The following is a 72089-nucleotide window of genomic DNA, read 5'->3' on the forward strand; positions in this document are numbered from 1 at the left end:
TATGATTAACCCCATTTTACAGATGAGGAAATTAAGGCAAAGAGCAGTTCAAGTTGCCCAAGGTCAAGCAAACTAATAAATGTCTGAGGCCAGATTTGAACTCAGATCTTCCTGACTACAGGCCTGGTACACTATCTATTATGCCATCTAGTTGCCCATGGATGCACATGAATGTTGTTAGGAAAATGTCATAAACATGAACTACCAATATTATTAAATATTAGCATCAGGACCCAGTTCTTACCCATATATCCCTCTTGTGCACCAGATCTATGCCTCCCCCTTTGTTAACTCTCTTCCAACTAGTAAAACTTCTATCTTCTGGGCAAAGTTATCACTCTTCTTAGATAACACTGATTGTTAGTGTTCATGTTTACATAGTATTACACAATAATTCATCATAATAATATTATATCACATATATAATATTATATATTATGAACATATACAATATTATATATTTTTCTTTTGAGGACTTTGAGATAAAAAAATAAAAGGATATTAACCAGACTTAGCAAATTTGATCTTAGGCTACATTAATATGAATTTTCTCTTTGTATCCTACTTCCAATTCTGTGTGATCATGTCTTTATGGTCACATTGAGGCTGGGTAGGAGAGAGGGCCCAAGGCCTCTCCCCAATCAGGATGTTCCACAATGGAAAAGAGAGAACTATGTTACATACTCAGTTCTGTCTCAGCAGTCAATTTGTCACCATGCAATAAGCCAGTAAGAAATAACCTGAATATGTCTATGAGTGCTCTAAAGCGGGAGAGGGAAAAGTCCCCTCCATCACCCATTCCAGAAACAGGCTAAACAATTAACCACATGGATTGGCAGCAGAAGTCTTCTGCCAATATCCTAAGGCCTTGCCCATATCCTAAGAACTTTGTCCATTGACCAATTCCCTCATTATACAAGAAACCCCACATAATTTGGAAATGACAATTGGCTGGAGTATTATAAGGATAAATCATCATTCACCTCTTGTAAATTGTGACTAGTTCTGAGAGATAAAAGAACAAAGATGCAGAGTTAAGTGGCAAAGAAAAAAGAGAGAGAAAAGATTTGTTTAGAATTAAAATTATTGCAGTGCTCATCGATGTTTTTGTTTTGACATCTTTCTGGACCACTTTATCATCAGTGTGACTATAACCATTATTTTTCTCCAGGTATATCACTATACAGAGGGAAGAGTAGCACCCTTGGATACTACCATTCTTTGTGCACTGATCCATGAAAAAACTGTGCCCTAATATACTCTGAATTGCCATCTTTGCCTTGTTCTTGCCTCCTATCTTAACCTGCCCCTGCTCCCAACATTCCTCTTAGCCCTATTTTTCCACTATAGGTTATACACCTATACTTCCAGTTCTGTTGTAATTCACCCCCTACCATATTCCTGGCCACATCCCTCCCCACATCATATTTTCTTCTCATCTTTATTATTTTAATCTCTTCTTCTTCCCAACTATATTTGTTCAGAAGACCCTTTGCTGAGTCTCCACCATTTTATGTAATCCTGAACTATGGAACCATGCTGAACCACGCTGGGTTCGCACTGAATTACCTGAACCAGGAATGTCAATAAAAAGTATGACTCTGAGAGTTGCAGAGCAAGACATCTTTCTATTTCCTCCTTCCTCACTCTGCCTCTCCCTTTGCTTTCCCTCAAATCATCACTTTCCCCATCTGACCTATTTACTTTCTCTTTCTATCCTCATCCAATCCCAACCTCATTTACCCAACTCTGCCTAAAATTTCCATAGATCAGGAAGAGGAAAATATAGATGCAGATACAAACAGAGACAAATCAAGAGAACTACCTTGATGGACAGCAACCAAGAGGGGCAGTCACAGAGATAGATACCATTCAGGGAGAGAGTTCCTCTTTGGAAGGTTGATGTAGATTGATGATAGATACACAAACATGGAGAGACAGAAAGGAGGAAAATAGATGATTGAAGAAATCTATAGACAAAGATGCCTATGTGAAACTATGATGACTAAAAATGCATTTTTTTTTTTAGGCAATTGGGGTTAAGTGACTTGCCTAGGGTCACACAGTTAGTAAGTGTTAAGTGTTTGGTTTGAGGCCGGATTTGAACTCAGGTCCTCCTGACTTCAGGACCACTGCTCTATCCACTGCGCAAAATGCGTGTTAATGAGGTATAAACATGCCTCTCTCCAAAATGTGTAGCACTAGGAGTTACAGCTGATGTAGTTTAAGCATAGATCAAAGAGTTTACCAGGAAGAAGATGATGATTTAAGAAGTAGAATGGTAGAGGAGAATTTAAAAGAAAATATGGGTGGAGAACACTAAAGGCTGTATCTTAGCAACACAAGAAGGAAAATGACATATCCAGCAAATAATTGGCAAAATTGGTGGGTTGTAGGAAGACCCTAGAGTTTAGAATCATACAACAAAGATATCAAAAAAGGCCTTTTTATGTGGCAGCATAGATGCTAACAATTCTAGGTTTTGAAATGGATTTCTTTGAACTAGGTTAACTGCTGCAGCCTCTGTTTTTTTTGTACATGTGTGCTTCTGGAGCTAGTTTCAGCATGCTAATTTCAAACTAGAAAACTAATTTCTTACATACTATTTTAGCAAGATCACAGTGGTAGTAAGAGGATGGGGGTGAAAGAGATATTTAAAATACTTAAGGGCAAAATCTCAGAGTAGAAAACATTCTGCTTCATTCTTTCTTCAATGTTGTGGACCTTGTGGGGTGGGGATGAGAATGTTGGGGTGGGGAGGGGAGTAAGGAGAATGAGAATCCTTTTTATCCCATCACTTCATTCCTTTTTAGAGCTGAGCTTATGTTTCATTTTGGAAGAGCAGCAACCACCCTTCCTTTGTGCAGGTGCTAGCAGTGTGCAGTTCTCACCCTTAATGACATAATGACATGTGCATTGTGTGTGTGTGTGTGTGTGTGTGTGTGTGTGTGTGTGTTGCTCAGAGAAAGGAACAAAAGAAACTGAAAAGGATTGGGAAGGTCTGTTGCTGTGCTTCTGGGAGGATGCCCAGGTATAAACATAGCTGGGGTTTGTGGAATGAGGGAGCATAGCAGACATAATAAGGTGCTACGGGGGAAATCTACAGATATTTCTTCCCACTGTTGACATGAGGCCAAGTACTAATTCATTCATTAATGCAGGGCTTAACCTTTTTTGTGTCATGGGACCCTTTGACAGGGGCCTCCAGACCCCTTCTCAGAATAATATTTCTAAATGAATACACTAAAATAAGTGAAATTACAAAGGAAACCCATTATATTGAAGCAAAGATATTTTCCCCATCCAAATTCACACATCCCCTGAAATCTGTCCACAGATTTCAGGTTAAGAACCCTGGCATTAAATAATTTTCTGCATCATTGGCTGCTGAAATATCTAGATAATGAGATGTCTTTCTTGATTAGGGGTGAAGTTCTCCTTGAGCCTGTAGACCCTGCCACTGAAAATTTTCATTTACCAGTTGGAAGGCGTGCATGTAGACCTGTGCTTTCATTTACTACCAGGTAAGGGAACTTCTTCTACCAATGTAGTCCCTGAAAAGTGGCTTACCCAGGATCACACAGACAGTATTAGTTAATGTTGGGACTTGAACCCAGGCCTTCATGGATTTGAGGCCAGCTCCTGATTCACTAAATCCTGCTGCCTGTCATCTCTAGGAAAGATGAATCCAAACATCATTGGTTTACTTTGCTATTTTTATTTTTTAAAGATATGCCAATGACACGAAGGGTCTCTATTGCTCTGGGGCATTTCTGTTGACTCAGCCCTTTCCCCTCTCTCTCCCTCACCCCCTCAGGAACCTGGAGAAGTCTCTCCACTGAACAACAGCCTGATCAGTTGGAACCACTCCTCTAATGCAATTTTATTGAAATAATTTGAGGAAAAATAATAATCTCTAGCATTTATATAATGCTTTGCAAAAGCATGTTACATTTGTTATTTCGTTTGGCCCTCGTACCAGTCCCAAAAGGTACTCCTATTATGCCCATTTTACAGATTTGATTCAATAAACAGTTAAGTCAATAAATATTTAAGTACCTACTATGTGCCAGGCAATGTATTAAACATTGGATATATAAATAAGATAAAGAAAGACATTCTCTATTGCAGATGAGGATGCCAAGGCAGATAGAGGTTAAGTGACTTGCCCAGGGTCACACAGCTAGTAAGTGTCTGAGGCTGGATTTGAAATCAGGTCTTCCTGACTCTAGGCCCTGTGCTCTATCCAGTGTACCACCTAGCTGTCTAGGCTGAAAAAGGAAACCCACTCTTAAAAAAAATGTATCTTGAACTATTCATGTGATCATCTATTTCTGATGTCCTATTTCTGAAAGGAATATTGCATACCTCAAAGGGGTTTATGCCTTTGATTCTTGTCTGTCATACAGGAACACACACTTTTTTCCATACCATGAATAGAATTTATGAGATAAATCTGTTTTGTGATAATATAGCAGGTGAAGCTTTATCAAATAAACAGCTCTGGCTATAGCAGCATATCAGTACCAGAATACATTTGAGTCTTTAAATTTCTGTTCCTTCTTAATTCAGCCAGATATAGAAGAGGTGATGTCCAAATCTTATAATGAGTTTTTTTTTCAGTCTTGTAGCTGAATTAAACATTTTGGGGCTGTTTTTTTGAGTGTTCAACAGTAAGCCAGCATTCTGTCAGGGCTCTGTGAACACATAATTCGTTTGTCCGCAATCCTGGGAATGATAATGCTTCTGGCAAAATGCCTCCATGTGGGGTTATGTATTTCTATTTCTAATGAGAGAAAGAAAAAGGGAGGGAGGGAGGGTGAGAGAAGAGAAAGAGAGAGAGACAGAGAGAGAGAGAAAGAGAGACACAGAGAGAGAGACAGACAGACAGACAGAACAAAAGTATGCATATCATTGAATAGCAGGAGATGTTAAGGTCAATCAAATTAGAAGATAGTTTAGTATATCAGGATCAGTTAAATGTTACTGAAGGATCCCACCTCTCAGTTAGGGGACATAAACCCATTAGTGCTACACAATTTAGCTGAAAGCTTATGAAGCCATAAAGGAATACTGATTAGTATAAAACATAAGCTGAGCATTTGCATTCAGCATAATTCCAAATCTGCATATGCAGAGCTTGTGAGCTTCCACGCCTCTTTAAACCCAGAACCTTAATGCCGTCTTATGCACAAAACTCTCGGGAAAAGACTGTGGTGGGTACAATTCTCACACATCAGTCCTTGAAGGGACCAGAGCTTTTGTTCACATGCAGATACCATAGATCACTTTCATCACCTGCCCATTTATGAGGGTAATTTCTTTTGGCTATTCATAGTGGAGGAAGACACATTCAGCTACTTACAAAGCTGAGCCTGTCACCCAAATGTAATGGTTGGGTACATGGCCAAATGTCTATCACAGACTTAGCTCATCACAAGCCTAATAAAGCAAAGCCATTCTAACAACAATGAAAGGCACTTATATTATTTCCAACATGTGCTTAGGGTCTCAGGATGGTTTATAAGAGGCCATATCCACCACTGTTTGCACACTTTTCTGTTCTCCATGTTAATTCCTGGGAGGTCTTAGCCACAGGCTCCTGCTCCTTAGGCAAGGGACTGAAAGCTCTGATTTCACACTTTAAATAGATTTGAAGCACTCATAGGCTCTTGAAACTTTCCTTGAATGAAATTATAAAGAAAGATTCCCTAGCTGAGCTGGAGGTTCTTGGACCTTTTCATGAAAACACGTGCCCCAACTTTTTTTTTTCTAGCTTTTTCTTTCCAGCCTCCCCTAGACTACTTCATATCTAAGCCCATCTGGGTGACTCAGTGCTCACAAACATGCCCCAGGCTTTGCCTCCTCTGAGTCATTTTCTCCTTTTCTTCTTGCACCCTCCAATTTTTCTCACTATTGAAATTTGACTTGTCCTTCAAGACCTAGCTTAAATGCCAACTCCTCCAGGAGGCCTTCCCTGAGAACATCACTACAGCTTATGAATGACATAATCCTCTGTACTTCCCCTCAAGACACTTTCATATCCTGTTGTCTGTGTTCTATTAGAGTTATTGTTGGAGCATCCTGAATGCATTTGTCCACAATACCCAGAATGATAATGTATCTAGAGACAGGGTTGCTGCTGAATATTTCTTTCGAGAGAGAGACAGAGAGAGATAGACAGAGAGAGAGAGTCAAAGAGACAGAAAGAGATACAGAGAAAGAGAAAGAGAGAAACAATAAACGACACACATACACACAGACACACAGAGAGAGAGAGACAGAGAGAGAAAGAGACACACACATACACAGAGAGAGACACACAGAAACAGAGAAATAGAGAGAGACAGAGAGAGAAAGAAAGAGAGAGAGAAGAGTATAAGGTTGATAAATCATTTAGCTTCTCTTTATTGAAATCCTGCTCCCTGGCAAAAGACCCAGGTTCAACTCACTGGCCACCACTGACTTCTATATGTTGTTTATCCATTTAGAATAAAAACCTCTTGAGGGCTCTGACTGTTTTTGCTTTTGGATTTGAATTCCCAGTACTTACTACAGTACTTGGCAACCTTAAGCACTTAATAAGTGCTCCTGCATTCATTCATGCATGTTCATTTTAACCAAAGTGTTGTGGTGAAAACAATTCTAGAAGTAGAATTAAGGGACCTAGATTCAAATTATACTTTTAGAATTTACTAGCTGTGTAACCTGGGGCACTAGTCATGATGAGGTCTAGAGGTTAGGGGTGCTGTAATCCCAAAATCACGACATGAGGGTCCTGCCCGAACGAATTCAACCCAAGCCTTCTTTCAGTCAAAAACAAGGTTTATTAAAGCTCTGCCATATTAGTCAGACTCTTGAGGAATCTGAGCATCTGTGAGCTATTGGCTAGATTGTAAAAATCTGAGCAGAGACGAGATTATAAGAATCAGAGTATCTTAACGGAGATAAGGTGGACCTTATAAACATAAAGATTATGGGAGGGATCTAGGAGTAGTCTATGAGGTAATAGAACTCCAGGGGTGGCCAAGGGAGAAAGGAGCCTAGATAAGATTAAGGGTGGGAAGTGGCCTGGGGACATAGGGAGGTCTAGGCTAGGTTAAGAGTAACAGAATTGGGAGCTTGGGTGTAGCTGCAAGGAAAGGCCAGTTGACGGGATTATAGCCTTAGGAGAATGCCAAAGATTTGGCCATGTGGGAAAGTCCAGGGTTTTTCCTTTCTGGGGTATAGCTCCCATTCTCAAATCAGTCACTTCAGCATTCTAAAACTCACTTCATCATCTGTAAAATGAAAAATCAAGGTTGCATAGTAAAATAGATTCTAAATTTGGGTTCAAATCCCTGCTATGGTGCTTATTACTCCTGTGACCTTAAGTCACTTAACTTGAAATTATTATCATACTATTATATTAATAACTAATTATTAATTTGTGATCAATCATTTTCTTCCTATTTTTGTTAAGGCCCAACTCCTGAAAAGCTCACTCAGCTTCTCCTAGTCCTGAAGGCAACATACTCCTTAGTTGGGTGGGACCCCCTCAACTGGGAAACTTAACTTCTATTTATAGTATAAGCAGAATCCAGTCTGACTGAATCTTTGCCTAGGGGAAGAACCCCAGGTCCTTGGCCCCTTCTTCTCCATCAGATAGGGCAATCCAGTTTACAAAGGAAAAAACTAGCTAAAGCAGTCTGGATGGAAATGGGCACCCCTGCCTAGATGCCTTGAGGCTACTGAGTTTCATGATCAAGCCACATTCTCAGCAGGAGGATCTGAAGACTTTTAGCCCACCTCCTCATTAAATGTCCACCAATCAGGGTTGATTTTCACTTGTCAGGGGAGCTCTCTTTCAGGAGGTATTTATTTAAAGTGTTTCAGGGTCTCCCTCTGGCATCTTTGGTTACTGAGAGAAGCCACTGACCATCAATTTATTGATTGCTGGCTAACCTAATTAATGAATTGATTATTATTTACCCAGCAACTCTGTCTCTCAGGGTTTTCTTTTGTTAAAACCTCTGGGACTTTGGCAAGTCAAATGGCCTCTGTGATCTCTTCCAGCTCTAAATCTATGATCCTATGATCTAAGCTTAATATCTGGGTAGCTCTAGGCAAGTCATTTAAAAGTCCGTGAAAAATTCCTGGACTCAGAAGGAGCATTATGGAGTTCAGTGTGCCTGGGTCTTAAGGTATGTGGAGAGGAATAAGTTGTAAGAGGAGTGGAAAGGTAGGAAGTGGCCAGGTTATGGAGGGCTTTAAAAGCCAAACAGGATTTTAAAATTTGATCCTGGAGGTAATAGAGAGTCACTGGAGATTTTGAATGGGTGAAGAGATAGACAGAATGCAGTGGGGAGAGCTGAGGTAGGGAGACCAATCCCCTGTCATCTCAGTAATCCAGGTGTGAGATCATAAGGGCCTGCACTAGGGTGGTGGTGGTGAGGTCATAAAAGAGATGTAATAAAGGTAGAGTTGACAAGACTTGGCAACTGATTGTAAATGGGAGAGGAGTGAAAGATAGTGACAAGGTGAGGAAAACACCTGGGTTTTAAGCCTGAGTAACTGGAAAGATAGTAGTGTCCTCAACAGTAATAGGGAAATTAAAAGGAGGGGAGGTTGTGGTGGAAAAGCTAGTAAGTTCAGTTTTGGACCCCTTTAAAAAAAACCCTCAAAATTATTATTTATTTATTTTAAACTTTTTTTTCCCTTTTAAATTTTTAAATTTTGAGAAATGAGGTCTTTATGAGAGAAACTTGAGGTAAAATATTTTTTATAGTAAAATGTAGTTTCCCTTATTATTTCATTTAATTAGGTCTATTTTTATTTTTTCTTTGTCAGAGATCATGATTACTACCCTTGTCTTTTTTTACTTTGGCTGAAGCATAATAGATTCTGCTCCTCCCCTTTATTTAAACTTTATGTTTGTATTTCTGTTTCAAGTGTGTCTCTTGTAAATAGCATATTGTTGGATTTTGGTTTCTAATCCATTCTGTTATCTGCTTCTGTTTTATGGTTGAGCTCACCACATTCATATTCACAGTTATGATTACTAACTATGTATTTCCCTCCATTCTATTTTCTTAAGTTTATCTCTCTTTATATCCTGTCCCTCCTCAAAAGTCTGTTTTGCTTCTGATCATTGCCTCTCTTTTATAATTCCATATCTTTTATCACCTTCCCCTCCTATTTCCTTATTGAGTCAAATTTGTATACCCAATTGAATGACACATTATATATATTTTATATTTGTACATATGTACATATGTATGTATATTCTCCCTTTTTTGAACTAATTCTGTTGAATGAGGCTCAATCATTGCCTACTCTCCCCTCCATTTTGCCTCTTCTTTAAAAGCTCTTCCTCATATGCGTCTTTAATGTGAGAAAAATTTCCCCATTCTACCTCCCCCTTTTCTCCCAGTACATCTCTCTTTCTTACTCTTTCATCTTTTTTTTTTAAATCATGCCAGCATAATCAACCCACACTCATGGCCTCTGTCTATGTAAACTCCTAATTGCCCTAATAAAGATAAAGTTTTTAGAAGTTACAATTATTATCTTTCCATATAGGAGGGAAAACAGTTTAAACATAGTAAGGCTCTTTTGATTTCTTTTTTCATGTTCATTTTTTTATGCGTCTCTTCAGTCTTGTGTTTGCATGTCAAATTTTCTATTCAGATCTGGTCTTTTCATCAGGAATGCTTTGAAAATCCTCTATTTTGCTAAATACATTTTTTTCTACCTGAAGGATTATACTCAGTTTTTCTGGATAGGTTATTCTTGTTGTAATTCTACCTTCCTTGTCTTCTGGAAAATCATATCAAGTTTTTTGCTCCTTTAATGTGGAAGCTGTTAAATATTATGTGATACTGACTGTGGTTCCATGATATTTGAACTGCTTGCAATATTTTCTCCTTGACCTGGTAGCTCTGGAATTTGGCTACAATATTACTAGAAGTTTTCATTTTGGGATCTCTTTTAGAAGGCAAATTATTTCAATTTCTATTTTGCTCTGTCAAGCTCAGTTATTAGGATAGTTTTCTTTGATAATTTCTTGAATATGATGTCTAGCCTCTCTTTCTCTCTCTTTTATCATGGCTTTCAGGTATTCCAATAATTTTTAAATTATCTTCCTCAATCCATTTTCCAGGTCAGTTGTTTTTCTGATGAGATATTTCACATTTTCTTCCATTTTTTTCATTCTTTTGAATTTGTTTTATTGTTTCTTGATGTCTCATAAAATCATTAGCTTCCAGTTGGCCAATTCAATTTTTAAGAAGTTGTTTTCTTCAGTGAATTTTTGTGTTTCTTTAGGCCATTATTTTTAATGGAGTTATTTTCTTCAATATTTTTTATGATTGTTTTATCAAGTTGTTGATTCTCTTTTCATAATTTTCTTCATCACTCTCATTCCCCACCCCCCCCAATGTTTCCTCTACCACTCATCTCTTTCTGTAACTCTTCCAGGAATTCTTTTTAGACTTAAGTCCAATTAGCATTTTTCTTTGAGGCTTTGATTTTAGTTGTTCTTATGTTGTTGTCTTCTTCTGAGTTTGTGTCTCTGTGTCCTCACCACTGAAGTAGCTTTTTATGATTATGATTATGATTGTATTATTATTATTATTGCCATTTGCTCATTATTTCTAGCTTCTTCTTGACCTTGAACTTTATTTTAAAGTTGGACTCTGCTCACCTGGGGGTGGGGAGGCACTGTCCCTAGCTTCTGGCTTTTTTGTGCTGCTGTTTTCAAAACTAGCTCTGGAGGTGTGCAAATTTTTGGTGCTTCCAAGGTGATGTGATGTGGGGGAGAAGTGTGATCACTGCTCTTCTGGTCTATGGTGTGGTCTTTACCTAGGAAGGGCCCCTACTCCCTTGCAGGTACAAATGCTATCCCTCCTCTTGGCCCTGGAACTGTGATCAGGTCTCCTTATCTCCTATAGCCACAAGTGCTACTTTTCCTCTCCACCTTGGTACTGTGACCAGGGCCCCTGCTCTCTTGTGACCAACCAGTAGTAATCCTCTCTGCCCTGGGACTGTGACCCACATTTGCTGATGAGCAATAGAATTGTCAGTCATCTCTAGCTGCACCAATGCCAGCAAAGGGTACCCTGAAATATCTTTTTGACCAGTTGTCTGACTCCCTTACAATCTCTGGGGTGAGAGCTCCTGAAGCTACTACTGTTGCTGCTCTTACCACAGCTTTTACAGCCTCCAAGGCTGAGACTGAGTTCTTGGTGATACCAACCCTTCCTGCTGACCTCCTAAGCTATCTTAGGCTGGAAAAATGTCTTATCCTGACTTTTTGTTGGCTCTGCTTCTCCAGACTTTAATTTGAGGCATTATTTTAAAGTTTCTTGGATGGGAATGTTGGGAAAGTTCAGCTAGATTGTTGCCTTTCCTCTGCCATTTTGGCCTCTAATCCTTAGACTTCTTGAATTCAAAATAGCTACAGGACGTTCAGTTTGAGATATTCATTAGGCAGATAGAAATGTGATACTTGATGTCATTTAAGCTTTTTAGGCTTTGGTTTCCTTATCTATAGAAATAAAAGAGTTTGTCTTCATGGCTTCTTAGGGTTTTAGAACCTTAGGGTTTTAAAGGTCTGCTCCTACAGATACTTTTAAAAAAATGCATGTGGGTGGGAGCCAAGATGATGGAGTAAGAAGTAAGTCACTCTCACTCTGCCTCATTGTCCTCTAAAAGCCCAGAAAATATCAACCTCAGAAAAGCCCTGAGCCAGCAAAAAGACAGGGCACAGCAGTCTTGTAGCCCAGGAGGCTTGGGAGATTAATGGGAAAGGTCCCTCTCTCTCTGGGGGAGGGGAAGCAGTACAGGACTGGAGGTGTCCCAGCAAACCAGCAGCAAGCACCACCTCACCATACCAGGGGGAGATCCTGAGGTTGGTGGAGCAGGCAAGTGCCAAGCCCAGGACTCCCCCAAGAGCCTCAATACAGGCAGGGGAACTGGTAGACACCAGCTCAGAAAATCACTACAAGTGATGATGTTCTTCAGCAGCGAAATCACAGGTGCCTCAACATAACTCTGGGAGGCACAACTACCAGCAGGGAAACATCCCTGTGCAAGGCCTAGGCCAGCAGGAACCAAACATTCAAGTGCAATGCCAGGTGAGCAAGAAAAGAAGCTTGGGTAAGTGCCCCCTTCACTCCAGCAGGAGAACTCAACTTTTTTTTTTTTAAGTCAAGAAATAGGCAAACACCATGAACAAAAAGCAGAAATAGAAAATTGCACAGATTCTTATTTTGGGGAAAGGGAAGATCAAGGCACAAATTTAGAAGAGGACAATGTTGTCAATATATCCAAATCCAAAACATCAAAGGGGAATATGAACTGGTCTCAAGCCCAAAAAGCTTTCTTGGAAGAGCTCAAGATGTATGTTAAAAGTCAAATAAGTGAGGTAGAAGAAAAATTGGGAAAAGAAATGAGAGGTATACAAGAGAGATTCAATAGCTTGGAAAAGGAAGGACAAAAATCAACTGTAGAAAACAAAAAGTAGAAGTGGCCAAATGGAAAAGGAGACATAAAAAGTCACTGAAGAGAACTCCTTAAAATCTAAAATGGGCCAAATGGAAAAGGAGGCACAGGATCTAATAGAAGAAAAGAATTCATTAAAAATTAGAATGGGACAAAAAAAAATGAAAAAATAGAAGAAAATGTAAAACAACTCACCAGGAAAATAGATCCAGGAATGACAATTTAAAAATTACTGGTCTACCTGAAAACCATGATAAAAAAAGAGCCTGTACAACTTCCTGCAGGAAATCATCAAAGAAAACTGTCCTGAGGTCCTAGAAACAGAAGGTAAAATAGTTATCCAAAGAATCCACCAATCACCTCCTGAAACAGATTCCAAATTGAAAATGCCAAGGAATATTGTAGCCAAATTCCAAAATTAACAGATTAAAGAGAAAATAGCAGCCAGAAAAAAAATAATTTAAATATCATGGAACTACAGTCAGGATTACGCAGGATCTTGCAACTTTTAAATAAAAAAATTGGACGGCATGGAATAAAATATTTTGTAAGGCAAAGGAGCTTGAATTACAACCAAGTATCAACTACCCAACAAAATTGAGCATAATCTTTCAGGGGAGGAAATGGACATTCAACAAAATAGGGGACTTCCAAACCTTCCTGATGAAAAGACCACAGCTCAACAGAAAACTTGACCTTCAAGTACAAGACTCAAGATAGTCATAAAAAGGTAAACAGGAAAGAAAAAAACAACATATTATTAATAAGGGCAAACTGTTTGCATACCAACAAGGGAAGATGACACTTGTAACTCTTGAGAACTGTGATGTTATTATGACATTTAAAAGGGGTATACTTAGACAGAGGGTGTGTGTATAAGTTGAATTTGATGGGATGGTAAAAAATCTAATTAAGTGGTAAAAAAGGATTGTATTGGGAGAAGAAGAAAGGAAGAGGCAGACAAGGATAAATTACATCACATGAAAAGGCACAAAAACCAAATACAGTAGACAGAAAGAAGGGGGGGAGATGAGCATTGTTTGAACCTTGTTTTCATCTGATTTGGTTCAAAGAGGGAATAACGTAATCAGTTAGGTATAGCAATCTAACTTACTCTATAGGAAGTAGCAGAGGAAAGGGAAAAGAAAAGGGAGGGGGTGAAGAGAAGGAAGGGAAGAAGTAGAAAGGGTAAAGGAGAAGGAAAGGGGGGGGCTAATAGAAGGGAGGCAGACTGAGGGAGGTGGTGGTCCAAAGCAAAACTCTATTGAGGAGGGAAAGGGGGAAAAGAGAGAAAAAAGCATAAAGGGGAGGGGTAGGAAGACACAGATAGTAATCATAACTGTGAATGTGAATGAGATGAACTCTCCTATAAAATGGAAACAGATAGCAGAGCGGATTAAGAACCATAATCCTTCAATATATTGTTTACAAGAAACACATTTGAAGTAGAGGGATACACACAGAGTAAAGGTAAAAGGCTGGAGCAGAATATATTATGCTTCCCTAAAATTAGAAAAAAAAAAGCATAGGTAGCAATCCTGATCTCAGATAAAGCAAAAGCAAAAATATCTAATTAAAAGAGATAAGGAAGGAAACTACATCCTGCTAAAAGGTACCATAGGCAATGAAGTAATGTTTTTAACCAAACACATATGCACCAAGTAGTATAGCAGCTAAATTCTTAAAGGAGAAGTTAAGAGAGATACAGGAAGAAATAGACAGCAATACTCTACTAGTCGGGGACCTCAACCTTCCCCTTTCAGAACTGATAAATCCAATCACAAAATAAACAAGAATGAAGTTAAGGAGATCAATGGAATCTTAGAAAAGTTAAATATGGTTGACCTCTGGACAAAACTGAATGGGGACAGAAAGGAATATACCTTTCTCTTGGTGATACATGACACCTACACAAAAATTGATGATGTACAAGGGCATAAAAACCTCATAATCCGATGCAGAAAGGCAGAAATATTAAATACATCCTTTTCAGATCATGATTCAATAAAAATTACATATAAAAAAAGCCATGGAAAGATAGATTAAAAATTAATTGGAAACTAAATAATCTAATCCTAAAGAATGAGTAGTTCAAACAATAAACCATAGAAACAATCAATAACTTCATCCAAGAGAATGACAATAATGAGACAACATACCAAAACTTATGGGATGCAGTGAAAGTGGTCCTTAGGGGAAGTTTTATATCTCTGAATGCTTACATGAGTAAAATAGAGAAAGAAGAGACCAATGAATTGAGCATGCAACTAAAAAAGCTAGAAAAAGAACAAATTGAAAACCTCCAATTAAAAACCAAATTAGAAATTCTGAAAACCAAAGGAGAGATTAATAAAATTGAAACTAAGAAAACTATTGGACTAACAAATAAAACTAAGAGTTTTTTTTTTAAAAAAACAACAACAAGAAAATAGATAAACCTTTGGTTAATTTGCTTTAAAAAAAAAAGAGGAAAACCAAATTACCAGCATCAAAAATGAAAAGGATGAATTCACCACCAATGAAGAGGAAATCAAAACAATAATTAGTAGCTATTTTGCCCAACTGTATACCAATGAATTTGACAATGTTAGTCATGGATGAATATCTACAAAATTACTGGCTAAGAAATGGAGTGGTGGATCAGTGGAATAGGTTACGGATGTAAGACACAACAGTCAATGCCTCTACTAATCTACTTGATAAATCCAAAGACTAGCTTCTGGGATAAGATATCACTATTTAACAAAAACTGCTGGGAAAACTGGAAAAATGTATGGCAGCAACTGTGCATAGACCAATATTTTCTACCCTATACCAAGATAAAGTCAAAATGGGTACAGGATTTAGATACAAAGACTAATACTGGAAGCAAATTAGAAGAGCAAGGAATAGTTTACCTTTCAAATCTATGGAGAAGGGAAGAATTTATGACCAAACAAGAGATAAAGAATATTATGAAATGCAAAATGGATAATTTTGATTACATTAAATTGAAAAGTTTTTGTACAAACAAAGCCAATACATCCAAGATTAGGAGGGAAGCAGAAAACTGGGAAAGAACTTTTATAACCAGTGTCTCCGATGAAGGCCTCATTTTTTAAAAAATTTATTTATTTTTAGTTTTCAACATTCAACATTGAGTTCCAAATTTTCTCCTCATCTTTCCCCTCCCCCACCCCAAGATGGCATGGATTCTGAATTCCCCTTCCCCCAATCTGCCCTTTCTTCTATCAGCCCTCCCGCACTTCTCTTATCACCTTCCCCTTCTACTTTCCTGTAGTGTAGGATAGATTTCTATACCCATTTCCTGTATCTTATTTCCCAGTCACATTAAAAACAATTTTAACATTTGTTTTTAAAACTTTGAGTTCTAAATTCTCTCCCTTAAGGTTTCATTTCCAAAATATATAGAGAACTGAGTCAAACTTATAAGAATACAAGTCATTACCCAATTGATAAATGGTCAAAGGATACAAACAGGCAGTTTTCAGAGGAAGCAACTAAAGCCATCTATAGTCATAGGAAAAGATGTTCTGAATCTCGATTAATTAGAGAAATGCAAATCAAAATGATTCTGAGGTACCACATCACACCTATCAGACTGGGTAACATGACAAAACAAGAAAATGATAAATATTGGAGAAGATGTGGGAAAACTGGAACATTAATGCAATTGTTGGTGGAGTTGTGAAATGATCCAACCATTTTGGAGAGCAATTTGGAACCAAAGGGCTATAAAAATGTGCATACCCTTTGACCCAGCAATAGCACTTCCAGGGCTATATCCCAAAGAGATCATAAAAATGGGAAAAGGACCTTCATGTACAAAAATATTTATAAAAGCTCTTTTTGTGGTGGCAATGAATTGGAAATTGAGGGGATGTCCATCAATTGGGGAATGGCTAAACAAGTGAACGTAATGGAATACTATTGTGGTATAAGAAATGATGAGCAGGTAGACTTAACAAAACCTGGAAAGACTTGCATGAACTAATGCAGAATGAAACAAGCAGAACCAGGAGAATATTGTACACAGTAACAGCCACATTGTGGGATGACTGACTGATAGATTTGCATCTTTACAGTAAGGCAAGAATCTAAGACAACTCCAAATGACTCACAATGGAAATTGCTTTCCACCCCCAGAGAAAGGAACATGGAATCTGAATGCAGACGGAAACACACTATTTGCTTCCCTTTTCCTTTGTTGTTTTGTTTTCTTGCCTCATTTTCATGGTTCCTTCCATTAGTTCTAATTGCTCTTTACAACATAACTAATGGGAAAATATACTTAACATGAATGTATATGTATAGCCTATATCAGATTGTACACCATCTTGGGGTGGGAGAAGAAGTGAGAGGGGGCAAAATGGAAGTGAATGTTGAAAACTAAAAATTAATTAATTATTAAAAATGCATGTGGGCATTACTGTTTGGATAATGCAAATATTCTGACATTGAGAAAGAAAGGCTTCTTTTGAGTTGTATCTAGACACCAAAGTTGGAGGTAAATGAGAACAACTTTATTATGAATTGTAACAACTAGCCATCACCTAGATTTGGTGTGCAAAGGCAATTTGCCAAGGACTATGATACAGTTTAGGGTAGATGGCTTTTTATAGACAGGGTAAAGAAGCAAGATCAGGAAGACTGATTGTTTGGGCTCTGATGGCTCAGAGTGAGTGTAAATAGCAATTGTTTCTGTTCTGGCCAGAAACCCTGAGGGTCTTCCCCTCCCAGATTGATTTTTTTGTTTTTTTTTTTTGACTAGGGAAAAGAGACTATTCTTTGCCTCATTTCTTACCTAGCCTTAGCAACTGAATGAGTGTTGCCTTAGACAAACTGAGATCTGAGAAAGCTCTTAGCTTAAAAAGGCCAAGGTCTCCCAGTACATCCAGGGCCATCTCCTGTCATCCTGATCCATATCTTGCCACTGGACCCAGACAACTTCAGAGGACAGAGTGAGGCTGTTGACTTTGCACAGCACTGCCTCATTTAAATCCAATTCACTTAAAAGTCATGGCATCATCTTCATGATGTCATAGTCCTCTTCCATAATGAAGGGCAAGCAACAATAACAACAAAGAAGAGAGGAACTCCGTAGGTGATTCTAGGCTGTCTCATGTTTATTAGAAAGGCAAACAAATGAAACATTCCACAGTCTGGAAGAGAGAATTTGTGACTTCTGTCAGTGAGAGCTTTGGCTGCTGCAATACTCATGGGACTGTGAAAGGATGCAGGACTCTGAGGTAGATAAGGACCAGGGACAAGATGGAGAGGCTTTATAAAATGGAGTCACTTTGGTTACTTTGCTACCTATACTCCTAAGCATTTGACCTTTCTTAGATAATTCTTCTGGGCTCAAGGTTACTGTCATAGAACAATATAACATTTTTTTCCTTAGAGGAAGCAAAAGGAATTATGCTAACTTCATCTAAACTGTTTGAAGGCTTTAAAAAAGTATTTTACCTTGAACAGGTTCTAGCTACAGACAAGATTCCAGTCATAGGAAAAGATACCTCATTGGATTCTGTATATTGTAATGTTTGAACTGTTTTTTTTTTATCTTAATCAAATTAACTATATGGAGACATTGTATAAAACAGGTAGGGTGGCATAAAAACAAAATGTTAAATGAGCTAATGAATTGGGTTTCTAAAAATTCTTCTCTCATTTGTGCCCAACTAATGGCTATTGTAAACAAAAACCAGAGGGGGGGAATGTTTTGAACATAGTAAATACCATTCCATCCACTATTGTTAATTTATAGGGGAAGGGATGGAAGAAGGAGGAATACAAGAATCCCAGCATGAAGGAGGGAAAAATAAAAAAAAAACAAAAAACCATGTGCATTTTATTTGTTGCCTTTTCCACTGACTTGGAGCTATAATTATGGACAATAATAGCTGACATACACATAATTAATTATCCTATGATAAGTGTAATTTTAATAGTTACCTCCTCTGGTGAGATGGACTTTAAGTCATTTATCCTACTTGAAGTTCACAGCACTCATTTTAAAATACGGGATAATTAGGTTTTGATTTTTAGATAAAAATCTATCAGATAGTAAAAAATAAAATTAGGTCTTTAAAAACCCCTTGTTTTAAAATGTTACTCGTGGGTTTATTGCAAAGTATTTGTGAGTGTGTAGATATTAAAAGTTTTTGCACATTGTTTTAAAAATAAGGACAAGACAAATTAAATTAAAATGAATTGCACTCAATTCTTTAATCTGACTTCTAGCTTTAGATTTCTTTGCCTTACTTTATAATTCACTGAATGAGCTCTTCTCTTTCATTTAAACTTCTATTTTATTTGTTAAAAATGTTTTTCACGTAAGGCATTGTTTCTAGCCCTTCTCACTGAAATGAGTATTTTCTATGTTGGCTATAATAGAATGTGGATCTCAGGACCATATACTGAGCTTCCTTTGAAGATAGGAGACCTGCAGCCTCACTTGGGCTAGAGGAAATTGTACTGTTCCTTGGCTGATGCAATATGAATGAGGCTGCAGAGCTGTCAGGTTTTATTTTGTGGACCCTATGCTTTGGATTCTATGCCTGTCAATAGGTTACTCTTCACCTTTTCTAAATATGCACTCTAACTATGAAAGAAAGCTAAATATCTCCAAGGTTCTGAATATTTTCCGGAATCCCAGAATTATAGCACTACAGAGAGAGAGAGGGGACCTTGGCAGCCATCTAGTCCAATACAAATACTCCCAAATAATGCTGGCTATTGTCATCCAACCCTCTCCAGAGACAGCTACCCAAAAGTGGAATGATTTTTGGGTAGCTCTAATTGTTGGGGCGTTTTTCTGGACATGAAATTAAAATGTTCCTCTTTACAACCTTGTGCTTCTAATTCTGCCTTCTGTTACAAGCAGAATAAGCTTAATTGCTTTTCCACAGGACAGCACTTCAAATACTATATGAAGACAGTAAACATATTCTTCCCACTTTCTTTCTTCTCTTCCAGTCTTCTCCAGGGTACTTATCCCCAGTTCATATAGGTTACCATAATAGTATATGGTCTTTTTCATGGAACAACTTTGGAAGATAAATTGGGCAGCAATTACAACCCCCATTTAGCATGCTCTCAGACTTAATCTGAGAGATTAAGTGACTTGTTATGAAGTTAAGGACTCTACCTGTAACATTATTTGACTTCTAATGTACTCCTCCAGCACAGATTCTCCAAACATTATCATAGTGAAACTCCTCTACTGTACTGAACTTCAGAATTCACCTTCACTAATGTGAGAAAAATGGTGGTCAGACTTTGTTGAATTCCTGTTTGTGATTTATTTGTTTTTGCCCAGACTGAAGGGATGCTGTACTTAGTACTTAGTATTAAAAATATTGACTCAAAGTAGAAATCAATGAAAATCCTAAAACTCATCATGCATTACCAAATAGAATAGAGATAACTTTGAGTCTAAAAGAAATGGGCCGTTTTTCCTAAATTAAAATTCCTCTTCATAAAGTCCATTTAAAATTAGAAACATAATGCTGTCTGCAATAGCAGACTCATTCAAAAAATACTGTAAGCAATTGGAATTCAGTCAAACTCAATGCATCCATTTACACATACATAATAAATGTAATTACCTTATCCTCCACTGGTAGGGATTATAACTGGATTGATCTTGTGTTTTTCTCTACACAGGACTAAGTAATTCACTAGATCTTGCACCTTCAAATATTTATTTTTTTTGCCTGAATATTTTCATCTATAAGAAAACATCTTAATCTCAGGTCCACAAACTTTTAAAAAAGTATTTTGATAACCGTACTTCGGTGTAATTGGTTTCCTTTGTAGTACTATGTATTTTATTTTATGCATTAAAAAATTTATTCTCCAGGCTGCCAAGGGGTCTGTGAAACAAAAAAGCTTAAGAAGCCCTGGGCTATAAGAAGGGATAGTCTCAGAAATAGATCATTTTAAAAGTTGGTTTTAAAAGATAAGAAATGAAGTTATATGGCAGAATGTTTTCTGAAACAACCTTTTCTCTGAGCCTATGCAATCACTAGCATACAACACCACAGTTGTGCTCATTTCCTCCATGGATTAGGAGTTGCCTAGACCAAGGAGTTGTTAGGTGACTTGATTTTCGCAGAACTAGCAGAACTTCAAACCAGGTCTTTCTGACTTCTGGTTTATTTTCCACTATTTTATGCTGCCTTTCTTCTCCCCACCCATTTCTTTTATTCACGCAGCTTGTAAAAATGTAGAAAAGGAAAAAGAGGTAAATGAGAAGCAAATTTAGAAGGAGGGGGAAATTAAAGAGTGCTGAGTCAAATTAGAGTATTGTATTGAATTGTTGCAATACAATAAAAATGAAACAATAAAAGGATAAAAACAACCAAAGGTAAATATTACAAAAATATTCCATCTTATGAGAAGCTTTAGATGAAATCATATTGTATATACTTTTATAGAAAACAAAAACATTCTAGAAAAAGATCACTCAAAAGTTAGAATAGAAGAGGACATCAGAGAAAGCTTTTCTCCTTTGGTCCATAGTAGCACACACTATATCAAGGGCAAAGAGAGAGTATGTGAACAATGTCTTGTCAGAGAGCTTCTGCAGTGAGTATTCACCATTATGTGATTTTTTTTCCAGCTCTTCATTGAGCAGTTTAGGTTTTCCAGTTCTCACATGACCTGTCAGCTGTACCTTCAGTGCTTTCAATATTTGAGTTCTTATGCTTAAACCCAAGACCCTATTCAGATCCTTTGAATTTTGCTAGTTATTTTTCCCTTCATATGGTGATCCTGTGGGATGACAAGGGCAAGCATTCCATAGGATGGGAAGAATGAAGGGACATTGATGAGGTCACAGATCCATGGAAGTATTTTTTTCTTTGTGAGACTAAGTAATTTACTAGATTGTAATATTCCAGGAGCTTCTGAAAAGCCTTTCCTCTTGCAATAAAAAAGGCTCTAACAGACGTTTTCCAGAAAATCAAGATTCAACTTCAATTGTCTTCTTTGGCAATGTGTGAAATGATGAAATAAATGATTCATTCTTTCATTCAACAAGTAGTAATTAAGAACCTCCTGGGTGTCAAATATTATTCTAGGAGCTAGGAATAGAAAATTTTTAAAAATAATTATTCTGGTAGGCATAAATCATAATAGTAGTAAACCTTTAAATAATGCTTCAAGTTTTGCAAATCACTTTCTAAATTATCTCATTTGATTCTCACAATCACCATGTAAGCTTGGTGTGAGAACTGAAGTTTAGAGGTCAGTTAAGTGACTTGCCCAGGGCCACACATCTAGTAAATTTTTGAGAAAGGATTCAAACTCATTTTATGCTTGAAATCCCAGTGTTCTATATACTACTTCACAACCAATCAATCAACAAGTATTTATTAAGTGCTTACGATGTGCCAGGCAACATGCTAGATGCTGGATATACAAATATAAAGGATGCAATCTTGACTTTCTGGGATGTACTAAGATTTTCACATAAATCTTTTCCCAAGGTTAGGGTGAACAAAAGTAAAGATTATCATTATTTTTAACAGAGCCTCTGGTGGCCCAAAGTGGGCTGAGGCATTACATTTAATAAGCACTAAGGGGCTCATCTCATTGGACCCAAGTAAAGGGCCCAGACCAGGGTCAAAACCAGGTTCAGTCTTGACCTCTAACATGACCTCTAACATGAGGTCTTAGGGTTTCTTTGTTCACATGCTTCAGGTTATTCAACTCCTACCTTGGCCCCCTGAGGAAAAATTGCTTAAAGTTTATGCTTTGACTTCTGTCTGAGGTTTCTCTCAAGCAAGAAATAGAAAAGTACTTAATATACAATATGAATCAGGTATGGGACAGGTATTTCCTAGACACAAATGTGCCTTATAAACACACACTAACAGAAAGACTTAAAACCACATTTAGTAATAACTTATAGCCACTCATACTTTCTCAGGAAATTGAAACTTAAATCTCATCAGAACATAGTTTGCAGGACCACTAAACAGATATCATTATGTTAGCTCCATACTATTTGCTTAAAGTTTATGTCTACTAACCAGCCAGGCTAGGGCTCAGTCTCCTCCTCCTGTTAGTGAAAACCTTTGATGCAGAAATTTTCCCTGCTTCCAGTCATCTGCAACTAAGGGACTTAGGACTTCCAGATCTCTGAAACTTACGAGGTCACCCCTAAGGATGCCTTTGTTCATCTCATGGTTAATATTCAGTCATTTACATTCAGGAAAGAAAGACAAACTAGGAAAGACATCTAGGACTCTTAGATCTAGTCTAAGACTCACAGTCAAGGCAAGAATTTTAGGTGCCATGTACTCATGGCTGCATGATGACTCTGGTGGTGAGAGTCATGGGGACGGTGACACTTCCCACTGGAAATCATAGAGTTGGATGATAGTGACTGGAGGTTTTAAGGAAGAAATGGACTAAGAGAGCCAATCCGTTTTTAAGGTCTATGGATTCATCAGACTTTTCCTGCTCAGTGGCTAATAAGGGCTTTATACCATTCTCAAAGTTCTGATCCCTTCTGCTGAGCAGACATCATCTATTTTAAGCAGGCTGGGAAGCCTTACAATGCTCTGTGTAAGCCCTATTATACTATAATTGATACTTTAAAGAAATAAACTTGTAGCTTTCCTTAGCATTACCACCAGTTATTTTTAAAAATCAAGCTTTGTCTTCTTCCTATTGACTGTATTAAGGAAGCAGTAATGGTAACAGAAAAGGAGCACAATACATTTGGGTTGCTTTATGTAATTTAGAATTTCTAGCCACTAACACATACATTAATGTGGACTGAAGATAATAGGAATGGTACCTATATGTCATTTTATTGTGCTTCAATCATGTTACTTAACATTACCACCTTTTGGGATGTTTTCTATGCTTTCTTCTAGTTCAGAATTCACCTATTAACAATGAAACCAGCAATAGTTTGTACAGGAATATTATTGTTGTCCTTTATTACAGGAACCTAAAAATGGCTTGAACAAGGAAAAAGACTGACCTGCTGCCTGCTTATTTATTGAAAATATTTTGAAAATCACTGGTGTCATCTCTATCAAGTTCTTTGAATTCTTTGAAGGAAAGGTAAATAGAGAACATTATTATATATACTAATACCTTAGATATTGATCACTGTGAGTCAAGTTAATTTTCTGCAGGAACCTAGAAACTTATTATTTGAGTTATTTGAACCATTTCACTGCATTATGAAGGACCTTAAAACAATTGGATGCACTCAAATGAAGAACCAAGGCTCTCTGTCAAACACATCAATGCCAAAGACAGACTGCTTTGATTAGGGTCAGCCAAGCAATAATTACTTTCTATGGGTATGTTCCCAAATAAAGGAGTGGGAGAAATACTTGAAATGCACTTATTGACCTCTACTGATAATGATATAGATATTAAATATAAATATAGAAATATTAGGTATATCTAATTGATATAAAACAATGTAGCAAAATGTGTCCTTGAACATAGAGAGAAGAGGTATAAAACTGTTCAGACATTTTATTTGTAGGTGTTCTTGACCCAGATTCTTCTTATTTTCTTTTCTAAAAAGACATGGTTATTGAGAGAATCCTATCTATTCTGAACCTTGGGATCCTTGATCTCTGTTGTTAGTCAATACTCATTCAACAAGTGCCAATGATGGGCAGAGTGTCTACACTGAAGATAAAAAGACAATAATGAAACAGTTTCTGCCTTCATGGAGCTGACAGTCTACTAGGACATACGACATGTACAACCACTGTACTAAGTACAGGGGATGCAAAGAAAAAGCAAAAATGATCAAGAAGCTTTCATTCTAATGGTGGAGACAACATGTACATAAATAAGTATATACAAGATACATTAGAGAGTAGATAGAAGATGAAAGGTAATCTTAGAAGGGAAGGTAGTAACAGCTAGGAAGGGTTGGACAGGAACCAAGAAAGACCTCCTGCAGTAATTTTTGAAGAAAGTTAAGGATTCGGAGAGATGAAAGTGAGGAAAGAAGAGTATGCAAGCAGATAGGACATATCCTGCAAAAGCATGGAAGGGAGAAATGTATTTAAAAAAACAACCTAGAAAGATAGGAAGAGTCTGGGTTGTGGAGAGCTTTAAATGGTAATCCTACATGTAATAGGGAGTCTCAAAATTTATTGAGTTGAGGGGGGCAACGTGGTACTCTTTTACTCCCATTATAATCTTATTACATATTTAATGTGTTTGTGTAAAAGTGACTTCATCAAAATTTTTGTGTTTCCAAAAATACATTGCAGTGAATTGGTTTTTTGAACTAAAATATAGCAGCATATTATTTTTCTATCATTTCTGTGCTGTGATAATTTTAGAGAACTGAATTGATCTTTTAAAAGAACACTGACAAAGTTTTACAATGGATTAATACAAGGAAAAGTGAGAAATTAGTGTGATTTTCTAGCCTTCAACTACCCAAGTTATAAAAGCATTAATTTTACATGACTCAGTTTCCATACCAATGAAAGGAATGTTAGAGTAATATAAATTTTTGGCAAACAAAGTAACACATAATGCCACAGTAGGATAGCATCACAATGTTATAAGGAACTTAAAAAGGTAACTCAAAGCTGCAATTTAAAATTGGAATCTAGTGTTATACTGTGCCTCATGGTTTTAATGGAACTTCAACTGATCCTTATTGACCTTGGATATTTGGAAAGATCCAAGAATGTTCATATTTGTGTGTATATGTGTGTGTGTGTGTGGGTGTGTGTGTGCGCATGTGAATATACCTTTCTTTGACTAGATCTTATATTTACTTATCTGTCTATGTGTTCTATCTCTCAGTGGAATAGAAACTCCTTGAGGGTAGAGATATTTTAATTTTTTTTCTTTGCATTTCTAGTACCTATTGTGGTTCTTTGCACATGATGCAATACTTTGATGGTTTGATAATTTCACTGATGTGAGTACTTCTTCCAGGGGTCAGATTATAACTCATCCATGCCTTCCCTTCCTGTGTGTTTTTTGTTCAGATCTTCCCTTAAGTCTTCCACAGAGAGGTCTATTTTGTGTTCTGAAGGCCTTGCACTAGGCCTCTTGACATTCTATTGGTACTGAAACTGTCCATCTATTAATCCTTGTTCTCTCTACATTACTGCCCAGATTCCTTTTTTTAGTCATATACTTCTGAGATTACATGTTGTATGTTGCTTTTGGTTCACTTTTTTCCACTAATAATATGCTGTAGGTTTTCCACATCTACCATATATCTCTCCATTCATTTAATTCTCCTGAGAATGTTGTATTACATAGTTAGCAGTCACATAGTATCACAAAAAGAATAATGATATTTAAAAGAAAGGTCTCTTGGGTACTTAAAACTCACTATGTCCAAAATAGTACTTCTTAACTTTTCCCCTGAACCTGCTCTTTATCTCTGTCTCCTTAGAGAGCTTCACATCACCATCCTTCTAATTCCCCAGGCAAGCAAACTCACATTCCCTCCCCACACATATAATCAATTGCCAAAATCTTGTTAATTCTAATTTCACACTACCTAAATCCTTTTGTCCCCACTCACACAACCATCAGCCCTCATTACTTCTCTCTTGGATTATTGTTATAGACTCCTAATTGATATTCGTTCCTGGTGTCTCCCCTCTCTAATTCACTGGCCACACAGCTGCCAGAGTACACAGGCTGACCATGTCACTTCCCTACTCAACACTCTTCAGTGGTTCCCTATTACTTCTCTGATTTTGTATGTATGTATGTGTGTATATATATATGTAATATGTGCATATGTGTGTACATGCACACACATACACACACACACACACACACTCCTTTGTCAAAACCCTCCACAACCTGGTTCCAATTTATCTTTTCAATCTTATTATTTATTTCCTTTCATAGACTTTTTGATTTAGACAAACTCTTCTTTTTACTGCTCCTCACACATGATATACTATCTCCCATCCCCATGCTTTTGCATAGGTTGTCCCCCATGCCAAGAATTCACCTTACCTCTACCTCTTAGAATCCATAGTGTCACTCAAAACTCATTTTAAGTGCCATCCCTTTAAAAGAGGTCTTTCCAGATCCTTGTAGCTGCTAGTGGTCACCACCTCACTACTTTCTATGTTTTATATAAATATTTATTTTGTACAAAATATATTTTGGTATATACTTAAATATATACATATTCTTGCCTCTGAGGAATGTAAGCTCCTTGAGGGCAGAAATGGTTCCATTTTTTTCTTTGTATCTTTAGCCTACATAATACTTAGCCAAAATTAGGAGCTTAATGAATTTATCAAGAGGTTGTAATAATCTTATCTTTTTGCAATGTTCATTATGAGTACTGAAACATGAAATGAACAAATGTCTCATGATGTCATGTTTCTTATCGACTTTAGATAAATGATTAAAACACAAAACTATCAGCTCTTTCTTTTGGTTTTGCAAGCAGAAACTATGTGCTACCTATACATTTATATGTAAATCCCTTTTTATTTTGGTTTATTTTTAAGAGACAATTGACCAGATTGATAAGAAGCAGTTCCACTAGTAGTATCTTAATTTATGGGTCATCACACAAATATTTCACATTTAGAATACCAATAATTAATTTAATATTTTGTACCTTCTGGTTAATTTATCAACACTCTGCCACCATCACCATATAAATATAAATATATATATGTGTGTGTATATATATATATATATACATATATATATATATATATACACACATAAGGTGAAGACATAATATTAAAGATCGTTTTGTATTTTTATTTGCTTCATGGGTGGCCATGGTTGCATGGTCAAAGCATTCATCACTTTATGGCCAGACTACAGTGATAATCTTCTTTGCATTTAACAAGCCTGATTTTCAGAAAGCAGCCACATTTTGTCTCCGGATCCTTACACAAAGTCTGTCTAGGATTCTAGAACCTGCCAGAATCTGTACTCTTCTGGTATAACTTTTAAGAACTGTGGATTACCTTCAAATCAAGGTGAATCTTTCAAGAAAGACATTCCAAGTAAGGCCTACTCATAGCAAATACTAAATTGTTTAATTAAATGGAATTAGTGTCAATAAACTTGCATGAATCCCCTCAACCCAATGTTAAACAATTACATTGAGGACAAAAGACCTCAATTTATTGTTATTTTCTTTGCTGTTGTTTCCAGAGGTAATCAGGCTAAGTGACTTGCCCAGGGTCCCACAGCTAGTAAGTGTCAAGTGTCCAAGGCCAGATTTGAAATCAGGTCTTCCTGACTCCATGGCCAGTGTTCTATCTACTATTCCACCTAGCTGCCCCAATTTATTGTTATTTTTAAATTTATAATGGGTTTATCTTTTTCAAAGAGACTAGTAAATCATGTCTAATTCATTTTCAAGAGCTTTCATTTAATCTTATGGTATTAAGTGACTCTAAGTTTTTGAAGGTTATCCCTGCAGGGTTATATCAAGTTGGTTAAATTATGCATAGAAGCCCAGCAACAGACTGGTCTGAGGAGTCTCAAGACCAGCATATGTAAATGCCCACATTGATGAAAATATATTGATGAAGACACTCAAAAGTTTAACTTGGATCTGAAATCTAACTTGAAATCCAAGTTTAAAGAAGCACATAGTTTGATTCAACTCAATTCAATAAACATTAAAGATCTACTACATGTAGGAAATGGCAGCTAGGTGGCATAGTGGATAGAGTGCCAGACCTGGAGTCAGGATGACTTATCTTCCTGTGTTCAGATCTGGCCTCAGACTTGGATTCAGTGAAAAGACTGCACCCAAGGGCCTAGAAGTCCATATGTGGCCTCAAGGCCACAAGGGCCCCACCCCTGCCCTAGGGAATAGTGTTTAGAAGTACCAATGGCATGCTTTCCTTCTCTTCTTCCTGATTCCTATATGGCATAAATAACAGATGTTTCTCTGGACTGTTTTTTGTTTTTTTGTTTTTGTTTTTTGTTTTTTTTTGGCCTTCAGAATCATTTGACAGTAGCTGAAAACTATTTATTTAACATGATGATAGTGTCCAAAATTATTACTGAAATTTTTAAAATGCAAAAATGTGAATCTCTTGCAGGTACTATCTCTTGTACATATGGTACAGTGTGAAGCACTAAATGAATAGTTATTAGATATAAAGAATATTAGAACTTGAAGGGCCTTTGGAAATTAGATCTTTAATGTAACAAATTGAGACTCAGAGAAGTTAAGTAATTTTCCCAAGGTCATAGAGCTGGTTAAAAGCAGAATCAGGACAAGAGCCAAAGTCTTCTTCATTTCAACCCTAGGGATTGGCAAATATATGGGCCAAACCCAGTTTGCCAACTAAATTAATCATAGCATCTTACTAATTAGTTAAAACTAGGAGGAAGTGAACAAAATTCAATAAGGTTGCTCATTTTATTTCCAACATTGTCTCTTACTTTTTTTCCGCCTTGACTTTTTTTAGGATTTTGCTTGGTGGGAAGTAAAAAGAAGAGGAAAAGACTTGGGATCTACTTGAGCTTTGATGCTGTATGACCTTGGGCAAATCATTTTTACCACTGGCAACCTCAATTTCCTCACTATAATGAGGGCATTGTACTAAATAAACTCCAATGTTCTTCCAGTGCTATATCTTTGATTTGATATTATTCCTTTGTTTGAAGCTACCTAATTGGATTTTCTTTCATGGTATCCAGCCAAACTCCTTCATGTGTGCCATTTGTTACTTGAAATTTCCAAAGGTCATTTCTTTTTATTTATTTATTATTTTATTTTCCCCCAGTTATATGTAAAAACAGTTTTTAACATTCATTTTTAAAACTTTGAGTTCCAAATTCTCTCCCTTCCTCCCTACTTCTGCCCTTATTAGGAAGGCAAACAATTTGATACAGGTTATACATTTGTAGTCATGCAAAACATTTCCATATTAGTAATGTTGTAAAAGATAACATAGACCTCCATCTCCCCCCAAAAAAAACCTTCAAGAAAAATAAAGTATAAAAAGTATGCTTCAATCTGTATTCAGCCACCATCAGTCCTTTCTCTGGGGATGGATAGCATTTTTCATCATATGTCCTTCAGAATTGTCTTGAATTGTTGTATTACTGAGAATGGCTAAGTCATTCACAGCTGATCATCTTACAATATTGCTATTACTTTGTACACAGTACATTTCACTTTGCATCAGCTCATGTAAGTCTTTCAAGGTTTTTCTGAGACAATCCTGATCATCATTTCTTATAGCACAATAGTATTCCATCATAATCACATACTACAGTTTGTTCACCTCTCAATTTCCAATTATTTGCCACAAGAAAAGAGCTGCTATAAGTATTTTTGTACATATAATTCCTTTTCCTTTTTGTTTTTTATCTCTTTTGGTATATAGACCTAGTAGAGGTCAAAGGATATGCATAGTTTTACATTTCTTTGTGCATAGTTCCAAATTGTTCTATAGAATTATTGAATCAGTTCACAACTCTACCAATTGTGCATTAATGTTTCATTTTTCCCACATTCCCTCCAACATTTATCATTTCCCTTTTCTATCTTATTAGCCAATCTAATAGGTATGAAATAGTACTTCAGAATTTTTTTAATTTGCATTTCTCTGATCAATAGTGAGTTAGAGCATTTTTTCATATGGCTATAGATAGCTTTGAATACTTCATCTAAAAACTGTTGATATTTTTTGATCATTTATCAATTGAGGAATGACCTTATTTTTATAAATCTGACTCAGTTCTCTATAGTTTGAGAAATGAGGCCTTTATCAGAGAAATTTGCTTCTATTTTTTCCCCTGAAGGATTATGCTCAGTTTTGCTGTGTAGATGATTCTTGGTTGTAATCCTAGTTTCTTTACCCTCCAGAATATCATATTCCAAACCCTCTGGTCCTTTAATATAGAAGCTTCTAAATCTTCTGTTATCCTGACTCTGACTCCATGATATTTGAATTGTTACTTTCTGGCTGCTTGCAATATTTTGTCCTTGATCTGGAAGCTCTGGAATTTGGCTCTAATATTTCTGGGAGTTTTCATTTTGCAATCTCAGGAGGTGATCGGGTGATTCTTTTGATTTATATTTTACTTTCTGGTTCTAAAATATCAGGGCAGTTTTTCCTGATAATTTCTGGAATGATAATGTTTAGGCTCTTTTTTTGATCATGGCTTTCAGGTAGTCCAATTGTTTAATAATTATCTCTCCTGGATCTATTTTCCAGGTCAGTTGTTTTTCCAGTGAGATATTTCACATTATCTTCTATTTTTTCATCCTTTTGATTTTGTTTTATTTTTTCTTAATTTCTCACGAAGTCATTAGCTTCCATTTGCTCCATTTTAATTTTTAAGGAATTATTTTCTTCAGTGAGCTTTTGGACCTCCTTTTTCCATTTGGCCAATTCTGCTTTTTAAGGCATTTACCTCATTGGCTTTTTGGACCTCTTTTACCATTTGGCCTAATCTGTTTTTTAAGGTATTATTTTCTTCAGTATTTTTCTGTATTTCCTTTACCAAACTTTTGACTTGTTTTTCATGATTTTCTTGTATCACTCTCATTTCTCTTCTTAATTTTTCCTGTACTTCTCTTACTTGATTTTTGAAACCCTTTTTCAGCTCTTCCATGATCTGAGACCAATTCACATTTTTCTTGGAAGCTTTGGATGTTGGAGATTTGATTTTGTTGTCTCACCGTGGTAACTTTCTATGGTCAGAATTTTTTCTGTTGCTTGCTCATTTTCCCAGCCTATTTCTTGACTTAACTTTTTGTTAAAGTAGGGCTCTGCTTCCGGGTTGGAGGGTACATTGTCCCGGTCTTCAGGGGTTTTATGCAGCTGTTTTCAGAGATGCTTTTAGGGACCTGTAAGTTTTCAGGTCTTCCAAGGTGGTAAGACCTAAGGACAGGTGTGTTTACTACTTTTCCTGGCCTGTGCTCTGGTCTGTGAATGACCACAAAAACTCTTTTCTGCCCTGGAACTGTGAGGAGGGTCTCTGTTCCATTGTGGCTGCAAGCTCTGTTATGGTAGTGCTCTTCCTCCCCCTGGAACTGCCACCCAGGACTGCAACCTAGATCCAAGTATGGGCAAAGCCACAGAGTCCAGCCTCAGTGCTACCAAAGAGACTCTAGTAATTTCCTTCTGACCAATTGTTCAACCCCCTTCCCATCTGTGGACTGAGAGCTCTGGAAGTAACTGCGTCTCTGCTGATTCAGTGGCTCCCATGGCCTGCCTCTGGTTTTCAGGTGCTGGGTCTGTGTTGGCGTGGCCTGTGCTGGATTGTGCTCCACTCTCACCCAGGTGCCATAGATCTTTCCTGCTGACCTTCTAAGTTGTCTTTGGCTAGAAAATTATTTCATTCTACCCTTTTATGGGTTCTGCTACTCCAGGAATTTTTTATGGCACTATTAAAAAGTGTTCAGAGGGGGTTTTGGGAGATCTCAGGCAATTTGCTGCCATTTTTCTGACATCTTGACTTGCCTCCCCCACAAAGGGTAACTAAATATCAAGTGTTGTGATACTTTCCTTGTTTTTCTTCCTCATTAGTCATTATAAGTTTTCTATATTTTAAATTCCATTGTGAATGAACCAAAGAATAAATGAACTTTTCTTATCCTGGCATGTTTGTCAACTTATAATCAGTTCTTCTTTAGGTACTTCAATTTGTATCAGATAAGAAAGAGATGCCATTTCTGACAAGACATCATTTTCTTTTAAATCCTGCTGTTCATTCACAGTTCTTTTAATTTATACTAGTATTTTCTCTAGCTTTTAGTCTTTTTGCAAGCTTACAGTTTTTTTCCTTACAAATATGTTTTCTTATTTTTTACTACCATATGTTTCCTATATTTTACGTCTAGATTTTCAGTTTTTTATTCCTTCCTATTTCTTCCTTTAATCCTGCTGCCTGTTTCATGGAATCCTTACCATCTATCTTACATTACCCTCACTATGAAAAGCCTCACATTTATACTGACTTTCTCTAATTTCGTGGGTTCCTCACATTTCTATTTTTTCTTCCTCCTTGTCTTTTGACCTTTAGGTTTTTCTCCTTTTTCTCTTTTATGATTTTTTTTACCCCTAAAAATAGTATGTAGCATCCATTCATAGAATCTTTGACTCAAGATTCAGAGCTGACAGGGTCTTTATAGAATATCTTGTCCCACACTCTTTGTCCTGCTGAGGAACTGCAGACCCAGAGGGTTTACTTTGATTATTGGGAAATTTTCGTATTAGATCATTAAAAAGATGGTTAATAATCATCTAGCGACAGAAATAGGGATTACAAAGAGACAACAAGGCTTCATCAAGAGCAGCTCATAACTGAATAACCTTATTTTGTTTTCCTTTGACAGGGTTTGTTGTTGTTATTGTTGAGTCATTTTTCAGTTGTGTTGACTTTTCACGACCCCTTTTGTGGATTCTGTGGCAAAGATACTGTAATGTTTTGCTATTTCCTTCTTCAGCTCATTTTCATAGATGAAGAAACCGAGGCAAACAGGATTAAGGGACTTGCCCAGTGTCACCAGCTATTGATTGTTTGAGGCCAGATTTGAATGCATAAAGATGAGTCTTCCTGATTCCAAGCCCAGTGATCTATCCACTGTGTCGCCTAGCTGCTTCTTGACAAGGTTACCAAGCAGAAAGTAAAATCAGAAGAGTGCTGTAGGTATAATTCATCTACATTTTAGGAAACATTCAATAAAGCATCTCATACTATTTTTGCCTAAAAGATGGGGAGATGTGAGCTAGATGATAATACAAATATAGTACATGGATTTGAAAATTGTTTAGTGGCTGGTCTCCAATAGTATTCATTAATGGTTCATTTAATGTCAATTTGGAAGGATGTTTCCTGTGGAGGCTACCACAACATTGTACTGGCTCATATTGAGCTTGCATTCCACTATACCCCCCAAACCTTTTTCATATAAATTTTTGTCTTACCACACCCATCCTTCTTATAATTGAAAAGGTGATTTTTTTTTGAACCCAAGATTTTATATTTAACCCTACTTGGTTTCATCTTATTAGATTTAGCCCAATCTCTAGTCTATTGAGATATATTTGAATACTATCGATAAAAATGTGAAACAGCATAAGGCCAAACACAGATACTTGATAGGGGGTGGGTAGGGAGGCCTCTACAAGTATCTTTGTTCGGCCTTATGCTATTTAACATTTGAATCCAGGGTTTGCCATATGATATATTCATTATCCCTCTCAGTTTCTGTCACATGACATCTGGAGTATTGTGTTCAGTTTTAAATTTAAGAAGTACATTGATAACCTGAAGGCTGTTCATTGAAGGACATCCAGGATGGTGTCTTTAGTTTATAACATATGATGTATATAACCTGGAGAAGAGAGCTCTGTTATGGTGGGTGGGGTGAGTTTGACCAGGCAGACACAATAACTATTTTCAAATATTTGAAGGGCTATGCCATGGGAAAAGGGTTAGGTGTATGTGCTATTTTGCCCAAGACAGGAGAACCAAAACTAACACTTGGAAGAAGTTGAAGATTTAGTCTTAATGTCAAGATAAAAAAAAAAAAAACAACAAAAAACTAAACTTTCTCATAATTAGATAGAACTGTCCAAGAGTGAAATGGATTGCCCTAGGACATGGTGAGATCTAACCTCTCTCCCTTACTGGAGATCTTTAAGCAGAGGATGAATGATCATTTATCAGTGATGTTATAGTAGAGGCCTGAGCTGAATTTATACTTACTATTACTTATTCATTTGCATTTTTCTTATTTATGTAATAAGCTTTTTTTTGGAGGGGGTGGGCAACCAATCTCATTTGTAATACATGGGGTGGTCAACCACCTTGCCAACTATTTGACTTGTTACTATATTTATTCTTATCACCTCATTTCTGGCATAATTTTGGGGAATTTGAGATTTTTTTATTACTCGTTAAAATAGTAACATCTCTCATTAATTTACCAGAGTAGAACAGAACTCCCCATCCCAGTTTATTAAATACTGTTCATTAAACTAGAAATAATTCTTTTCCCATAAGTAGTTAATTGTATCATTTTACATGTGAAAACTCTTCATTTTCTGGTATTAAATAAATATTAAAGTTACTGAATGAATAATTAACAATGTAATCAATAATAAGACCAAAATATAAATACTTATTTGTTGTGAGAAAAATTACAACCAGAGTTACTGCAAGTCATTTACTAGCAGCTTCTGCAGATGACTTCTGAAAACATTGTCCCACCATTTTCTTCATTCAGGATACCAAACACAGTCTCTTCTAAAGAATTCTCCTCCAGGGGTAGCTAGGTGTCACAGTGGATAGAGCACCAGCCCTGGAGTCAGGAGGACCTGAGTTCAAAACTGGCCTCTAACACTTAACACTTACTAGCTGTGTGACCCTGGTGAGTCACTTAACCCCATTGCCTAGCAAAAAAAAAGAATTCTCTTCTTCTTCTTAAAAAGATGAAGACATGAAGGTTTCTGTATTTTCTATTTCTCTGTCTTCTCCAAGATCTTTAAAATCATTTCTATTTCTCGTCTCAGTATTTCAAAAACTCTCACAACACAAATGTCTTACAGAGTTCTTTTACTCTTAAAAACATAAGTAATAATAACTATAGCCTATGCAGAAAAGGCTTTTGAAATAGGCATTAGTCACACTCATTATGAACTTAATAATCATCAATAAACATGATCACTTCATTTTGAAAAGAAAAGCAAAAATTGTATTTAAAATCATGAACATTTATATACAGTTTTTAAAAGTGTATATTCATTTTAACATGGTAGTAACAAAATTGTCCTGATTGTGTGCTCTTCTGAACTTACTTTTCATTTTCTTCTGTGATTTATAATTATTTTAATGTTTCAATGATGCTCCTTCATTCCTCCTTCATTCACTAGTTCCTTTCTTTTACTAATTTCCTATTTAATCTTTCTTTCTTCCTTGCTTGTTTGCTTTATCTTTACCACAACCCATTAACTCAGTCCTGCCTTCACCCAAAATGGAAGCCTTTCTTTGTAAAAAATAAATATAGCCAAGCAAAACAAATCAACCCTTTGACCTGTTTCATCCATCTTTAAAATTTTAAACAAGTTTTATTTTTTTAAATATGATCTGTGGTAGTTTTTTCCTTATATAACCTGCTTAAGGTTGGTTTCTTTTGTAGCTCTGCCACCTAGTGAGGTGCCCCAAATTTCCAAAGCCAATTCAGTCTCTTATCTAGATATTAACCATGCAAGATTAATCACATTTAAGGCAACAAATGAAATAAGCTCAATAACATTTACTATACTGTACTGTATTCAGCCATTTACCCTTTTCCCATCAATCTTGTAACGCTTCCTGAATAGCAATTGCAACCTGGCTAATAAAGTGAAGATGCTGTAAGTTTTAAGCAATCCCTATTAATGATTTAACTTTTAGGTTCTTATTAGAGTAGCCAAAGAGCAAGTTGGGAGATAACAAAGTCTTCTGCTGCGTTAAAGAGGCTGGAGAAGGAATCATGCTTTTCTAGTAATCTATAGCTAAGTTTACAGTGAACATGAATGGCAGATCAATCAGGGTAGGTCAGTAATCAGTACCAAGGAGAACTGGTTTTAATATTGTCTTGCCTGAAAGCAACAGGAGAGGATAGTAAAGACAGAGAAAAAAAAAGAGTTGACCATTTTTTGATTCAGTTTCTGTGCTTAGAATTGTTAATGATCTGTTACTGATGACATCCAGTATGTTATTATTGTCTACTCTAAAGTCTCAAATACCAGTGAAAAATCTTAAAAGGGTGGTAATTGAGCCAGCAATTCTATATATTCAATATTTTTTTCCTCCCTTTTTCTTTCCTATATTATCTTTAATGAAAAGGTGGATTTACCTTGGCGGGGTGGGGTGGGGGGATGAATCTTCAACTCAGAAGAGAAAGTTTAAATTCCAGGGCCCCAGGAAGAAGTCAGTAAAGGACCCTACCTCCAGTCTACCTTGCAAGTTATGCTCTTAGCTTGCACTTTCAAGGCCTGGGGTAGTAACCACATCTAGGCTTATGAGAACATTACTTGTTTTCCATATCCTGTCTTTCCCCTGAAAAGGGAAGTTTTACTGTGAGCATTATCATCATCATTGCTGTTGTTCAGTTATTTTTCAGTCATATCCAACTTTTTGTGACCCCATTTGGGTTTTCTTTACAAAGATACTGGAGTGGTTTGCCATTTCCTTCTCCAGTTCATTTTTACAGATGATGAAACTGAGGCAAACAGGGTTAAGTGACTTGACAGGGTCACACAGCTAATAAGTGTCTAAAGTCAAATTTGAATTCTGGAAGATGAGTCTTCTTGACTTTAGGCCCAGTACTCTATCCACTGTGCCACCTAGCTGCCCTACTAGCATCACCATACTCCTTTCCAAATCGATTCACAAAGAGAAGTGTCCAAGACTCCATTCTGTAGCCCATGCCTACATATGACTTTCAGTGAAACCAAAGAATATAATGTGTTGCAAAGCAGAAAAAGACCAATGACATCAGGAGGTTGATGTCTTGACTTGCAAGTGAATTGGATTTAAGTGAGGCATAACTGCAGAATCATCAGCCTTACTCTCTCTAGAATCATTGGAGTCCAGTGATAGGACATAGGTCAAGAAGACTGGCGATGGCTCTGATGCAGTGGGAGACTCTGGCCTTTTTAAGCTAAGTTCTTTCCCAGGTCTTAGTTTGTCTGAGGAAATGCCCATTCAGTAATAAAAGCTAGGTAAGAACTGAGGCAAAAGATGACCTAGTTTGCCTTCACAAAAGAATCGATCTGGGAGGAGAACAATGACAATAACCCACAGCAGAGAGTCTGTACTTCAGAAGCCACAGATTAAAGCCAGGAGGAGAAAAAGGAGGTGGGAAATCCTATGAGTTTGTCCCTTGAAAACTATACTTAAAGAATAAGGGGAGAAGAGAATAAATTCCTATGGGAAGAAAGTCTTGTGTTTGTTTCATGCATGAAGACCCATAGCTATAGAAGCTAGATATTCTATGTGCAGCATTAAGCAAGAATACATTTGAGAGCTGGTCCACCCAAATATTTCAGAAGGGAACAAAGAGCCTTTCAAATAATTTCCATTTTTTTGTGGTAGCTTTTATATTTCTTTGCAACATTGATCTATACATTTTGATGGTAGCAGATTTACCTCCTGTTGAAGATTGAAAAGACAAAGCAGATGAGAAGCCTAAATGAATATATTTGGCTGGTTTGACAATTTTTCCAAATAGGCAGTAGGATCTCTTTGGTGAGTAGGGCTGAGGTTAAGAACTCCTGTGTTCAATTTCTGTCTGAGACATTCATCCCACCTTGGTGATCCAGCCTTTATAATTGGTAAACTGTCAGTAAAAGTTATGTCACCTAGCTCAGAGAAATATTGGGAGAAATAAAATGGAACATGTTATCAGGGATTCCAGAGGTAAATTGATAACTTAGACATTCACATATTCTCATATGTCACCAGAGGTTTTGTCTTAGTGACTTCTCTGGGAATTGCTTTTGTATTTGACTTCAAGAGGAATTGAACTCTAGTACCGTCATGGTAGAAATGGGTGCACAAACAGAAACTATGCTGCCTACTTTAATGGGTGAGGGGAAAGTTAAAATCAAAACATCTAAAAGTAATTTTCCAACAATCTCCTGTGAATGGATCAGAATTGGGTTAGAGGAAAGGTTTAGTTGATGGAGTAATGGTTAATTTCTAGGTGTCTTTGCAAACAAATGTTTTTCAGCATTTTTTTACTGATTGTCATCCCTTTAAACAGAAGCATTATTTGGTTAACCTGAAACTCAGACTCCAGATGCTATTTTTTTAAGTAGATAAGAAGGCTGCTATTTGAGCAAAACCTTTAAGCTCCAATCTTTTTGACGAGGTGAGGTAAGCCAGAGTTTACTTTCAAGGCCAAATCCATTCTCTCGGAGACCAGGGATGGCATTCTCAATCTGGGCAATTTTCTGGATGTGGTTGATATAAAATGAAACAGAAATATGTTTTACACAGCATAGTCAATACACTGAATAAAATAATTTTTTTACAGTGACTATTAGATAAAGATTTATTTTCAGGGTTGGATATTGATTCAAGATCTTTTTATAGGCAGTTGGGGCATTTCATTCTTAAAATATTCAGCTCCTAATGAATATAATCATTTCAGAATCAAGATAAGTACATTGAAACACTTCTATTCCATGTATAGCTTAAATATTTTGAGAAATTAGATGCCAGTGATGGAAAAAAGAGGTAAGGGTATTCCATCAACTCTGAGATCTGCAGGAAGAGTGACATATAACTTCAGAGCTGAGGAATTTTTCTAAAATCCCATATAGATAGGGAGGTTTTTAAAAAATCACCCTATATAAAACAAAATGGTGTACCCTGACTTATGGAGATTTCATGCAGGTTTTAAAGAGCATATTTTATCAAAGACTTTTTGCTGGAGCTTTGTGATTACACAGAAATAGAAATAATAGGAAATGGAGGCTTAAACAGAGAATCTCATAAGATCCTCTACTATTTGTCAGAGAGTATGAATCATGCTGTGTTAACAAGGGGAAGAAAGGGAGGTGGCATGTAAAAACACAAACTAAGAATTACAACCTTGTCTTCTACACTGACAAATAGCTAATGGTCTTGTATTGGTGGCTAGAAAAAGGAGGAATTTATGGTAAAGGGAATATTTCTATCCCTTAAAAATGGTATTTCCATCTAGTCAAAGAGGCTGCCTACTAAGAAAAAAGAGATTATGCAAATGCGTGAACAAATAAGCAGCCTGATCAAAGCCCCTTTTCCTGCCTCTCTCTACTACCACAGACCAGTTTTTGATATAAGCCAATTAGTGGCTAGATAGTACATGGTAAGGTAGTAGGGAAGAAGAAATAAACTTTTAACAAACCTAGCTTTGCTGTAAATCCTGGTAGAGATCAAAGAAAATTAATATGTGCACATGTATATGTATATGTATATGGATACATACAGAGGGCATGAAACAGCAAATGTGTCTTCACTGTATACAGCTTTAAAAATAACTTTATGCTTTCCATAGGACAGAATGAAGAATAAAATCGTATGTGAATAAAACATTGCTATGAGGGTTTCTTTTTGCAAGTATGAAACTTTTAATAAATAATCTGTTTTAATTGGTTAGTGAAAAACCTACTTCCTCTGTAAAAGAAAGTGGCTAAACACATATACCTCCAAAATAAATTAAATTAAATTCAACCAACCTTTACTAGGTACCTACTATGTGCTATGACCTAAATTGCATCAAGGTCTTAAGTTGGGGGAGTCCCTCTCCATTATTTATTTAAAGCAGATTTTGTTTTAAAAGGAAAACATTTTTGCTTAATGCAACCTTTTTGCCATCTGGCTTGGGGCCTGGAGGCCATGCCTTGTTGTGGCCATAACAACTCTGTGTCTTTATTTCATTTGGCTCCAAAAGAAACGGGAGGACTGGAGCATGGAAGTTGCAGGGAGGCAGATTTTAGGCCCAATATTAGGAAGAATTTCCTCACACATAGAACTTTCCAACAAAATAAACTAAGCAAATACTTGTTGAATTGACTTGAATGATTGCATTTTTATTTTTATTTTTTTGTTATTCTTATTCCCAAATGAGGCTCCATGTCTACAACCAACCAATCAAAATGACGGAGCAAAATCTTTCAGCATTTTTGCCCAACACAACAAAACAACATTGGCTTTTATTTCCCAGCCTGACAGTGAAGCTGAATTTAGTCTTGCCATTTCCCTTTGCTTTCATTCCTTATTGACGGAGAACCAAAAAATAAATAAATAAGCAAATGAGTGAATGAATAAGTGAAGATTTGCTTAGGTTGCATTCTTCCCTTTGAGGCAGTGCTCCATTTTTACTTTAGGCCGGGAGAATAGGAAGGTCACAGATCTAATTATCTGGAAAGCTAAGTTCCGGATTGTTGATGCTTTTTAGTTATATCAGCATCTATTTTAAGGGAAGTTAACTCTGAAGGATTGGAATATTGGTCCTGATGTGGACAGGCTGAAAACTTCATTCCAGGTGAACCTCTAAATAATTATTTTAAATATTCCCATTGTGTATCCTCCCATTTGTTTACATGTATTGTAAATACTTATTTAATAGTTGTATTTAGTCATTTTTCATCCTAGAAATCTTACCCTATGCTAGTGCTACCTGTCTTTGATTTAAGGCTCCAAGACAGCAGACAAGAATTTGTTCTCCTTTCTTGACCAGTACTTAACATAACACTGCATGGAAATAGAGACTGCATATGAAATGACAATCAGTAATAAAAACCCACCAAAAGGATAACCTGATGGCATTTTGGGCAGTCTTTAATCTGTGTTTAGCTCTCTTTAGGATTCCAAATGCTAGAGTGGGCAATTCAAAACCTCAGCGGCCTTTTACTGTAAAATTGATTCTTTAAATCCCAAAGAAGTGAATGGCTCTGTGATGCTCTCCTAACCTCCTAACCTTAAGGACATTTTATTTTACCCTTGATAATTCCTATGTTATAATCTAAGGGTTGCAAATGAAACATTTTTTTTTCTCCCAGATGCTCCCTGAAGTATTTAGAGAGTTCAGCAAAAGATCAATCATTCAACTAATAAACATCCATTAAATGTCTGTTATGTACCAGGTACTGTGATAAGCTCTGGGGATACAAAAAAAGGTGAGAGTTCCTTCTCCTCAGAGTTCATAATCTAATGGGGAAGACAACCTGCAAACAAATACATACAGACTAATTAGGAAGTAGGTAAAAGAGGGAAAGAACTGTAATTAAGAAGGATTAGGAAAGGCTTTCTCCAGAAGATGGGGTGTTAGTTGGGACTTAAAGGAAGGCAGGGAAGTCAGTAGTTGGAATGGGGGAGGGAGAGCATTCCAGGGATGGAGGACAGCCAGAAGAAAGGCCTGGAGTGGAGAATTGGACTATCTTATTTGAGGAACAGCCAAGAGGCCAGTACCACTGTAGAGAAGAGTCTATGTAGAGGTTGGAAAGTTGTAAAGAGGCTGGAAAGGTAAAGGGGGGCTAGGCTATGATGGACTTTAAAAGCCAAACAGAGCATTTTGTATTTGTTCCTAGAGACAATAGGAAGCTCTGGAGTTTATTGAGTAAGGGGGTGTCATGATTGGACCTGTGTTTTAGGTAAATCATTACACTGGCTGAATGGAGATTGAATTGAAATGAGGAGAGAGTAGATGTAGGCAGACATACCAGTAAAAGGTGCAGTAATCAAACCATTAGATGATGAAGGCCTGAACTTTAGGGGTGGCAGTGTTAGTGTCAGAAGAGAGAAGAGGCTGTATTTGAGAGATGCTGTGAAGGTGAAATGGGCAGGCCTTGGCAATAGCATGGCTATGGGAAGGAGAGATAGTACAGAATTCAGGATGACTCCTACGTTGCTGGTCTGTGGGACTGGAAGGATGGTGAACTGATAATCTAATTTGATCTTCTAACTTAAGGAACAACCTTTCAGATTTTAGCTGATAGAAGTTTTTGGCCTGAATCTTACCCAGTCTGAAGTAACTAATTCCTAACCATTTCACACCTTTAAACTCTAATTCTACCCACATCAAATTTGATTGAATTTCTCAGGCATTGTTTATTAAATGATTTTAATGCTTTGTTATGCTAATATAGAGATGGGAACTAGACCTGTGATTTCATTAATATAGTGAACTCTCAGATGAGGAAAATCCTCTATCAATGCAGTTTGACACCTTCCCTGTAACTTATATAATCTTAGAGAATTGCCTAGAGCACTTATTGGTTAAATTACCGAACAGTCACACAGCCAATGTGGGACAGAATTAGGGTTTTAACCTGGGTCTTCCTGGCTCCAAGGCCATCTAGCTCTCTATTTACTATGCCACTGTAACAACAAGCTGGTTGATAGAATTAAAACTGAGATTGTCTTAGTGGGAAACCCAACCTCAGGGGAATTAAAGCTACCATATCCTTGGCTAATTGTTGGCCGAAAGATTCCTGCTAGCCAGACAATGTCATGTCAATGATAAAGATCTGTCTTTGCTATTTCCTGATTTGTTAATATCTAGGTGGAGTTGATTGTTATGTTTTGGGCTATTTATTTGTGTTCCCTTATTGTATTCCCATCCAGGCTGGCTTAGAAAAAAAGATACATCTCCCTTTTCCAATTGGGAGTCAGACTACCCTGAAATCAAGTACTGCTACTTCAGGTAGATGAAATTTCTCAAAATTCTCATCTGGATATTTTCTGTCTCCAATTAGGGGACATATCATATATTTTACATTTATTATTTAACTTGGTCAGCTATAATGAAGACAATACAATTGGAAATAATTTATTTTTGGAATGAGAGAGAGAATTACTTAAAATATATGCATAATCATATAGCATCCTTCTTTCTTGTTTACTGTTGGTTTAAAGATGGATTTTGTTGCCAGAACATTAAGCTCTCTTTCCACTTTGAGAAAGAATGGATGAATAGTTGTATCACTAAATCTCTATTTAACTTTTAAAATACATTTCTCATTAGCCCTGATATTTTTCTTTTTCTGTTTTTCACATCAAACAACACTTCTAACCCTAAATGTCTAGATGAGTTCCAAGGAAGGAAACTTATGTGTTCTCTCAAACTCTGTAAGGTGTGCATGATAAGCACTATCTCTGTAATTCAGAGCCTGGCACTTCTTACCAAAGGGCTTTTGTTGTTGTTGTTTCCTTTTTAAAATCTTCCACTTGCTATAAAATGTCTCAATGACATCATACCATAGAGTCTTTCTATTTTGTGATTGTTCTGAAGAGTAAGAGTACTTAAAAGAAGGCCTTAAAAATGAGGAAGAAATAAGGGGAGGGACAGAAGTGATTTTTACTTAGCATGAGGAATGTAAGGCAAAGCAAAAAATAGCTAAGCTTATGTTGAGGTATATGGAAAAGGAAGGACACGAAGACAATGAATAGGGCAGTTTTGTCATTAGAGTGAGAGAACTGAAAAATCTAGGAAGAGTTGGAAAAAAAAACTAGAAGCATCTTCAGATCTTACTTTAATGTTAAACAGTTATTCAGCATAGCCCATTTTGAATAGGAAGATTCAAACTTATATCCCACCTATTGAGGTTACACGAGTATGAAGAAAACCATCAAACGGGTTCTATAATTTTTATGATAGTGATGGCAACAGGAGCTCTATAGGAGAAATTAATTCAGAAGAAAGTAGAGGGTATGGCTTTCTACATAAGGCTAGGCTGTATAATATAGCTTACATTCACAGGATCTCAAGTGAGATAGACAGGAGTATTCCTTCTTTAGTTCAATACCCTATTGCTTACCTATTCCCAAGACTTGTGATCTCTGAAATTCCAACTTCCCCTTCCATTTGCTGTTCTAGACTGGACTGTGCTCCTGATTTTGACTTGGCCTTCTCTTTAGGCCTTATTGAGTTCTTTTAATTCCACTTCCAGCAATCCTGGCTACTGGCTTTGGCTTCTACTTCAAACTTTTCTCCAGTCTAGCCCTTTCAATACCACTCTTTGCATCTTAGGCCAACCTTAGAATGCTGACTCTGTAATTCTGTGCCGACTCTTGACACCTGGCTTGGGCTGGAACACTTGTGATGAAAACCCTTCCCTTTACTTCTATACTTCAGGAATACTTCAGTGTGTACTTTGGGTCTTCTGCAACCTCGGTCCCCACTGTGTCATAAACTAGCACCACTGAATTCATTCAATTCAATTCAATTTGTACTCTAGAAGTACATATTACGAACCATTCACTAGGGTAAATGTTGGTGATGCAAGATTAAAATATCAATTTTTTGCCCTCAGTTTTCTATTCTATTGGAAGATGGGTGAAAGATACACTTTGTACACAGATAGACAAATATCAAATAGTTACACCATGAATACAAAATAATTTTGAGGGTCACAAAGAACTGGGGAAATCAGAAAAGACATTTTGTAAGAAGTGGCCCTTAAGCTGAGTTTTGAAAGGAACTAGGGGTTATAAGAGGCAGAAATGAGGATGGAGAACATGTCAAGCATGGGGTAAAGCCTGCACAAATGCACAGACACAAGATATGGCAAGTTGAATATTGGAAAAATGAGTAGGCTACATTGACTAAATGTAAAATGAATGAGGGAGAGTAATATGTAATCATCTAAGAGAAATAAGGTGGTGTGGTAGATAGAGCTCTGGGCCTAGAGTCAGGAAGACCTGAGTTTAAATACAGTCTCAGATACTTACTAGTTATGTGACCCTGGACAAGTCACTTAACCGTTTTTCCCCTTAGTATCCTCATCTGTAAAATATACTGGAGAAGGAAATGGCAAACCACTTTAGTATCTTTGCCAAGAAACCCTAAATGGAGTCATGAAGAGTCATACACCAACTGAAACGACTCAACAACAATGACAACAAAGGAGAAGACACTAGATCTAAATTATAAAGACCTTTAAATGGCAGAGTAGTTTGTGTTTAATCATAGTGGGAATAAGGAGGCAGTAAAGTTAGTTTTCTTTTTGAGCTGGGGAATGATGCAGTCTCAGGATCCTGGAATCATAGAACAAGAATTAGAAGAGACTTTCAGGGCCATTGAGTCTACCTCATTTTATAGACCTATTTAGGAATATGAATTTGACAGCTGTGTAGAATATGTACTAGAAAAGAGAAACACTAGATACATGAGGATCAATTAGAGGCTTTTGAAATAGTTCAGGAGGGAGATAACGAGCGCCTAATCTAGAGCAGTGATCATGTGGGAGAAGAAAAGGGGACATATATGAATTATGGGATGCAAAGTAGAATTGTTAAAGCTTGGTAACTGATTGGGTATGAGGTGTGGAGCGGTGAGAGTGAAGAGGCAAAGATGATTCCAAAGTTGTGAACCTGGCTATATGAAAGGATGACAGTGCTCAGGAAAGAAATAGGGAAGTTATAATGAGGTGTAGGTTTAAGCAGAAAGATTGATTCACTTTTGGACATTTTGAATTTGGTGGTAGAGATATTTAGCAGGCAGATAGAGATATAGGACTAAAGAGAGATATCAGGAGACAGGTGAGAGCTGGGTATGTACTTTTGAGGGGCATCTATAATGAGAACTTCTGGGGACTGATGTAACACTCTTGGGTCTGGATTATAGTATTAGAGCAAAGCTCCAGTATATCTGGTAACAACAGAGTTGAAGATTTTAAAGGCAGCTGAAATGAATGGGTTAACTGCAATACAAAGAGGCTGGAGATGTTGAAATGTGTGTGAATGTGAATACATTTACATGCGCCACTACATGGGTGATTGTAAGATTCTTGCCTTCTAATGAGTCCTTAGTAAGATTCAATTCAAGAAAGATACAGATAAAGTTCACCACAGAAATGAATAGTAAGTAGATACAAAGATAGTTTATCAGCAAACCACCCTGATTTTCTTTTTAGATAGGGATAAACATTTAAGTATCAGCTAAACTGAAAAAAAAAAGTAACTCAACTAATGAAAGAATGGAGGGGTGAAGGAAGAAAATAAAGCATCTGAAGCATCTGTTAGTCTATCACTTATCAAATTAAGGATACAACAGCTTTAAAAATATTTTTATGAGATTAGGAAAGGGGAAGCAGAGGGAATAAGGACCAAAGCTGTCTCTACATATTAAAGTAATTAAAAGAAGCTCCAAGCAAATTTTGACTTTGGCAGAAGATTCAAAGAGGATTCATGAAACTGGCGTTATTTCTACCAACTGGCTTCCTTTCTCTGATAGGTTGCTTCATCATCAAGGAGGCAGTATTATGTGCTGTGTAAATATTTGATATTCCTTTGTTTGATTAAGTCTAATTTTAAAATCATTGCTCTAAATCTTGGCTAATATTAATAGTTCTCTCCATTGCTGGTATAAAATTAAGTAAAATGTTATTGAGCATAATAAATAGGTGATAAGAATGTCACTTAGGATTTGTTTCCTCTGCATGGATGATTGGGGAGGTGGCTACAATTTGGATTAACAGAGAGAAAAGTCTAGATGGAAATTGCATCTGCATAAATTAGACCACTTGACTCATGCTTACTTTTGAAAGTTTTTGATATTTCCAAATGCTGAAGTTCCTTTTTTTTTTTTAAGTTTATGGAATTGGCTTAATATCTAAGGAGGATTAAGAGATTGCTTTTCTTGAGTGTAACCTTTAAATATTTATGTCTCATGAAGATTATAAATACAGGCATACCTCACTTTTAGTAAATTAAATTTCAGAAAAAAATGTAGATACATAAAAAAGATAAATTGAGGAGATAATAATCCATCTAACCTAGAGGGATTAAAATTTCCTCTAAAAAATCATGGACCCCTTTGACAATCTAGTGAAGCCTATGGACTCCTTTCTCAGACTAATTTTTAAAAAAATCATAATTGAAAAAAATGGTAAATTTTAGTTAGAAACTAGAAGAAACAGACGTAATTTATTTCCTCATCTAAATTCACAGATACCCTAAAAATCTATTCAAAGACTGGCCTGTGAATCCCAGGTTAAGAATCCCTGTCCTAACCAAAAGATTCACTATTTTTCTCTTTTAGTCAACTCATCTACATTACTGATAATAAAAATAATGTTCTTTTAAAAATTCAATCTAAACTGCCTTTTCCCCCAATAACATATTCTTTAACAAGGGGATAATCTGCAAATGGATTACATTAAAAACACTACCAAAATTAGAGTATCTTCACAAAATACAATACTCTGCTCAGTTACAGGTTAGATTAGATTTTAAGATCTTTGAGGGAAGGGACTATTTTTTGCCTCTTTTTGTATTCCCAGCACTTAGAATAGTGTCTAACCTATAGAAGGCACTTAATAAATGTTTGTTGATTTAGCTACAGATCCTTTCTGAATAAGCTTGTCTTTAACCTTTCATGTCAACAAACATTTGCTGATGATCTACTGTAAGAAATTACACTTTTCATACATTGTTAATTTTTTATTTATTTAAATATTTATTTTTAGTTTTCAACATTCACTTCCACAAGATTTTGAGTTCCAGATTTTCTCCCTATCTTGCCCCTTATTCCATCTCAAGATGGCATGCATTCTGAATATCCCTTCCCCTAATTTGCCCTCCCTTCTATCATCCCCCCTTCTCTTATCCCCTTCCCCTTCTATTTTCCTGTAGGGCAGGATAGATTTCTATACCCCATTGCCTGTATATCTTATTTCCCAGTTGCATGTAAAAACAATTTTTAGCATTTGTTTTTAAAACTTTGGGTTCCAAATTCTCTCCCTTCCTCCCTCCCCACCCACCCTCATTGAGAAGACAAGCAACTTGATACAGGTCATACATGTGTAGGCATGCAAAACACTTCCACAGTAGTCATGTTGTGAAAAACTAACTATATTTCCCTTCACCCTATCCCACCCCCTGTTTAGTCTATTTTCACTTTTGACCCTGTCCTTCTTCAGAAGTGTTTGCTTCTGATTACTCCCTCCTCCATCTGCCCTCCTTTATATCATTCCCCCCCTTATGCCCTTCCCCCCTATTTTCCTGTGGGGTAAGATAGATTTCCATAACCAACTGAGTGTGTATGTCATTCCCTCCTTAAGCCAAATCCAATGAGAATAAGATTCACTCATTCCCTCTCACCTTCTCCGACTTCCCCTCCACTTTAAAAGCTTTTTGTTGTCAGTTTTATGTGAGATAATTTACCTCATTTTACCTTTCCCCCTCTCCTTCTCCCAGTATAATCCTCTCTCACCCCTTCATGTTCAATCCCCTGTGCCCTCTATTTATCTATCATCTATCTATCTATCTACCTATCTATCTATCTATCTATCTATCTATCTATCTATCTATCTATCTATCTATCTATCTATCTATCTATCTATTTTTCCCTCCAACTACCCTAATACTGACAAAGGTCTCATGAGTTACAAAATATCATCTTTCCATGTAGGAATGTAAACAGTTTAACTTTAGTAAGTCCCTTATGATTTTTCTTTCCTGTTTACCTTGTCATATGTCTCTTGAGTCTTGTATTTGAAAGTCAAATTTTATATTCAGCTCGGGTCTTTTCATTAAGAATGCCTGAAAGTCCTCTATTTTACTGAACGTCCATTTTTCCCCCTGAAGGATTATACTCAGTTTTGCTGAGTAGGTGATCCTTGGTTTTAATCCTAGCTCTTTTGAGCTCCAGAATATCACATTCCAAGCCATGTGATCCCTTAATATAAAAGTAAATCTTGTGTTATCCTGATTGTGTTTTCCACAATACTTGTATTGTTTCTTTCTGGCTGCTTGCAATATTTTTTCTTTGACCTGGGAACTCTGGAATTTGGCTACAAAATTCCTAGGAGTTTTCCTTTGGCTATCTCTTTCAGAAGGTGATTAGTGGATTATTTCCATTTCTATTTTACCTTCTGGTTCTTGCCATTTGGGTTAGGCTATTTTTTAAGGTGTTATTTTCTTCAGCATTTTTTTGGTCTCCTTTAGCAAGCTGTCGACTTGTTTTTCATGATTTTCTTGCATCACTCTCATTTCTCTTCCCAGTTTTTCCTATACTTCTCTTACTTGCTTCTCAAAATCCTTTTTGAGCTCTTCCATGGCCTGGTACTGATTCATATTTTTCTTGGAGGTTTTGTTGTCTTTGTTATCTTCTTCTGGTTGTATGTTTTGATCTTCTTTGTCACCAAAGTAAGATTCTATGGTCTGACTTTTTTTTTTTTTTTTGGCAATTGGGTTTAAGACACTTGCCCAGGGTCACACAGCTAGTGTCAAGTGTTTGGTCTGAGGCCGGATTTGAACTCAGGTCTTCCTGACTTCAGGACCAGTGCTCTGTCCACTGCATCACCTAGCTGTCCCTGGTCTAACTTTTTTTTGCACTGTTTGCTCATGATCCCAGCCAATTATTTGACTGTGTTAAGGTAAGGGTCTACTTCTAGTGCAAAGAATGTACTGTCCCAAGTTTCAGGGGTTTTGTGTAGCTGTTTTCAGAGATACTTCTAGGGAGCTATAAATTTTCAGTTCTTCCAAGGTGGTATGATCAAAGGAGAGGTGTTTACTCCTTTCCTGGCCTGTGCTCTGGTCTGTGAGCAACCTACAAGCACTCTTTTCTCTCTTGGAACTGTGAGGAGGATTCCCAGTCCACTGCCACCACAAGCTCCACCATACCAGCACTCCTCCTCACCCCAGGACCGCCACCCAGAACTGTGACCCAGATCTAAGCATGGGCAAAACAAGAGAATCCTGTCTCAGTGCCAGCAAAGAGATCCCTGCAATCCCCCTCTGATCACTCCTCCCTCTGTCTGTGGGCTGAGAGCTCTGGAATCAGCTGCCTCCCCCACCCCCTGCCAACTGCCTTGGGCCACAGCTGTGGGACTGGACAGAGCTCCTCTCTCACTGTGCTCAACAGACCTTTCCTGATGACCTTTTAAGTTGTCTTTGGTGTTTGTCATTTGAGAAGTTTGGAAACCACCACAGCTGCCTGTGATTCAGTCCCCTGAGGCCTGCTCCAGGATTGCTGATGCCTGGTTTTTGCTGGTGCGACCCATGCTGAACTGTGCTCCTCTCCCATTCCCACACACCAGACCTTTCCTGCTGACTTTCCAGGTTGTCTTGGGCTGGAGATTTGTTTCACTATGTTTTTTTGTAAGTTCTGCTGCTCTAGAATTTGTTTAGAGCCATTTTTTACAGGTATTTGGAGGGGTTTGGGGGAGAGTTCAAGAGAGTCACTACTTTTACTCCACCTTCTTGGCTCTACTCCATATACATTAATTGTTTAACAAATATCTGTAAACTCAAATTGAAATTGTTACAGGAGTTTAGGTGTCTACTACACTTTGTGTGGCTTGCATAGGGTAATCACCCCTCTCTCTACCTCCTAATGGTCCATTTCATTTATTTATTCTTAATTCCACATACTAAGGCAATCAAAGTATGTTTTGATATTGTATCATGCTTCTCTCACTAATCAATTATATCTGAACACTGTAATTTAAAAAAAATATTATTGAGTAAACAAGTTGAGGAAAATTCACCACAATCTTTTATTGTTGTCTCTTTCTATAGTACCTCCTACTATTCTAGGCTTCAGAGTTACTCCTGATATCATTCATTATTAGTGTAATGAACATTAATACCAAGACAATTATTTACGTCTCATCTGTGAGGAAGATTTTAGCCAAAGTCACGTTTAACCATTGTTATAAATTCCTAGTTTTTTTTTTAAATTCTGGAAAAATATCCTCAAAATTCACTTCCTTCAGAATACCTTTTGAAGTCTCTTTCCAACAATTCTCTTTACATTTCCTCACAAGATAGGGGTTAAATTCAGTTGTCTCAGGAGAGAATCTCTCTCTTAATTCTCTTAGTCTTTTATTTCTGTCCTTTCAACCTGTCTTCAGTCATCACAGGTAACAGTCTTTCCAGGATGACTGTTAAACCTATAGGTTCCTCACACTCCCCCCCCCTCGCCCCAACAATTGCTAAACTATGATTTAGGTTGTATCACCTCTTAAAACTATAGTAACTATCTCTTCTTCCATAGGATAAGCTACTGAAGTTGGTTACAATAAGTGCTCATGGTCATGATTAAAACAACAACAATCCATACTCTGGGTTGAGAGAATTTGTGTTCAAAACTTTCCTCTTACTGTATGAATGTGTGATCTGGAGCAAGTAATTTAATTTCTCTGGGTTCCACAACTGTAAAAATAAGGAGTTTGGCTAAAATGACCTCTGAGGTGACTTCCAGCTGTTGATCTATGATCTGATGAACCTATTATTCTATAAGCACTTAAGTTTGTACATAATACATTGTTTGATGTGATTTAAAAGATAGCTTTAAGCCACAATTATCCAACATATGGAAACAGTGAAGAAAGTATTTTTTCTCTTCTCTGTCTCAAGGGGAATATTGTCTGTTCACCTAAGAAAGTAAACAATTTCAACTGAGGAGTCCAGGAGGATAGAGGAGAAAAAAAATAATACCAGAAAAAACCAATGATTCCACTAACTGTGGATCCATTTTGGGTGTCCTCAGTTAAGGAAAAACTATTAAGCTTGCTTCTTTGAAACTGGTGTTCTCATTTGCACTAGCCCCCATTAACTTAATAGGCAACAAATGAATGTCTTTGAGAAGTATAATTGGCCAAGTGAGTTTGATGACAGCTCTTCTGTACAAAGTAGCTCTAAGATCATGCTCATATAACATAGAGCAGAATGCAAAAACAAGCAAGCAATGGTAGCAATGTACAAATAGGTTTTGTTTGAATGGACTTCATTCTCTCCACTGACATCCTTTTGTCACGTTCTCTAAAATATTGTTGGTGCCTCTTATATCGCAAGTCCTGGAATGGAAATCACATGATGTCATTGGTAATTCCTGCAAAAGCCAGTCACCTTTTTAAATACATTTGGAGCTTTGCAAGTAATAAGCCACCAACTACTAGTAAGTAAAATGTTCTCAGATTCAAGTCTTTTGCAGAATTCCAATTAAGGTGACTCTTTCTCTTCACTGTGGGAATTACACTATATAACTGATTACAAAGTACATCATGGAAACAGCTTTTAGAAGCTGCAAACAACCTATTATGGAGAATGTATCTTATTAACAAAGGTCGTATTAGAAACTCACCCCAGTAAGTAATCTTACCTCATGTACAGTACATCAATAGGCACAGAGGCTAGTAAGCAGTGTTTTTCAATTAAGTGAATCTGTTTGACTTTCTGAACTATAAATAAATAGCAGCAAAAGCTTCTGATTAGGCTGACTTCTACTGCAACCTACTGCCACATTTAAGCATACTTAGAAAGTTAATCCTTAAAGGAGTCAATGGACAGATTTAAAGTAGAAGCAGCAAGGCTCCGGGCCTAATTCTCTTCAAATTTCTGCAGCACAGATAAAAAAAGGGAGGTGCTCCTCAGAATAGCTAAATAAAGATCGTGCACCCTGACCTTCTCACAGGACAGCTGTGTCCACCTGAAACAAAACTCATTTTCAAAGCAGCCAAAAACTTTTGCTCCTCTATATAAATGTTCACTTGACCTTTGTTTATTGTTCTCTGAAATCTCCCCAAGAACGCTCTGCAAATCCATTCACCTGATGTTGATCTGAAGACTAAACGCAAATGGGTTCTTTACCTTAATTAATTATGTTGTATTTCAGGCAAAGAGAAGGTATTGGTAATCTAGCCCTGCTGGAACATAGATTGCAGTATGCTTTGCTATTAGTCTTGGATGATGGATCTTTGTAAATACCATTCCCCCTTAACTGAGAAACAAAGAATTGCACTTATATTTACACCAATCTATCCAAATTATTTTCCCGTGTGTACTGTGAGACCAGTAGCATACAAGTCGAAGATAACTGACTTTAGAGATTTCAGCGTGTGGCCAAAAATGGAGCAGACAGTGAAGCTATGAGGCCCGTATGGGGGGTGGTGAACCCATGACTGTTGCCCCATTTGGCCCGAGGTCAACTGAGCTAACCAGCAAGGATCAAATTCAAATGAATTGAATTCGATTAACATTACTTAAGTGAAAGCTTTGGATAATGAATAATAAATTTTCAGAGAGTCACAAATGGAAAGCCACATAATTCTAAGAAATCTTTATATTGCCTTGAAAGTATTTAAAGCTTTAGGGAAAGTTTACTCATAAAAATGTAAAAGAAAGAACAATTTATAAAAATAATTGGTTTAGGGGTTTACTTCTTAAAGTTGAATGGTCATAGATTGTTATTTGAAAGTGGATATTTGGCAGTTGGGGTTAAGTGACTTGCCCAAGGTTAACATAGCTAGTAAGTGTCAAGTGTTTGGTCTGAGGGCAGATTTGAATTCAGGTCCTCCTGACTTCAGGGCTGGTGCTCTATCCACTGTGCCATCTAGCTGATGCTATAGATTGGTTTTTTAAACATCAAATCTGCTTTATTATACTTAATTCAGAAACATAAACTTTACTATAGTCATTTCAAAAAGTTTGTAAAAAAAAGCAGTACAACCCCACCTAGCATAACAAGCAATATTCTAACTTGTTCTCACCTTTTACTATTTTGCATCAACTAGTGAAGAATATTTTTTGATTTTCATCTTCATCTTTCCTTTTTTTTTCTCCTTCAGTCCTAGTTGAATCCTGACAGCAGAATTTGAGGCCATTGTGGTCCTGTTTGGAGATAAGGCACTAATATTTTGAACAATGTTCAGAAATTGCTTCCATGAGAGTTATGATTTATGGGGAAAGGAAAAAAGGAAAGAGGAACTGAGATAGAGAAGTTGGTAATGAAGAGAGATATCACTAAGTTGAGACCACCTGAGGCTTTATATAGAGTGCTAACATCTAGAGGGGCACTCTTCCTCCGGAGAATGCCATCCCTAGGTTTCCTGGCTATCTGCAAGCTTATAAACACTGACTCAAAGAGCTCCATTGATAAATCCCCCTACCAAAGTTTCAGTGCTATGTAAACCTATTCCTTTGCCCAGTACCACCTCTAGGGTTATGTTGGAATCTCTCTTTCACTGGTTTCTCCCCTACAACCTTTCCTTTCTAGGACACCAGTTTGTGAGGGTCAAATTCTCCTAGTGAAACTTCCCCATAACTGTACTGTCCATTCCATTGCCACCACAGCATTTGTCTTTACTCTCTGCTCTGCCATTATTGTCACTCTCCCCACCATATCTTTTGGACAACCTAGGCCACCTACTACTTCCCCTGCCCCAGGAGAAATAATTCCTAGTTGGATATTTAAGAATGAGGAGTAGAATAAGGAAGGGAGGATAGAAGAAAGAAAGGAAAGAAGGAAGGAAGAAAAAGAGTCCCTTTAAACTAAAAAAATGATAATGATTGTCTTTTCCTATCAGTAAAACAAGAGTCTAGGATATTTGGTATATTGATTAATTGATTGATTAGTCCATTCTTTTATCATGCATGTATTAAGACCTACTATGTATCAGGCATTCTGCTAGGTGCTGTGGTTATAAAAATAGGAAATAGTCAATGCCCTCAAGGAATTTATATTATATTTCATGATAATAACATACACCAATATATAAAAAAAACAGATACAAAGAAAACACAAAGTAGTTTGGGGTGGGAGGCGAAGAAGGCCCTAACAATTGAGGAAATCAGCATAGGCCTAGTATAGGAGGTGGCACTTGAGCTGAGTCTTGAAGACTCAAGAGATTGTCAGAGTCTGTGGAGAAGAGCAAGAGGATCCCAGATACTTGAGCACAGCCTGTAGAAGCCCAGGGATGGGGGATGGGATTGAGTATGGGGCTGGCTGGAATGTAGAATGCATGAAGGAGAGGAATGTGCAGTAGGCATAGAGAGGGCATCTGGGATCCACTTTAGTTGGTTCACATTGTTGTTGTTCAGTCATTTTCAGTCTTATCCAACTTTTGGTGACCCCAGGATCACATAGCTAGTAAGTGACTGAGGCTGGATTTGAACTTAGGAAAACACATCTTTCTGACTGTAGTGCTAGGCTTTATCCACTGTGCCACCAGCTTTGCTAATAAATTGATTGTACTTGAAACTTTATTGCCTCAGTTTATTTTTATTGCAGATTTCTATTGTGACACAAGTCACTTAATCTCTAAGACCCCTAGATAGAGAAATTGCCTGTTTGCTTTGGTAATAAAGAGTTTCCTCACCAGGAGTTCTTTATACCAATACAATCATATGTCTGGACCAAAATAACATGACAATTCATAACTGCAGGGATTCAGATAATGAATACTTACATAATGAGAACACCCTGCAGTAGAGGATAATTATGAGGATAATTGGCTAATATAATTATAATCAAAGTGCTGTAAGTTCAGACAGGGGAAAAATGAGAAAAAGGCTCCTTGCAGTATAGTTGGCATTTGATCTGGGCTATGAAAGATATCACAATGGGAAGGGATTTTCGTTTATGGCAAGAGAAGGTTCAATTCTAGAATATGCTCTCTTAAAAAAAGTTACATATTCTCTTTTCAACCTTGTTTCCATTACTTTCCATCTGAAACAAGTCTACCTGGCTAGAATAAAAGTACATTTTAATTCATCAGTGCCTGAATTAGGGAATTCTAACATATTGAAGGCCAAATTAATGAGGCTGGATAGTATGAATAGAATTATGCATCATCACTATTGAAGGGCTGTTGGAAATGTGCATACAACTGTTTTGTGATAAGATTTTTAAGCCGACCTTGGTTTATTCTAGATGCTATTCCTGGTCTTTAGTGGGTACTTCCAAATGGACACAGCTGCCATTTGTAGCAACTGCCATTAATGGATGCTTCTGGCATCATTTCAGCACCCACAACCACAGGAAATACTTACCAAAGTTAAGACTCAATTTAAAAAAAAAAAGTAAGTTGCAGAGATGAGAAAAGAGTGATTATTTGAATATTTAAATATTTCCCACTGTATGTCCCATTGGGTATAGACATAGATGGTTTGTCTTTGTCTTTATAATGCAGACTTTTAATATTGGAGGCAGTAGCCACCATCTAGACACCAGTAGCATTCCTACTTTTATTGTTCAATTCTAGACATTTATCAAATCTTACCTCATCCAGGACAGGAGCAACAGTGACCAATTCCTGATATCTCATGGATTCAAGGGGAAAATAGCCTTGGTGACCCAGAAATTAAGAGGCAGAACCTTTCACAATCATCTAATGGGCAAATTATCACAAAATGTATAGCTTCCATGGATTGACCTCTAGGGCCATAGACAGGCTGGTCACCTTTTGTCCCTAGGGCATTGGAAAGAGTTGACATGCTTTGCTTGGGGCAGAGTTATTGAGTGCTGGTTGTTGATGTATTTTCTTGGTATTGCAACATTTGCTATTTTCAGTAAAGTTTTTTTTGTTCTAATTTGTAATTTGAGGTCATATGACAAATACTGACTGATCAAGAGGGTGGGGTTCTATAATAATATTGTGGGTAATTTTGAATCCAAAACTATGAAAATTCTCAGGATAACTGAAGGTAGCCATTATAGTATGTAAACAAGGAGCATGTGTGTTCTGAAAGTGGAAGAACAGGTTTCAAATGTGAGTGACTTTTCTCAAGGTAAAAGCAGGTATGCAAGATACTTTTTTGTATTAAGTATCTTACTCTATTCTATTTAAAATGTCATTTGTAATTTGGGTAGTTTTAGACTCTGGTCACAATGGTTTTTCCTCGAGCTATTTGCATTTTATGAAGTTGAGTTAGTGGGGAGAGCAGGCAGCCATGGTATACTCAATGTCAGAGGGAATGTTTCTGGGAACCACTTACAAAGGCAAGTGTTTACTGAAGAATACACATTAATTAATCCAAGGACAAGAAAACCTCCTTTCTTCTGTCCTATTTTTCTAAAGATAGTAATGAATGACCAAAAGGAGAATTGAAACAGCATGTCAGAAAATACACGCACACACACACACACACACACACACACCAACATACACACAAACACATAAATACACACAGAGTATTTACTCCTCAAGAGGAATAGTTTGAATGTGTATTGTTACAATATTCCAACTAGGCATTGCCTAGCTAATTCAATCTTTGAAAATGGGCTAACAAGTGGGGAAGCTTTGGACCTGTTTTATACACTTTTATTACGATGGAGGATTTTGAAAAATTAAATCTGATGTTTTATACTCAGAGCATAATGTGAAAGCAAAAAAAGGAAATCACAGCCCAGCGATAGTGCTTATATAACCCGCCAGAGTTGTCTTAATTTATTACTTTACATGGAATTCTTTTTATCTAAATTCACTTGGATGCTTTTATGGGATTTTTTTTCCTCCTGATTGCTGACACGTTTTTCATGAGTGCATTTAGTGTTGTTCAGTTGTGTTTTGCTTAAGTCTTATCTAGTCTCACTGAGTCTGTGGAGATATCATCAGGGTAATGATCAAACTGTAAGACAGCATATAAAAACATGACAAACTAATTATTTGGCATGATATTAATGAAGGTCAAGTGTCTGAAAACACAGAAGGAATATTTAGGAAGAGCTGAGACAACCTTACGGGTTTGTGGGTAGGATATATAATTTATTTGTTAAGCAAAATTAGGGTCTTTTGAATTTAAGTGAAAAGTTTAAGATGCATCAAGGAACATGGGTTCCCTGTTTGAATATTCTACAGTAGGAAGTCCCAGATCTGTCACTGATCAGCTACATAGCTCAAGGCAAATCATTTAACTTTCTCTGTCTCAGTTTCTTCCTTTGTAAAATGACATGGTTGTACTAGATGATCTCAAAGGTCCCTTCTGGCTCTCACAGTTATCTATGTTCTTATATATCTATGAGTCTTGAAAATTGATATTAAGAATGATGGTAGGGGATGGATAGACATAGCATGAAGGAAAGCAAAGCCCAGTTCAGATTCACCTATTTGAAGACTGGGTTATCTGGAGCTCTTTTGGCTAATTTTCCAAAATTGTCTTAGCTACAGATTAACTGAGGCAGAGAACTGAAGACAGTTCAGGGATGACTAAAGAATAATTGAAGAATAATCTTCCTTTAACCTATGGGGAACACAATCATGCTCAGAGAAAATATTTAGAGACTTCCCTCAAGGATAAAAGATACTAAATCAAATGGACCAGTTCAAATTTGCAAACTATCACACTTAAGACATTTAGCCTATAGGTGATTTTTTTTCAAGTGGGATTATTTGATTTGGTCAGTTTGCAAGTGCCATGAGGTTAAGAAGCTCATCTACTTTCAGGACTACCAGAGAATGCTTAACATAATGCTCTGCAAATAGTACTGTAGGTGATCAAGAAATATTGCTGACCAGGGACTGGTAGATCATCAAAAGCAGTTTAGGAAAAATGTATTTTCATCCATTTTTGTGCACTTTTATTATACCAGCAAATAATAGCTGCCTACCAGAAAGCTTGTCTGAAGCTGTACATCTGTCAGTACATCGTGTCTTTTGTGTTTGAGGTAAAAACTCAATGTGAGATAAGAAGAGATGCAAGCCTCAGCAAATTCAGAGACCTATTCTTTAACCTTTAGGCAAATTATAGAATGTTTGTCTCCCCACCCCCAATTCCTACCAGTAGTGAGCAGGCACAAAGAAGTAATAAGTTCAAGCTAAGTGATATGGCTATAGGATCATAGGTTTAGAGCTTGAAAGAAACTTAAAGGTCATCTTGTCTAGCCCCTTCAATTTACAGATGAGGAAACCCATGCCTGGTGAGGTTGAAGGTGATATAGGTTGTAACTTGATGGAATAGAGATTTAATACCAGACCTTCTGGTTCCAAAGATGTGGCTCTTTCTATGACACCACATCATAGTGCATTGTATTTTGAAGATTTAGGTTTGGTTCATAATTTACCCAGTGCATAGGTAACCAATATGGATCACAAAATAGCCTTTCAAAATAAAATCTTTAAGAGCTTAAGCAACATAAACAATAACAACCAAAATTTAAAAAAATGAAATGTTAAAGACTTTAATTTTTTTTCCTTTTCATAATTTTTAAAATAATAGATTTTTGGTAAATATACTATCAGGGGAAAGTGCTGGAAATAATTAAGAAATAAGTTCAGATTTCAGAAAAGCAGGATAAGGATAAGGAGAGCCTAAGTCCTCAGAGAACCATCCAGCCAAGGGAGATAGGAGGCTGAGATTAGGTTATATTTTTGTGGTTATATTATAAAAATGTATACTTGTCCTCTGGGATAAAGAAAACACCATAACTTTAAAGAATGTTCTCTTTGAATTCTTCATTTTTTAAAAAGCCACTAGGCCTGGAAGTACTTAAAATGTCCTATGAATTTAAAACATGCAACAAACTGTAAATGATGGTAGATAGTTTTTAATTGTTGTTATTGCAGTTTTGTGAAAGTGTGAGCCAAATGTGTAATATGCTTTTTTTTTCCTATGTTGCTTCACAGATTTTATCAAATAGACCATTCTGAAAATAGGCAGGGCTGAGGGTTAAAGGAATAGAACAGTCTATGATAAAAATATGCTTGGCTTGATTTGATATTTAAATAATATTCAGATGGTTAAAAGTTTGTAAGTAGGGTCTAATTCAATCACCAAGGTGAATTTTCTATTTTATCATGGCTTGTATAATCTAAAAAAACCTGAAATTATTTGAATAGACTCACATAGAATGCCATAATTTCCATTTAGATCCATGTCCAAGACTGCCCTTATGCATTGGCATAGTAAGGTATCTACCCACCCAGTGTGATCTAAAGGTTGCTGAAAGTTTCATGTTGATCACCCAGTTAGCCAGTCAGTCAACAAGCATTTATTAAGGACTTGCTATGATCCACAAATTTTCCCTCAAATATCTCACCAAACAGTATGCCATGGTGTCTGAATATTATGTCATTTTCTGAAAATTCCCTATTAGGTTAAGTCATCTTTTCCTCTGGTAGAGTTCATTATAAAGAAGTAGAAGAGAGCTGATTCATTATCTAATACTACCACAGATTTGGGGAAAGCAGATGTCAAAGAAAGGTTGGACAGGAGCCCATAATCTAACTTCTTGAAAGTTATAAAAAAGGAGCTATTGATATGAATAGATAGTCAATCAGTCGATGAAGTTTTATCAAGTGAAAATTATATGCCAGGCACTATACTAAATGCTAGGGATACAAAAAAGGCAAAAAGTTCACAATCCCAATGGAGAGACAGCATGCAAACAACTATGTACAAACTAATTGCAAATAATCAATAGAGAGAAGGCACTAGCATTAAGAGGGATCAAGAAAGACTTCCTATAGAAGGTGGGATTTTAGCTGGGAATTAAAGGAAACCAGGAGGTGGAGATGAGAAGGGCAAGAATTCCAGACTCAGTGACTAATTAAATGCTTGAAGTGGGGAGATGGAGCCTTGTATAAGGAACAGTAAGGAGGCCAGTGTCACTGAATCACCAAGTTCATGGGGGTGAGTAAGGTGTAAGAAGATTGGAAAGGCAGGCCCAGGAAGATTATGTAGGGCTTCGACCATCAAACATAGGATTTTATAGTTGATCCTGGGGGTGACAGGGAACCACTGGATTTTATTAAATGTGAGAGGTGGTTTGCTGGACATAGTCAGACCTGTACTTTGGGAAGACAATTTTGATGGCTGAATGATGGATGAGAAAAACTTGAAGAAAGAAAACTGACCTACTGAAATATTCCAGGAAAGAGCTGATGAGGGTTTGCACCAGGGTGGTGGTAGTATCAAAAGAGAGAAGGGAGTACATATGAGAGATGCTATGAAAGCAAAATGGACAGGATTCTGCCGCAGATTGTAAATGGGAGATGAGAAAAAGTGAGTAGCTAAGGATGAGAACTTTGTTGTGATCCTTAGTGATCGGGAGGATGGTGCTACCCTGCACAGGTTTGTTCAGAAGAGTGGAGGGTTTTGAGGAAAAGGTAATGAGTTTCATTTTAGACACATTGACTTTAGGATATCCATTTTGAGATATCTAGTAAGCGGTTGGACATGCAAAACCAGAAGTCAACAGAGAGGTTAGGGCTGGATAACTAGATTTGATTATCATCGCATACAGATCATAATTGAGTGAATGAAAGCTGATGAAATTACCAAGCGAAATAATATAGAGGGATTACAGAAAAAGGCCCAGGACAGAGTCCTGTGGGATACTCACTGTTAACAAATGTGACCTGGGAGCAGCAAAGGAGACTGAGAAAGAGCCATTTTAGAAAGAAGAATATGAAGGAGAAGTGTGTAATTGATAGTGTTGAAGGTTATAGAGAGGTCAAGAAGGATGAGGATTGAGAAAAGATGATTAGATTTAACAAATAAATGATCACTGGTAACTTTGGAGAGAGCAAATAGTATGGAATGATAATGCTGGAAGCAAAACTACCGAGTTAAGAAGAGAATGAGAGGACAGGAAGTTGAGGCACCTATTTTAGATGTTGTCAAGGACTTTAGCCACAAAAGACAGGAGACATATGGGACAATAGTTAGTGGGATGAATGGATCAAGTAAGGGTACTTTTAGGATGGGTGAGATGGTCATATCTGTAGGCAGTAGATAAGCAGCTAGTGGACAAAGAAGAGAAATGAGGGAATAGAATTGATATAACACTCAATCTGCTGAAGAAGATGTGATGGAATAGGATCTATTTTTATGTACAGATGTTTCTCTTTGCAAGGAGAAGAGTCACCTCTTTATGAGAAACAAGAGTGAAGGCAGAAATAGTAGTAAAGCCATGTAAGAGATGTGAGAGGAGAAACAGTGGAAAAGAGGGAGTGCTTGGGGCGGAGCCAAGATGGTGGAGTAAAAGCAGTGACATTCTTGAGCTCTCCCAATACCTGTAAAAAATGGCTCTAAACAAATTCTAAAGCAGCAGAACCCACAAAAAGATAGAGCAAAACAAATTTCCAGCCAGAGACAGCCTGGATGGTTGATTAGAATGGTATATCAAGCAGGGTTGGGAGAGGAGCACAGTTTGGTGTGGGCGTGTAGGCCTCAGAAGACTGAATCACAGGCAGCTGTGGTGGTTTCCAGACTTTTCAACCCACAAACAACCAAGACAACTAAGAAGGTCAGTGGGAAAAGTCTGCATTTGCAGTGAGAGAGAAGCACTGGCAGTCCCAGCCCCAGTCCCTGAGGACAGCCCTGGTGGGGTGTTTGCCTCCTCAGCTTCCAGGCCAACAGACTGAGGGGGAATTGAGTTGGTGATCAGATGCAGATTGCAGGGATCTCTTTGCTGGTATTGAGGCAGGATTCTCTTGCTTTGCCTGTGCTTGGATCTGGGCCACAGTTCTGGGTGGCAGTCCTAGGGTGAGGAGGAGTGCTAGCGTGGTAGAACTTGTAGTGGCTGTGGAGAGAGAATCCTTCTCACAGTTCCGAGAGACAAAAGAGTGCTTGTGGTCACTCATAGACCAGAGCACAGGCCAGCAAGGAGTAAACACCTCGCCCCTTATCATACCAGTTTGGAAGAACTGAAAATTTACAGGTCCCTAGAAGTATCTCTGAAAACAGCTGCACAAAACCACCAAAGCTTGGGACAGTACATTCTCCACATTGGAAGCAGACCCCTACCTTAACAAAGAGTTTATAACTCAAGTAATTGACTGGAATCATGAGCAAACTGCACAGAAATGTCAGAGCATAGAATCTTACTTTGGTGAAAAAGAAGATCAAAACATACAACCAGAAGAAGACAACAAAGTCAAATCTCCTACATCCAAAGTTTCCAAGAAAAAATATTAATCAGTACTAGGCCATGGAAGAACTCAAAAAGGATTTTGAGAAGCAAATAAGAGAACTGGAGGAAAAACTGGGAAGAGAAATGAGAGTGATACAAGAAAATCATGAAAAACAAGTCAACAGCTTGCTAAAGGAGACCCAAAAAATTACTGAAGAAAATAACACCTTAAAAAATAGCCTAACCCAAATGGCAAAAGAGGCCCAAGAAACCAATGAGGAGAAGAATGCCTTAAAAAGCAAAATTGGCCAAATGGAAAAGGAATTCCAAAAGTTTACTGAAGAAAATACTTCCTTAAAAATTAGAATGGAGCAATTGGAAGCTAGTGACTTTATGAGAAATCAAGACATTGTAAAACAAATTCAAAAGAATGAAAAAATAGAAAACAATGTGAAATATCTCATTGGAAAAACAACTGATCTGGAAAATAGATCCAGGAGAGAGAATTTAAAAATTATTGGACCATCTGAAAGCCATGATCAAAAAAAGGGCCTAGACATCATCTTTCAAGGAAGTATCAAGGAAAATTGCCCTGATATTTTAGAACCAGAGGGCAAAATAGAAATGGAAAGAATCCACCTATCACATCATGAATAAGATTCCCAAAGGAAAACTGCTAGGAATATTGTAGCCAAATTCCAGAGTTCCCAGATCAAGGAGAAAATATTGCAAGCAGCCAGAAAGAAACAATTCAAGTATTGTGGAAACACAATCAGGATAACACAAGATTTAGCATTAAGGGACCACAGGACTTGGAATAGAATATTCTAGAGGGCAAAGGAGATAGGATTACAACCAAGAAATACCTACCCGGCAATACTGAACATAATCCTTCAGGGGGAAAAATTAACATCCAGTGAAATAGAGGACTTTCAAGCATTCTTGATGAAAAGACCAGAACTGAATAGAAAATTTGACTTTCAGATACAAGACTCAAGAGGAACATGAAGAGGTAAACAAGAAAGAGAAATCTTAAGGGACTTATTAAGGTTGAACTGTTTGCATTCTGCTTGGAAAGATGATATTTGTAACTCATGAGTCCTTTGTCATTATTAGAGTAGTTGGAGGGAAACATTATATGTATGTATGTACACATATATATGTATGTATATATATACATGCATACAGATAGATAGATAGATAGATAGATAGACAGATAGATAAAGGGCACTGGGTGAGTTGAAGATGAAGGGGTGAAATCTATAGAATAAAATTAAGGGGTGAGAGGATTATACTGGGAGAAGAAGAAAGGGAGAGGCAGAATGGGATAAATTATCTCACATAAAATAGACAAGAAAAGGCTTTTACAGTGGAGGGGAAGTGGGGGAAGGTGAGAGGGAATGAGTGAATCTCATTCTCATCAGATTTGGCTTAAGGAGAGAATAACATACACACTCAATTGGGTATGGAAATCTATCTTACCCTACAGGAAAATAGGAGGGGAAGGGGACAAGAGAGCAGGAGGATGATACATAGGAGGGGAGAATAGGAGAGGGGGTAATCAGAAGCAAACACTTCTAAGGAGGGACAGGGTCAAAAGAAAGAATAGAACAAATGGGGGTTGGGATATGATTAAGGGAAATATAGTTAGTTTTTCACAACCTGACTACTATGAAAGTGTTTTGCATGATGACACATTTGTAACCTGTATCGAGTTGCCTGCCTTCTCAATGAGGGTGGGTGGGGAGGGAGGAAGGGAGAAAATTTAGAACCCAAAGTTTTAAAAATTAAAAATTTTTTTTTTCACATGCAACTTGGAAATAAGATATACAGGAAATGGGGTATAGAAATCTATCCTGCCCTACAGGAAAATAGAAGGGGAAGGGGATAAGAGTAGGGGGGAGAGATAGAAGAGAGGGCAGATTAGGAGAAGAGGTATTCAGAATGCATGCTATCTTGGGGTGGGGGGAGGGATGAGATGGGGAGAAAATTTGGAACTCAAAATCTTGTGGAAGTGAATGTTGAAGACTAAAAATAAATTAATTAAAAAAAAATAAAAGAAATAAAAGAAAAATAAGAAAAATAAAAAAAAATAAAAGAAAGAGAGAGTGCTCTGTGAAGGTTTTCATTTTTCCAGTGAAATACAAGGCAAGATTCTCAGCTGAGAGAGTGGAAGGATCATTGGAATGTTGGAGAAGGGATGATATATTTTGGAAAAGTCACAGCTGAGTGGGATAGTGAGTCATTTATGGAGCTGTAAAAGGATTGTCTTGTAGCAGCGAAGGCCCAGTTGAGGTTATACAACTGGGTTATAAACTTGTAGTGAACACAGTCAGTAATTTTGTAATTTTCTCCAGATCTGTTTGGCAGCATATGAGTAGGAGCAAAGGGTGCAAAATGGTGTGATCCAGAGCTGAGGCTTGGCAGGACAAAATTGCCAATAGGAAAAGGGAGAATGGGATTCAAGAGAACAGGACAGGGTAGAGTTGGATGGGTTGACCAAAGGTCAACATAAGGAAGGAAGGAGAGTATAATGAATGTAGAGACAGGGGCCTGAGAAAGAATTTAGAGGCTGAGGGACTGGAGGTCAAGGCAAGTATAAAAAACAGGTTTTGAAGTTGCAAAGGAGAGGGAGAGGTATAATGACAACAGAGTGGGATCAGATAAGGGAATATCAGAATTCAGTAACATAAAGAAGGGAATTTGTGGGGGGGGCAACAAAATCAATGGTATAATAGTCTGTAAGCAAGGTCAGGTAGGGGAGTAGTTCATGGGGAATGAGTAAGTTGAGGATCTGGAAAGTTGGGAGCTTGAAGGAGTATCAAATATGTATGTTGACATCTCCGAGTAAAAGGATAGGAGCTGGAGAAGAGGGAAAGAATGTGAACCATGAACTGAACTCATTGACAAAAAGGAGGGTATTGTGAAGGTCAATAGATGACAGCTATTAGAATTTTGATTGTGTGGTAGCGATGGATTGAGTGAACCTCAAAAAAGAGAATAGAGATTCTTGGGTGATGACAGTAGAAGGTGAACTTGAAAGTGTAAATGGAGAATGAAGAATATTCTAAGTGCCCCATATCAACCAGTGAATTGAGGGTGAAGAGTGAAAGTGCAACCAGTGCTGGAATGGGTGGCCAGGGAAGCTGTGGCATCAGGAGGGAGTCAATTCTCAGTGAGAATCAGAAGTACCTGCCCTAGGGTAGGGCTTCTTAAACTTTTTCCACTCATGACACCTTCAGCACTTCTTAAACTGTAGGTTGTGACCCCATATAGGTTGTGATTCCTCAGCTGACTTCTCCTATTCTGCCAGGAAAAATATCCATTTTGAGTATGTCTCCAGGTCAGTCATCCTCATCCCCTCACTCCTGTCTTGACATTGCTACTGACTTTCCTGACTTCTCCTCCGTGTCCCCCAGACCCTACTTCTACTTTTCAGTTACATTGTTATGTTTTTCCACATTAGAATCTAAGTAAGGTCCTTGAATTCAAGGACTCTATTTTTGCTTGTATTTGTTTCATGCTTAATGCTTGGCATATAATAAACCTCTAATAAATGCTTGTTGACTTGACTTTGTGTCTTAATATTGCTTATGACTATTCTGGTCATAACCCATGTTCTCTTCTGAGCAAGACGTCCCACAAATCTGCTTAGATTGGAGCAATGAGAATAATTTAGGTATAAAACAACCCTATGGTAGTTAGTGAACTACAGTACTGAACACTGTGTGGCAGGTATGATTGCTGAGCCGCTGTCAGGAATGGGAGAGGATGGAGAATGAGAGGTGCCGTAGGACTAAAAGAGTGAGGGGAACTTCCATTCCTTGGAAAGTCATATGTCATTTCTAAAGGGATGCTTTCTGATCCTTGTCTTTATTGGAGGTGTAGAAAGGATGCGTAAGCAGATGGCCTCTGAGGTCTTTTCCAGCTCTTATGAGTCTATGAGTAAGACACTAAAAATTATCTGAGTAATTTAGTAGACTCTCTTAACAAATAAGCACTGATTAGGTTATGAATTTACTTGGTTTAAAAAACAATGCCCATGGAAAAGGGAAGAGTTAACATTCTGTCTATGCATGAAAAGGGGCATGAGAAGGATAAAAACACAACTCAACTCAAACTTATTTGAAGAAATAGGAGAGAAAGGTCTAGAACATGTGGGCTGCTGCTTTCTTGAGAATTCAGGCTTGAGTAAAATGTTGTACTGGGGGATTGTGTGAAACCAGGATCATAGTGTATTTTCTTAGTGAGGGAAAAATAGGGTGCCCATATAAAGAGAGGACATATGAAGTGGGGGCAGAAGAATTCCAAAGACAAATTTGCAAAATATTCTAGTGCTCCTCTCCCAGTTATAGTAGAGACTTAAATTTTGAAGAAGCTAAACACGATAAATATTAAATTTTAAACAACTAAAATCAGCCATGGAGTGAGATTTTATATCTCACGTGTCTTCTCAGCTATTTCATCAAACTGATTTGTTTTAAGCAAATTAAGAGTTAATGCTGATAGATAGTAACACTTAAAAAAAGAAATGTTGCTCAAAAGTTTCATAGCCCATGACATGCCTGGGGTGCTGATAGGAAAAGAAGAGTGACAAAAGGCAGTAAGAGTTTTGAAGAAGTTTCTGGTGGCAGAAACTTTTGGACCTTAAAGCAATATAGGTGTTTAGTGAGTAATAGAAAACACAGTAATAATGACTGAGAAATTGGTAGCCAGATAAGGGATCATTTCAGCCTTATGAAGCATGTTAGTGCAGCAATTGCAATTAGGAAAGTTTTCTCACTGGAAGTCATTAGGAAGATGGTACTCCACTAGTACTGCCAAGTTTTATTTGCATACATTGAGCATTGGGACCACAGCTAAAGAAAAAAGTTTGCTTTTATCAATGTACTCTGTGTACATGCATGAGTGCATGGGTCTGTGTTTATAGATGTGTGCTATTTCTCTGAATGGGAATAATTGAAAGTAACGAAGATTTTAAGTTCCCATTATTTGCCACCGGACACCAGGCAAATTGGCCTACCATTAGCAGGGTTCACATCAGCTTCTATTTCATTATTCTCATCTGGGGTGTTTATTATTAGCCATATTAATAGGTGTTGTCTCTGTTCAGTGTCAGGTGCTCTCTTTAGTTACAGGCCAAGTCAATCTACAAAATCCAGAAAAATGAGAAGCTCTACAATTGGTCAGATGGTTTTTAGAGACAACCGACATGAAAAAAAAAGCGGTAACAACAACAAAAAAACACACACCTAGAGACAAAAGAAGCTATCAGTATTTTTTGTTTACTTAAACTGATCCTCTTTTTACAACATAGGAATAAATAATACTAAAAAAATCCAGGTGATTATTATTTCTTATGGACAGCTAGGCTTGGAGTCTTGAAGACTCATTTTCTGAGCTCAAATTTGGCCTCAAACACTTACTAGCTGCGTGATGCTAGGCAGGTCACTTAACCCTGTTTGCCTTATTTTTCTCATCTATAAAACGAGCTAGAGAAGGAAATGGCAACCCTTTCCAGTATCTTTGCCAAGAAAACCTCAAATGGGGTCACAAAGAGTTGGACACAAATGAAAATGATTAAACAACAACAACATTCTTTCTAATTTTAATGATAATTTGTATGTAATACCCAAGATGTTAATTGGTGCTATTATACACTGGTGGTTGAAACAGTAATGTCAGTCACGATCTCTGTCAGCAGATCACTTGAGTCAAATCCAGGTGATAATTTATGTAGGGATTTCTAATAAACACTTATACATATAATACATATATGTGAATAACTTTAAATGCGAAACAAGAGAGCTGTGTGTATATGTATACATGCATGCACACATATTCATATATGTGTATTATGCTGTATGGTGGGTAGATAGAAAACAGATACAAGCAGGATAGTAAATAAAGGATACTGCTGTATTGTAGTATTCTTATATAGTTCATCTTTACGTAGTACAACTATATCTTGATTAATGCAAATAATGAATTTCATGAAGTGGTTATATTATTCAAATTCACCCTGCATATTTTCATACACACACACACACACATAGACACACAGACACAGACACACATACACACACACATATATACATATATAATATACCAATTATAACTTTGAATAGTGCAAATTCAAATGCATATGGCCATTTCATGAGATTATTCACATTATTCACAGTAACTGGAATCTAGTCACACTTTAAGGTTTACAAAGTGCTTTTCTTCCAGGTAGAAGTACAAGTATTAGCATCTTCTTTTAAAATATAGGTAATAATGTGACTCAGAGAAGTTTGAGTAGCGTACCTACTTTCTTGAAGCAAGAAAGTGTCAGAGGTTAGGTTGTGAACCCAGTTCTCCTAAGTCTGAATTCAGTTACTCTTTTCTCTACAGCAGAGGACTTCTCATGCTTTAACAGTAAAGAACGGTGGTGGGACAATAGATAGGTGCCTAATGATGTTTTACCTATTTTTTTAATAAGGCAGATGGCAGTGTCATATAGTAAAAATGCATTCAAAATATTCATTGCTTGAAAAGTGTTGCAAAATGACATCTTACTATAAGATGCTGACTTCATATTCTAATACAACAGGTAAGTTATCTTTCAATAACTTTACTCATACCTCCCGATCCCACTAATGTCTCCTGCCCCTGAATTGTCTCTAGCCTCTCCTCAGGCTTAACACCCACTAGGGAAAACAGAGATTGACATTGGTATTGTGCCATCTTCAAGGTGGAATAAAAGCTCCCTTATTTGGCATTTAAAGTTCTTTACAATCTAGAAGCATGCTCTTTTTCAGAGTGATTAAATATTATTCCTTCCTATACACTCTACGGTCTGATTAAATGACCTTCTTGCTGTTACCCAAAATCCACCATGTTTTATCTTTATGTCTTTGTTCTTGTCTGCCATGCCTAGAATGTTCTTCATATCTCGGAATCAATCTTTGATTTTCTTCAAGACTTAGCTCAAGTGATATCCTCTAAATGGGTCCTTTTCTGGTATCACTTCCAGCTGCTAGCTTTTCCTCTCAATAATGCCAATTTTACCACATATCTATTTTATTTACATATATATGCATACATTGTCTATACCGATAACATATGAATTCTTGGAACTTTTGTTTCTCTAAGTGAATTTTGCTTTTGTATGTTCTATGAAGTATCTCCTTTGTAATTTGATGGAAAGAATGCCAAGTCAGTAAATTAATTTAGATAGCATTTATATTAATTTGGATTAAATTATTATAGCCCAGTTATATGCACTGAATACCACTCTGATTCTTTTTTACTTATTTTTTTGCTGAGTATCTCATCGATAGTAAGTTACTACATAACTTAAAATTACATAACTCTAGGGTATGTCTTGATAAATTAAAGTCTTTATAGACTGTAAATCATTTTCTTCTAGCTTTTAAGTTCTGTATTTGCATGGAATTTTTTGTGAGTTTTTTTTTTATATTTTTACTTTACTGAAGCCATTAAGCATGTCAATTAATTTCTTTCTGATTCTCTTGTGTTTTCTTAATAATCCCTAAAGTCATCTGCAAGTAAAGATAAATTTTTCTTCTTTGCCAGTGTTTGTGTCTTGAATTTTGTTTTCTTGCCTTACCAATTGTGAAATTTAGATTACTGATTATTGATTGATTAATAGCTAAGAGTTTTAGCTAATAAGTGTAACTAATATCTATGGGTTATATTTGAATCAAATACTGCAGACTTTAATAGCAGAGTGTGTAGGATCTTATGTGCCCCAAATGTCTTATATTTGAGATATGGAAGATGAGCGGTGGATGAGTCAACCTGGTCAGACATTTTGCCCAGCATTGGGTCTCTCTGGTGCTAAGTGGTATCTGTCATGGGCCTTTCCAGAGTGCATCACTCAACTCTGTGTTTTCCCTATTGCTTTGAACTCTAGAGACCCCTTTTGCCAGTCAGTGTTCTATGCAGTCCACCCTTCACCTTTCTTATAGACCAATCACAGTCATAATTTAGTTTGTATCACTGGACTTTATGTAAACTCCAAACTGTGTAAGAAGCTGCTCTGATTGTAAGATGTGTCTTTGGTCACCAAGGTCACTGACCTTTAATTTTGGCAACTGCTAGCCTTGCTAATAAATTGAATATGCTTGGAAATTTTTGCCTTAGTTTCTCTTATTCATAGTTTTCTTGCAACACTTGTAATTACAATTTTGTGTGAATACTTGGAATAAAGCAAGATAATAAAATTCATTGGCATAAATTAACTTTCTAACATTTTACATCTTAAAAATCATTATAATATGTGATGCCATATACTACTTTTGCTTTATTAATTTGTTTTAATATTTGATATTAAGTTCACAAGATTTTGATACATATTTAATTCATCTTGAAACAATATATTTATTACATTGGATGTAAAAACTAACTTTGATGATAACATTCTATAGACTTTTAACAGTATTTAAATTAAATAAGTTTCTAGGCCATTGAAGGCATGTTTACTTCCTTCTTGGATAAGTTGCTTTACCCTTCATGATATGCCCCATGGTACAAGGTTATAATTGTGATTTTTCACTTCTATTTGAGAATTTCTACTAACTTCAGAACATTTTTGCTTCTCAGAACACCAATATCAGAGTTCATCATTTCCTTAAAAAGGATGTGACTTTCAGATCCACTGAAAGTTAAAACAAAGAAACAAACAAATCCCCAAAACATTTTTTGGGAGTGAATATTTTAAAGTGTGAGGAGGATGTCCGTATTTTGCATGCTCATCTTGGCTTCTTCCAAAAATGGATTTTGTATAGCTTTGATTCAAAAAATTGAAATTCATCAGTAAAAATTACTTTTTTCCAATCTTCAGTATTTCAGTCTTTCTATTATCTTGCCTAAAACAAGTATTTTTTCTCCATAACAACTATTAGCAATTGTTTTTATTTATTTGTCTATTTATGTGTCTGTCGGTCTGTCTGTCTACCATTTCATTGTTTTTCTAACTTCCCTGTAGAGGAATCAGCAACAAAAACTTCAGTTGCCAGATCCCTCTCAAGGTCTTTGTTTTTTTTTTCTTTCTTTTTCTGAAGATTAATTAGGCTGTCTTGAGGCAATAATTTGTCAGTTTGGGGCACTGTTTTTCCTTTTTGACCACATTACTGTGTACTTTGGTACGACTGATTTTTGTTTCATAGCAGTGTCGATTTATCTTTGAAATGCTTGGCTTCCCCATGTCATCAGCTCCTGCAATAAATCTAATAGTCATTGAAGTCTATTCCTTAATATCTATAACCTTTATACATTTCCTTGTAATAATATCCATACTTAAAAATAGAATTAAAAACATAGTAAAATGTTGTGCTATTCATGCTGATCTTCTCCTTCATGTGTTCCTGCTTAAAAATAATAGCTTGACTCTCTGTCTCTGTCTCTTTCTCTGTCTCTGTCTCTCTTCTTCTCTCTGTCTCTTTGTCTTTCTCTCTCTTTCTCTCTCTATCTCAGAGGTAGCCATTAGGATCAGTTGCTTGTGAAACCCTAGAAAGTAAATAGTTCCGTCACTCTTTTTCATTCTCATATG

Source organism: Vombatus ursinus, unplaced genomic scaffold (assembly GCF_900497805.2).
Source record: "Vombatus ursinus unplaced genomic scaffold, bare-nosed wombat genome assembly UNPS02014818.1, whole genome shotgun sequence".
Classification (NCBI taxonomy): domain Eukaryota; kingdom Metazoa; phylum Chordata; class Mammalia; order Diprotodontia; family Vombatidae; genus Vombatus; species Vombatus ursinus.